Source organism: Anomaloglossus baeobatrachus (assembly GCF_048569485.1).
Source record: "Anomaloglossus baeobatrachus isolate aAnoBae1 chromosome 2 unlocalized genomic scaffold, aAnoBae1.hap1 SUPER_2_unloc_1, whole genome shotgun sequence".
In the NCBI taxonomy this organism is placed as follows: Eukaryota; Metazoa; Chordata; class Amphibia; order Anura; family Aromobatidae; genus Anomaloglossus; species Anomaloglossus baeobatrachus.
Genome location: NW_027441779.1, coordinates 1,974,411 through 2,046,499, shown reverse-complemented (window position 1 = coordinate 2,046,499; position 72,089 = coordinate 1,974,411). Strand labels below are relative to the sequence as shown.

Below are 72,089 nucleotides of genomic sequence, written 5' to 3'. Positions count from 1 at the left end.
CCGGCACTGGGGTTAAACCAGACCCCATGCCTGGGGGCCCCGAAGGCCCCGACCCCACACACTTGGCTCCCGGCTTCGCTGCCCCCCTCATGGCCTCGAAGCGGTCGTCGTTGCGCATTTTTTCCGCAAAGGGATCCGAATTCCTAAGGATCCCCTCACGGAAAGCGACGACCGTCTCTAGTTCTGCCCGGAGGTGCCTAACGGCGGCCCTGCTTTCCTCCCGGTTCCTCGGAGCCCCATGGTCTCGGATGAACCTGGCATCCACCAACCTCTCCTGCAGCACACATACCTGCCGCCCCGATTCTTCGTATTGCTGGAACATACGCCTCACATGGAGGGCGTATGTTCCAGTGTCCTCATTGGTTTTCAGCCTTCCCCAATACGTCATGTCACTGGTGACTCCTTGTCCAGGAGTCACCTGGTTCGGGATTGGGCTCTGCTCCCGGTTCCGGTCCTGGTCCAGACTCCGGTCCTGGTCCTGGCTCCGGTTCCGGCCTTGGTCCTGGCCCCTGTCCCGGCCTTGGTCCTGGCTCCGGTCCCAGCCTTGGTCCTGGCTTCCCCTCTGGCCAGCTCCCTGGGTCCTGGATCTTGGGGCTGGGGTCCCCTCTGACCCAGGTTCTCTGGCCACCGGCCTACGTATCCGGGAGGATCTCCTCACCGGCTCCTCCAGTCTCTGTTCCCCACCTCCCGCAGATGGCAACCGAGAGATGGGGGCCCGAGTCTCCATGGTGCCCCGAGCACAGTGCCTCTCCCCTAGGGAAGGGAGAGGCAGCAGGGGTGACTGAGCTCTGGAGGAGCAGAGCAAGCCTCAACCGTCCTTCCTCCTCAGACTCCAGCAGCAACTGGTCAGACTCCTCCCCTTCCTCCCAAGGCTGCTGGAGCCAAGCTTGCCCACCAATAGATCCTCGTTAAAGAATTTAAAGTGTACTCATTCCAATTACAGAGCCTCGAAAGAGTCCTGTATTGTTATTTTTCGTCACTACCTCACCGGGTCGGGAGTGGGTAATTTGCGCGCCTGCTGCCTTCCTTGGATGTGGTAGCCGTTTCTCAGGCTCCCTCTCCGGAATCGAACCCTGATTCTTTGTTACCTGTGGTCACCATGGTAGGCACAGAAAGTACCATCGAAAGTTGATAGGGCAGACACCTGAATGGATCGTCGCCATCAGCGATCGGCCCGAGGTTATCTAGAATCGCAACACTTACGGGGAGAACGTGGCAGGGGGGAGGCCGCGGAGGACAGTCCCGACGCCATGCCCAGGACTTCGGATTGGTTTTGGTCTGATAAATGGACGCATCCCTCGCGGTCAGCGCTCGTTTGCACGTATTAGCTCTAGAATTAGCACAGTTGTCCGAGTCAGCGGTTTGGAGCGATCAAAGAAACCATAACTGAGTTAATGAGCCATTCGCAGTTTCACTGTACCGTCCGTGTGTACTTACACGTGCATGGCTTAATCTTTGAGACAAGCATATGCTACTGGCAGGATCAACCAGGTAGCCCTTCGTCGACCGCACGATGCTCCGGCGAGGGTGGTTGGACGCGTCGAGGTCGGGGGAGATAAGGGAGACCGAGACTTCGAGGTGCCTGGAGAACGGCGGGACACAGGCGGGTGAAGAGGCGCAAGGTCGGGGGGAGCGGCAGGAGGCACGGGAATCGCCTCTCAGCAGGGTAGGGCACCACAGAAGAGAGCCATACGGAAATGCGCGCAGACAACCAGAAGCCCCCCGGGCGGAACGCGAAGGCGGGGAGACTGGCCTCTGGAGCAGCCACAGGCAGCACCCCGCAGCTCCCAGGCAACCCACGGGGAGGCGCTGGGGATTGCGGGGCCACTGGGGATTGGGGGGCTCGAGGCGACGGGGGCCTTACGGCTACTCCATATGGCTTAGTCCCACCTCCACACGCGCAGGGGGTCGACGGTCCACAGGCAGGCCCGGAGTGGAAGGGCGTCCGGAAGCCCCCTGGGCGGAACGCGAAGGCGAGGAGACTGGCAGCCATGGGCAACACCACGCCAAGAGCCCACCGCTCCCGGGCAACCCACCACGCTGTGGATTGGGGGGCCAAGGCGATGGGGCCCTACAGCTACTCCGTCTGGCTTAGTCCTACCTCTGCGCGCGCAGGGGGTCATCAGCCCGACCGGCGAACAGACGCAGACAGGAGAGGGGCTGGCTTTCAGGGTCCACCGCGGCTCCAGCACAACCAGGTGACTCTAAGGTCTCCCGGATAAATCGGCCTGGCCGTGCTGGCGTCGCCCTACCAGCTTAGTCCTCGACCCGCTCACACCCATACCTCAACAGACGTGTTTTCTGCTTTTCTTTTTGCCTCCCGTGGCTTTTACAGTGGTGGGCCCAGCTGCCGACGGGAACGGGGGGCACGGGGGACCCCCTTCTCCTCCGCCCTGTGTTTTTCACCCTCTCTCGATTTTCTTTCTCCGGCCACCCTTGGTTGCCTTGCCATTCTCGCTTTCTCCCTTTTCTAAGCCGCCTTGGGGTGGACAGTCCGGGAGGGCAGATGGCGCAGACACGGGCCTGGTGGTGGGAGGACGCCCCCACAACCTTCTCACAAAGACCCGCGTGTGGCCCCATCCACACCTCCCCCGTCTTCCCCCCCGTAGGGGTGTGAGGGGCTCGGGACAGACCAGGGGGGTAAGAGGAAAGTGATAGCCCGGTAGCAGAGTGGAAACGCCAACCACCACCACCGCTTTCCAGTGAGCTCGCAAACAGGCCGCCCTCGGAGAACATCATTGTGCTTCCCGCACGGGGAGCGATTCGGACAACAGGCCCCACTCACACAACACCCACCGGAAGCTGGACAGGAGTCACGGGGTAGGTCCCTGCCGTTCGCCCGTGCGGGTCTTCGGACCGCTTTCGACGCTCGGGTCGTTTCAAACTCGCCACCGCCAGGCCGCCCTCCTCCGCGGGAGAGGGCGGCCAGCGCATTCGCGCCACCGTAAGGAAGGTGAAATCCCAGGGGTGGAGGAGGAAGGGGCCACTCGCCTGTGACCGACACGGGCTCCAGAGCCCAGGCCGAGCGAGCACCACCTTCCCGCCCGGGAGCGCTTCGCCAAATCAATTGGAAGAGGACGACCCAGGGGTAGAAGAGAGGGGTTTCTCTCAGACCAGCAAGAGAACACGCAACAGCGAACAGCAGGAGGCCGCCCCTCGGCGGGGAAGGGAGGGCACCACGGAAGGGAGCCCGTACGGAAAAGGCACGCAGACGTCCAAAGCCCACGGGCGGAACGCGTATTCAAGGAGACTGGCCTCGGGGGGATGCCATGGGCAGCACCCCGTCAAGAGCCAACCGCTCCCGGGGCGACCTACAAGGGGCCGCTTGGGGAACAGGACAGGGCCGAGGCGATGGGGGCCTGGTGCGGCTCCTCTATCATGCTTAGTCCCACCTCCGCGCACACGAGGGGTCATCGGTCCACATGCAGGCCCGGAGCGGAAGGGCGTCCGGAAGCCACCCTGGCAAGATGCGGAAGCGAGGAGACTGGCCACCGGGGTTGCCACGGGCCGCACCCTGCCGAGAGCCCACCACTCCCAGGCAACCCACGGAGGGGCCACTGGGGGTTGGCGGGGTCCGAGGCATGGGTGAGCCTGCTGTGGCTCCTCCGTCGAGCTTAGTCACACCTCCGCCGCAGGGGTCCTCAACCCGACCGGCGGAATGGCGCGGGGTCGACAGGAGAGGGGGCTGGCTTTCGGGGTCCACCGCGGCTCCGGCGCGACCGGGGCAACTCGGAGGTCTCCCCGGATGCTTGGCCTGGCCGTGTCGTCGTCGCCCTACCGGCGTAGTCTTCTACCCGCTCTCGCGCCCTTGCCTCAACAGACTTTTTTCGCCTCCCGTGGCTTTTGCAGCAGTTGGCCCGGAAGAATGGGCCACTCGCCATTGACCGGCGCGGGCTCCAGAGCCCGGGCCGAGCGAGCAGCGCCACCTCCCCACCCAGGGAGCTGCGGGAGAGGCAGGAGCGCGAACCTGCAACCGGAAGGGGTCCCCGAGCAGCACTTCGAAAAATACTCAAAGGACCGGTTTGCCAAGGAGAGCATTCAAAGTCTGGAGAGACACCCTTCTCCCACATATATATCCCGGAGGTGTGGAATGAAGTGTCCCAAAGTCGTTGGGAACCCCCCCGCGTAAGCCGGGTCGGCCCCGAAAACTACCCGATGTCCTGGAACTGCCAGGCAGTTGCGGCAGGCAAATTCAAGCTCATCCCGATTCTACTAATTTTTTTGCTCCTTTGGCTCCCTCTCTGGCCACTTTGGGGTACTGCAACCGAGGATCTGCCAAAACGTATGGAACTGCCCGTTGTATTCGAGTTTAGAGGTGTCAGACATGGAAGTTTGAAAATACTGAAAAATATTCCCAAATAGTCCCAAGGACTCTCTGGCGTGATTCTCTGGAGCCCTTTTCGGCTTCCGAGGCTGTCTGACGCCCCTCCCGGATGATGGAAGTCTGAAGGGATTTTTTTTTTTTGACCAATTTCTCCCAACTGCCGGGGAAGATTGAGCGAGATCCTCTGGAGCCCCGCACGGGTCCCCGAGGGCCCCAACACCCCTTAAAAGTCATGGAAGTATGAAAATTCGGAATTTTTTTCTAAGTCCCAAGGACTCTCTGGTGACATTGTCTGGAGCCCCGCTCGGGACCCCGACACCCCCAAAAGCTCACGGAAGTATGAAGTGTCGGAATCATTTTTTCTTCCCTCCACAACTGCCGGGGAAGATTGGGAGAGATTGTCTGGAGCCCCGCTCGGGCCCCCGAGGACTCCGACACCCCCAAAAGCTCACGGAAGTATGAAGTGTCGGAATCATTTTTTCTTCCCTCCACAACTGCCGGGGAAGATTGGGAGAGATTGTCTGGAGCCCCGCTCGGGCCCCCGAGGACCCCGACACCCCCAAAAGCTCACGGAAGTATGAAGTGTTGGAATCATTTTTTCTTCCCTCCACAACTGCCGGGGAAGATTGGAAGAGATTGTCTGGAGCCCCGCTCGGGCCCCCGAGGACTTCGACACCCCTAAAAGCTCACGGAAGTATGAAGTATTGGAATCATTTTTTCTTCCCTCCACAACTGCCGGGGAAGATTGGGAGAGATTGTCTGGAGCCCCGCTCGGGCCCCCGAGGACCCCGACACCCCCAAAAGCTCACGGAAGTATGAAGTGTCGGAATTTTTTTATCCAGGCGCCGAGGGCAGTCGGGCGGGAATGTCCGGGGCCCCGCAAGTCGACTATTAAGCCCCCTCTCCGAGCTCCGCAGGCTGAACATTAAACACTAACCGCAGACTTCTCGGGCTTAGCAGGCTGAACATTAAGCACTAATTGCCGGCTCCGCAGGGCTGAACATTAAGCCATCCCTCCGGTGCTCCGTATGTGGGCCGAAAATTAAGCCACCTCAACTAACTTACACGGTATCTGGCCCGGGCATCGAGGGGTCCCTCCGGTGCCATGCAACAAACATGACGGCTTTCCGGGCCGAAAATTAAGCCGCCTCAATTAACTTACACGGTATCTGGCCCGGGCATCGAGGGGTCCCTCCGGGGCCATGTAACAAACATGACGGCTTTCCGGGCCGAAAATTAAGCCACCTCAACAAGCTTACCCGGTATCTGGGCCGGACATTAAGCGGTTTCTTTGTTGCTCCGCAACTAACATGTCAAGTATCTGGGCTGAACATTAAGCCGCCTCTTTGGGGCTTTGCAACAAACATACACGTCCGCTATAGTGAGTGATCTATTCCTATATATTATATAGAGTCATTACACACAGAGGGATCTATTCCTATATATTATATAGAGTCATTACACACAGAGGGATCTATTCCTTTATATTATATAGAGTCATTACACACAGAGGAATCTATTTCTATATATTATATAGTAATTACACACAGAAGTGTCTATTTCAAGTTTTTATTTCTGTTAATGTTGATGATTATGGCTTACAGCCAATAAAAACCCAAAAGTCATTATCTCAGAAAATTAGAATATTATATAAGACCAACTGAAAAAAATTATTTTAAACTCAGAAATGTTGGCGCCTACTGAAAAGTCTGTATAGTAAATGCCTGAATACTTGGTCGGGGCTCCTTTTTCATAAACTACTGCAGCAATGCGGCGTGGCATGGAGGCGATCAGCCTGTGGCACTGCTGAGGTGTTATGGAAGCTCAGGTTGCTGTGATAGCAGCCATCAGCTCGTCTGCATTGTTGGGTCTAGTGTCTCTCTCAGATTCTCAATGGGGTTTAGGTCAGGCGAGTTTGCTGGCCAATCAAGCACAGTGATACTGTGGTTATTAAACCAGGTGTTGGTACTTTTGGCAGTGTGGACAGGTACCGAGTCCTGCTGGAAAATGAAATTTCCCTCTCCAAAGAGCTTGACTGCAGGGAGAAGCATGAAGTGCTCTAAAATTTCCTGGCAGACGGCTGCGCTGACTTTGGTCTTGATAAAACACAGTGGACCTATACCAGCAGAGGACATGGCTCCCCAAACCATCACTGATTGTGGAAACTTCACACTAGAACTCAAGCAGCTTGGATTGTGGCCTCTCCACTCTTCCTCCAGACTCCTTGACCGCGATTACCAAATGAAATGCAAAATTTACTTTCATCTGAAAACAACACCTTGGACCACTGAGCAACAGTCCAGTTCTTTTTCTCCTTGGCCCAGGTAAGACTCTTCTGGCGTTGTCTATTGATAATGAGTGGCTTGACACAAGGAATGCGACAGTTGTAGCCCATGTCCTGGACACGTCTGTGTGTGGTGGCTCATGAAGCACTGTCTCCAGCAGCAGTTCACTCCTTGTGAATCTCCCCCAAAATTTTGAATGGCTTTTTCTTAACAATCCTATCAAGGCTGCGGTTATCCCAGTTGCTTGTGCACCTTTTTCTACCACACTTTTACCTTCCATTCAACTTAACATTAATATGCTTGGATACAGCACTCTGTGAACAGCCAGCTTCTTTAGTAATAACTTTTTGTGGCTTACCCTCCTTGTGGAGTGTGTCAATGGCTGCCTTCTGTCAAGTCAGCAATCTTTCCCATAATTATGTAGCCTACTGAACCAGACTAAAGAACCATTTTAAATACTTAGGAAGCTTTGGCAGGTGTTTTGTAGTAATTATTCTATTTTTCTGAGATAATGATTTTTGGGTTTTCATTGGCTGTAAGCCATAATCATCAACATTAACAGAAATAAACACTAGAAATAGATCCCTCTGTGTGTAATGACTCTATATAATAGATGTGTTTCCCTTTATGTATTGCATTACTGAAATAAATTAACTTTTTGATGATATTCTAATTTATTTAGATGCACTTGTATATAGAAGAATATATAGAATAAAATATAAATTGAAAATCATAACGCAAGCTAGCTTCTCCAGCTTCTATGTTATATTTTATTACTTTTTATTAAAGTCACCTCTCTAGAGTGAGTTAGCTAAGGAGTTATAGAGACCCTTCTCTATACTTTCATCATGCGACCCAGTGCTAAGTCACAATGACATAAGATTTTTACATTTAGTGTTCGGAGCCTAATAGAGGGATCAAGAAAAATATTTAAAAATATTATTATTACTACAAACCATATGATGGTTTGCCCACTCAGGTTCCTACAACTTGATAAAATCTGTGCTCTAGTTGCAAACCCCAAAGGATGTGAGGCCATGTCATCTTAAAAGGATCAGTCTACAGAGCTAAATGTGCCAAGATGACCCATAGGGTAAGATTTAAGGACCTTATATTAGTACTTAAACTGAACCACCAGGAGGGAAGTATAGGACATCTGCTCAGAATAAATGGACCATACTGACATTGTATAAAAAGAAAAAACTGAGTTTAATATGGCCATACATAGTAAAAAAGACATGAAAGGTGCACCCATAGAGTATATATACATTTTTATTTTAATTACAAAAATTCAGATAGGGGCACTGTCATAGGAGATGAGTTGATAAAATACAACAGTGGCTTGAAAATACAGAGGAGTCAGAGGTATCCCAAACTAGGACCTCAACAGCATATAGTAATATATAGGGCAGTCCGAAGATTACATAGGTAATAAATCGCACAGTGAATTAATTGTAGAAGAAGCCCTAAAAAGCATATATTACAGAAAGATTACATGCCCTGTGACATAAGGTGGGACAAACGCTTACCCATAATAAAGTTCCAGTGCAGATGCTGTATCAAGGGTCCTGTAGAGAGGAGGGGAAGCCCCGACGCGTTTCGCAAGAGTGCTTCCTCGGGGGGGGGCAGTGTGACCCTGCATAGTGTTCCCCATTATATATAGTGTCTGGAGAATATTCCATAATTGCCGCCGTTTAAGCGCCGCATGCGCTGTGACGGTGCCTGCGACCCGCGTGTCACTTCCGGGTCTCCCGGCAGAAGTGACGTCCACAAGGGGGACTTCACCTCACGTCGAAAGGAACTCCTCAGTGCGCGCGAGAACACAAGCAGCACAGGGCATGCGAAACACACGCGGCCATCTTGGGTGTTGGCAAACCCACAGGTGAGTAAAAATAGCGTCCATAACGTCGGATCCCGGATACAGAGGCAGAGAGTTTCTACAATATATCACTAGCATATAGAGAATGCATACAATATGTGAATTAAGCGATATGAAAATTTAGGAAGAATGCCGTTATAACAGTACAGACCCGCAGCAATCCGAACACAGGTTTTGAAGAGTGTGCAGCCATTTTGGGTTCTGGCACCCAAAAGGGCAAATACCCAAAACAACCCTAATATATATAATGTAATAAATGCACACACATATCAATCCTGTATCGGATTAAGGCGAGAGCAGACAGTAGGAGGGCACAGGAATCCCCACATATATAACCCCGGAAGGGGGGGGAAAGGAAAGGGGGTGGGAGGGGGACATTTTTGCATTATATCACTAGCATATATAAAAAGTACATTCAGTATGTAAATTAAACAATGTGGAAATTTAAGAAAAATGCCGTTATAACAGTATGCACCCTCAGTAACCCGAATACAGGTTTTGAAGAGTGTGCAGCCATTTTGGGTTCTGGCACCCAGAAGGGCAAATACCCAGAACAACCCAAATATATATAATATAATAATTGCACCCATAGCTCTAAGGCAAGCACATATCAATCCTGTATCGGATTAAAGCGAGGGCAGACAATAGAAGGGCACAAGAAACCCCACATATTTATTCCAGGAGGAAAAAGAGGAAGGGGGGGATTAATTAGGAGGAATCGTCTGGCTAGTTGAAATACGCGGCCTAAAGGGGTAGATCTTGTGTTCTCGCGTGCACTGAGGAGCTCCGTTCGACGTGAGGTGAAGTCCCCCTTGTGAACGTCACTTCCGCCGGGAGACCCGGAAGTGACGCGCGGGACGCAGGCACCGTCACAGCGCATGCGGTGCTTAAACGGCAGCAATTATGGAATATTCTCCAGACACTATATATAATGGGGAACACTATGCAGGGTCACACTGCCCCCCGAGGAAGCACTCTTGCGAAACGCGTCGGGGCTTCCCCCCTCTCTTCAGGACCCTTGATACAGCATCTGCACTGGCACTTTATTATGGGTAAACGTTTGTCCCACCTTATGTCACAGGGCATGTAATCTTTCTGTAATATATGCTTTTTAGGGCTTCTTTTACAATTAATTCCCTGTGTGATTTTTAACCTATGTAATCTTCGGACTGCCCTATATATTACTATATGCTGTTGAGGTCCTAGTTTGGGATAACTCTGACTCCTCTGTATTTCCAAGCCACTGTTGTATTTTATCAACTCACCTCCTATGACAGTGCCCCTATCTGTATTTTTGTAATTAATATAAAAATGTATATATACTCTATGTGTGCACCTTTCATGTCTTTTTTACTATGTATGGCCATATTAAACTCAGTTTTTTTCTTTTATGCAATATTATATTGAGTGGCCGTTCACATGCTATTAGAATTCCATCCGTTACCTTTTCCTCTTGTTCATACTGACATTGTATTCAAAGCAGCTGTGGAGAGTTCGATTTATAGAGTTACAGATCGCCAGATCCCGAAACTAAAGGGCAAAAAGTTCTATTTCCTGATTCAGGCTATTCGGGGCTAAGGTGTCCAGCTGAAATATCGACTTAGCTTCTACTCTGGACATTTGTTTTTTATTATCTCCTTCTCTCCAATTTTTGTCCACCATATGGATGACAATAAAGCGTGTTCCTCTGTAAATTTTCTTATGAAAGTCCACATATTATTATTATTAATTATATTATTATTATAAGGCTATGTGTGCACTAGAAAATGGACATTTCTTAAGAAAAATCCGCACCCTCTGAAAGAATTCCGCACCTGCGGCAAAAAAAACGCAGCAAAACGCACCCAAAAACCGCATGCGATTTTGCCGCGGTTTCTCTGCAGGTTGGTCCCTGCGTTTTTTTTATGCTGTCAAGGCAATAAAGCATGTTGAAAAAAAATGAATAAAAACAATTGTTGTAATTTCCTTCTTCAATCATTCTCCATCTTCTATAACAAGAGTTTGGATATTCTCCATTGTCTGTGTGGCTATGGCAAGCAATTTACTTGTGATACAGCTACACAGGCCACATTTTCAGCTGATGTTGGTAACTGTTATCAGTCTGTTACGTCGTCGGAGACAACAGGTATATTTTTTTATAGAAAAAAAACGGTTTTGCCTGTGTTGGATTTTAACATTTATAAATATATTTTTTTAGTAATAACCAGAGAATGGAGTCTTTGAATTTGCTAAAGAGCAGAGAAACCCAAACAAGCAGTGATTGAATGTTTCAAACATTTATGAAATAAGTGCTGTAGGGTATAACAATAAATACATTATATATAGAACCAGGAGAAAGGATGTGCTGAAGGGGAAAGAAACCCCACGTGTCCCGGGAGAGTAAAGAAGGAGTTAAAAAACTCATCAAGGGTGATCATACAAGACCTATAGGCAAAGTGCCTAAAGTACAAGGAGAAACCTACATCAATTTAGTACAGAAGCACTCACATAGGATGCAATATATGCTTCCATGTGTGGCATGAGATGAGGCAGAAATTACTCACCGAGGTCTGATCGCCGTAAGTACCGGGATAAACACGTGGGGACCGGCGACGGTGGGACCCCGGTCCCCACGTGTTTATCCCGGTCAGACCTCGGTGAGTAATTTCTGCCTCATCTCATGCCACACATGGAAGCATATATTGCATCCTATGTGAGTGCTTCTGTACTAAATTGATGTAGGTTTCTCCTTGTACTTTGGGCACTTTGCCTATAGGTCTTGTATGATCAGCCTTGATGAGTTTTTTAACTCCTTCTTTACTCTTCCGGGACACGTGGGGTTTCTTTCCCCTTCAGCACATCCTTTCTCCTGGTCCTATATATAATGTATTTATTGTTATACCCTACAGCACTTATTTAATAAATGTTTGAAACATTCAATCACTGCTTGTTTCGGTTTCTCTGCTCTTTAGCAAATTCAAAGACTCCATTCTCTGGTTATTATGATCATTGAGTTGTTGCTATGCGATTCTTTTGTGGTCCTTGTACGTTTCAAAATATATTTTTTTAGGCCCCCCAAAAAGATGTGGGTGCATCCCCTTCTTGTGTCTCAGGAAGACAAGGGTCAAGGGTCATTTTTTGTGTCCTGTATAGAGATTTAAGAAAGTAAGTTAAACATGTAATGCATTTAAAACACTTTTTTTATCTATCTATCTCTCTATCTGTATCTATCCTTCTATCTATCTCTCTATGTATCTATCTATCTCTGTATATATCTATCCTTCTATCTCTCTATATTTATCTATATCTATCTGTATCTATCTCTCTATCAGTATCTATCTATCCTTTTCTCTATTTATCTCTCTCTCTCTGTATCTATCTGTATCTATCTCTCTATCTCTCTATCTGTATCTACAGTCATATGAAAAAGTTTGGGCACCCCTATTAATGTTAACCTTTTTTCTTTAAAACAATTTGGGTTTTTGCAACAGCTATTTCAGTTTCATATATCTAATAACTGATGGACTGAGTAATATTTCTGGATTCAAATGAGGTTTATTGTACTAACAGAAAATGTGCAATCCGCATTTGACCGGTGCATAAGTATGGGCACCACAACATACAAGTGACATTAATATTTTGTAGATCCTCCTTTTGTAAAAATAACAGCCTCTAGTCGCTTCCTGTAGCTGTTAACGAGTTCCTGGATCCTGGATGAAGGTATATTTGACCATTCCTGTTTACAAAACAATTCCAGTTCAGTTAAGTTTGATGGTCGCCGAGCATGGACAGCACGCTTCAAATCATCCCACAGATGTTCAATGATATTCAGGTCTGGGGACTGGGATGGCCATTCCAGAACATTGTAATTGTTCCTCTACATGAATGCCTGAGTAGATTTGGAGCGGAGCTTTGGATCATTGTCTTGCTGAAATATCCATCCCCTGCATAACTTCAACTTCGTCACTGATTCTTGCACATTATTGTCAAGAATCTGCTGATACTGAGCTGAATCCATGCGACCCTCAACTTTAACAAGATTCCTGATACCGGCATTGGCCACACAGCCCCAAAGCATGATGGAACCTCCACCAAATTTTACTGTAGGTAGCAAGTGCTTTTCTTGGAATGCCGTGTTTTTTTGCCTCCATGCATAACGCCTTTTTGCATGACCAAACAACTCAATCTTTGTTTCATCAGTCCACAGGACCTTCTTCCAAAATGTAACTGGCTTGTCCAAATGTGCTTTTGCATACCTCAGGCGACTCTGTTTGTGGCGTGCTTGCAGCAACGGCTTCTTTCGCATCACTCTCCCATACAGCTTCTCCTTGTGCAACGTGCGCTGTATTGTTGACCGATGCACATTGACACCATCTGCAGCAAGATGATGCTGCAGGTCTTTGGAGGTGGTCTGTGGATTGTCCTTGAGTGTTCTCACCATTCTTCTTCTCTGCCTTTCTGATATTTTTCTTGGCCTGCCACTTCTGGGCTTAACAAGAACTGTACCTGTGTTCTTCCATTTCCTTACTATGTTCCTCACAGTGGAAATTGACAGTTTAAATCTCTGAGACAACTTTTTGTATCCTTCCCCTGAACAACTATGTTGAATAATCTTTGTTTTCAGATCATTTGAGAGTTGTTTTGAGGAGCCCATGATGCCACTCTACAAAGGAGATTCAAATAGGAGAACAACTTGCAAGTGGCCACCTTAAATACCTTTTCTCATGATTGGATACACCTGCCTATGAAGTTCAAAGCTCAATGAGGTTACAAAACCAATTTAGTGCTTTAGTAAGTCAGTAAAAAGTAGGTAGGAGTGTTCAAATCAAGAAATTGATAAGGGTGCCCATACTTTTGCACCTGTCAAATTTTGTTTAAATGCAGATTGCACATTTTCTGTTAGTACAATAAACCTCATTTAAATCCAGAAATATTACTGAGTCCATCAGTTATTAAGATATATGAAACTGAAATAGCTGTTGCAAAAACCTAAATTGTTATAAAGAAAAAAGGTTAACATTAATAGGGGTGCCCAAACATTTTCATTTGACTGTATCTCTCTATCTGTATCTACCTATCCTTCTATCTATCTATCTATCTATCTGTATCTAGCTCTCTGTATCTATCTATCTATCCATCTCTCTATCTATTATTCTATCTATCATCTATATTTATCTATCTCTCTATCTCTGTCTATTTCTCTAGTTATCCTTTATCTTTCTCTCCACCTATTTATTTTTCCATTATCTATTAAACTATCCTTTTTAATGGATTAATTTTTTTGCATTTTTTTTGAAGATACCCCGAAAAATGTATGTCTTTTTGCCGATTAACAATTCCAGCGTTTGATAGACTTTGATCCCTGTTCCAGCCCGATTTATCTTATGTAAATACAAGAATGAGAAAATCAGTGTCTGCTGAGGAATGGCTGCTCATCACCTTGCGGTAAGTAATTTAAAAAATCCTTTCACATATAACATTGTTTTATAATTATTTTTTTTATCTTTTTTTTTAAATTATGTCAACAGTTAATTTTGAAATACATACAATGCTTTATATTTGTGTGTGTTTCTAATTCTTTTTACTTATATTTTGCAAGTTTCTGGCCACAGGAGAGAGCTACACATCCCTGAATCTTCAATTTCGGGTTGGTATATCAACCATTTCCGAAATTGTGAGGTGCACATGTAACATGATCTGGCAGAAGTTGCAGCCCATTGTGATGCCTTCCCCAACCGAGGAGACTTGGCTGCAGACTGCGGCAGGCTTTCAAACTGTGGCCAACTTCCCCAACTGTATAGGTGCCGTTGATGGCAAACATGTAATGGTTCAGAAGCCACCACGATCAGGATCACTCTTCTTTAAATGTAAGGCCGGAGTCACACTTGCGATTGAATCGCACGAGTGGAATGCGAGAAAATCAAGCATTGCACTCGGACCGATGTTAAGCAATGATGCAGCTCCGATCTGCTATTTTTTCCTCAGCCCACATTGGACTGAGGAAAAAATAGCAGCATGCTGCGATTTTTAGAGTTTCTCGTGCGAGACTCTCCAATGCATCTCTGTGGGTGCGAGAAAAAAACAAATGCCACACGGATCACACAATACACATCCGTGTGCTGTGCGTGAAAAACGCATTATCCTTTAAAAAAAGTCAGGATGTGACATCACAAGCCACAGGAAATTTATTTTCCACATGTGTGTGGAGCCATTTCACAAGCACAAGTCCACACCTCCATGGAGTGCTGGATCACCATGGCATGCAACATTAATGTAGAGATGCTAATCATGCTAGTCAATGAAAGGCCAGAATTGTGGGACAAAAGGGATCCAGCCTACTCTGACAGGGCAGTCAGAGATGCATCCTGCCTATGGATCTGCAAAAAAATGTTCCCAAACTACAATGAAAGTCCACCTGATGTTCAGCTCAGAATGAGTATTTATTATTACTACTAAATTTTAAAAAATTGTTTAAAAGAACTTCCGTTCTTTTAAACAATTTTTTATCTATACTGGCTAACACGGTACAAAGATATATTTTACCTGTACTAAATTTTATTAAGTTTAAAATCATTATTTTTTAAAACAATAATATTGTGTTGTTAGGCTTTTGCATGTTTTAATGCCATGTTTTTATTTTAAAAAATAAGGTTAAATGCTTGACGTTAATATCATCAAAGTTTTGCTTTCTTATACACAATTTTAAAATATAATTGATATATTTTTTAACATATGTTGTAAATATGTTAGTTTAGTTATGTTATTGATGTATATTTAATTAATCATGTTCTAAAATGAGGACATTACAGCATAGAGGTAGTCCTCGGGTTACGACGGTCTCGAGTTACGTCGTTTCATGGTTTCGATGCTTTATACGACGCTTCATTTTGACTTACATGGTTTTGCATCGTAAGTCGAACTACGTGCAACTACGTGCAGCAGCGGAAGAATAGAGTCCAGTGCTGTACACTGTACCCGGTTACAGAGGAAAACGAGTCTTCTGCACCCCATAACACCCTTCATTATGGCTCCCAAAACGTAAGCCAGACTCATCTGATACCAGTGCATCAAAAAAAAGGAAGGCCATCACCATAGAGGTGAAAGTGGATATCATAAGGCGATCTATCATAAGGCAGCTTCCTCCCAATAAGCCTGTTCTCTCTTTGGAATTGTTATCTTTGTTTATTACAGTACACTGTTTATTACTGTTACAGCACTTACAGTACAGTATTTCATTATTAAATGTACTGTACTGCACAATATTTTACTGTACCTGTGTTTATTGATAATTATATAGGGTACTGTGTTAGAATAGGTGTAGGGATAGGCTAAGTGTTTGCAGTACTGTACTGTTATTATGGTACAGTACTGTATGAACGTATGGTCTTACTTACGTCGAAATTCGATTTACAACGCCGCGTAAGAACGGATCAACGTTGTAAGTCAAGGACTACCTGCATGCAATAGTTTATGCAAACAAACCAGTGTGTGTTTTGTATGAAACAACAGGAAGCAAGCAGGGAACATAGTTGATTTTTTGCAATTCTTTAGAGCAAGGTCTCTGATAAACAAGGCATGCAGGTGCAATTCAGCTTCAGAGCCTAATCATAAACATCTAAGGCAGATGTTAAAAAACCTTAAATAAAAATACATTAAGTTTTTAAAATATTGATTTTTGTCCATAAATTATCATTTAATTTTAAAAATATGGTTTTACAATTTTAAATTTACTTCAAATAATTTTAAATTATCATTAGAAATGTACAAATCTTGGACATATTGCTGTAATGTTGATATATGAAATTTATATTTTTTGGGTACACATGTATATATTTTATTTTTTTTTTCATTATCAAATTTTTAATTTTTAGAAATTTTCCATATTTTGCAGTATCAGACATAACCAAACGCTGGCGGAGTTGCAGAGACCAGTATCGCCGAGAAAAACAAAATCGTGGTCATAGTGGTGCAGCAGCCTCAAATAAAAGGCCCTACATACATTTTGAAAAACTACATTTTTTAGCACCCAACATTGACATGTGTCAGTAAGTATTAAATATTGAATTAATGATGTAATAATGTTATTGCATGTTATTTAACAAGATTTTTTATTAAAAATTATAATTCAACATTTCAGGACAGAATCTAATATTACAGACCGTGAAAATGCCTCAGAATCTGATACTGTAATAGACCTAATTGGTGATGGTGATGAAGGAACTTCATTTGACACTGAACGTGCAAACATCTCTGCATCTGCTGCAATCGACTCTGCCTCTATGCGCAATACTGAAAATTCAACATCACTACAACCATTTGATGTGGATGAAGATGGCCGCTATCCTAGTCCAATACTTCCTTTGGATATTTCCCCACAACATCTCCAGTCTTCACAAGAGGCAAACGCAGACGTGAAAACCCCACAGCAAATACACGTTGTGCGGTTGATACAGGAGTATTGCAATACCTGTCCCGAACTGTGTATGATGGTGAGGAGGCTTTTGCACGCAGCCTAGCTCAATACTTACGTGCTATACCACATGAAGTTAGACTGTGTGCAAGGAATGGAATTCAAATAATACTGGATTTATGCACAGCACCAAATGACCCTAATATGTTTTTTAATTTTTTGGAAAGGTGGCAATTGTCAAATGAGAACAAACTTCGCATGCCCAACTCAAATGTAGAAACAACAACATCATTCACCATACCTGAGCCACCCCAAATATCCAACATACCACAACAAAATCAAGGCCATGCAACATCCATTGACACAAACATTCAACCTTCTGGTCCATACATACAACCTCCATTTGAACATGGATTACATGGGAACAGACAAAGCGCCCTTCAACAGGATCCCTCCCATCATTCCAGATTCAGACATGGTAACTTCCAATATGGCCACACACAATCATTAGGAAATGAAAACGTTTATGCCATGAATCCATATACAGCACCACAATACAATGTTACGTCTCAAAACCTACCCACATACAATCCATCCAATCCAATGGCCACAACACTCTCAAAGCAACCAACAATACATGCCCAATCAATCAATCCATCTACAACCCACCCTGAACGTTCATCAACACCACAACAAACATTCATTAATCTTTAGCTTTTATGTTGTTGACTGAGGATCATTACATTATTCAGAAATGTAAATTTTTGTATTTTTATTTTTTAATTTTAAGTTATTAAACAAAATATTAACAGGTTTATGCTAAAAAAATAAGCTTGATTGTTAATAACTATTTGAATTTTTACGTAATTACATCTTGTAACTTTATATGTCAAACGTGTGACATTAAACATATTTTTAAGAAATAAATACGATTTTTCTTGTAAACGTTTTTGTCTATTGACTATGGTGTGTACAGGATTCTATTTTCTTATCTAAGATAGTTCCTGTTACACACAAATTCATAATTGGCAAACACAGAATAATTATTATATTAAACATATTTTTGACCACATAACTTTAAGTTTTAAAAATAAACAACATGTTCATAAATAAAGTTAATTTACAGCATTATGTTGCCATGGTAAGGAACATTCTTCTGTAAGAAAATAATTGCTTAATTGACTTCTAACAAAAAGGCCAGATGTGAGTTGATCTGCAATTGGAATGAAAGGAGTGTGCAAAAGGTCAGGTAACGGTAATGCATCTTGCACCTGTGCATCACTACATTCACGTGTTCTAGTAACATTATGTAGAATCACTATAGCTTTGATTACTTTAATCACATTTTGCTCACTGAGCTGAATGTTAGTGAATAGGATGCGCCATTTTGCACACATAATTCCAAAAGCGCATTCCACCACTCTCCTTGCCCGTGAATGGTGGTAGTTGTAAATGCGACGACATAGTTCAATGTACGTCTAGGGAAGGGACGCATTACATTAGTTTGTAATTTAAAAGCCTCATCAGCCACACAAAAGAAAAACCAGCTGTGCCATGTTACCAGGCAGTGGCTGAGGATGTGGGATATTTAAAGTTGAATTTAACATGCGGGTACACATCATAGATTGGCATAAAATCTGTAAGTCACCTGCTCCTCCATATGCCCCAATATCTACAATGATGAAACGGTACGTAGCATCAGCAACAGCCAGCAAAACAACTGAAAAATATTGTTTATAATTATAATATTGTGATACAGAATAGGGTGGCTTCCGAACCCTAATATGCTTACCATCCATAGCTCCTATGCAATTAGGCAATTGACATTTACTTTTGAATCCTTGTGCAATCCTGTGCCATTGTTCTGTGCTTGGTTCTGGCATCATAATTGCATGGATTTTGTCCCATATAACGGCACATGTTATTGAGACTATGCCACTGATTGTGGATTTTCCTAGGCGATATTCAAGGTGTAGGGCAGCAAAGGACAGTCCTGTCGAAAGAAACCTAAATGAAGGTAAACATAAACATCAGTGTTTTATAAAGTTTAGTATGACCATGATGAAGTTTTAGAAATAATATTACATGTGTATTACATACTTTATTACACTCATTTTAATGTGACGTAAGTTATTTGGATTAACAGTACAAAAAGTATCTAAAAATTGTAAAAAACATAATATGGATTAAGAACCATGATGTAAAGTACATTTAAACAATTATTTATATCCATTATTAATTACGTACCTTAATGTCAGCAAAAGACGCTCCTCCGCACAAATACTTTTCTGGAACAGAGTATTTTGTTTACTAATTAATTGGCGAATTAAATTTAGTATATAATCAAATGTTTCCAAACCCATTCTACAATACGCATAAAATTTATCTGGATTTGCACGGAATTTGCTATCCAACCACATGAAATAGCCTCTAGTAGGGTGCCGTTTGACAATTGGATAAATCCAAACTGTGCGACACCTACGCATAGTTGCTTCTGGGTAGGTTTCCCCAAATCTGAGTGATAATACCCAGTGCAGCAGGACTCGCTCAGTGGTGTTTAATGTCAAATGTGATGACATGCTCAGGATATTTTGCAAATTATTGTTAGTGTAGGTGGGAAAGGAAGCATGCAGTTCAGCAAACACTACCCAAATAGCCTAAATTCCATCCTGGAGGCAGGCCCTTTTAAATATACATCTAACATGTGTTCACTATTGATTTGTTAAAAAAATCGCAGTTAAAAAAACGCATCGCATATGGATCACACGGATTGCACACGGACTACAATTTAGTGAAAAATTACAGAATCGCATTGCAGTTGCATTGCACACGGCTCAACACTCGGACACAGCTCATCCTACTTTCTAGCATGAGAATCGGTCCGATTTTCCAATCGCAAGTGTGACTCCGGCCTAAGAAGTATTTTTCTGTGGTTGTCATGGCGGTGGCTGATGCACATTACAAATTTGGTGCCATTGACGTTGGTGCTTATGGCAGTACGGGGGATTCTCGGGTAGTGCGAACATCACACTGTGGACTGCAAATTCTTAACGATTGCGGAACGCTCTCAGCCCCACAATCTTTGCTGGGTTCCAAAGATCCAGTCCCCTTTGTGATGGTATTGGATGAGGCTTTTCCTTTACTGCCAAACCTGCTGCGCCCATACCCACGGAAGGGACTGTATAACCGGCGGAGGATTTTTAGTTATCGTCTGAGTTGTGCACGCAGATATGTGGAGTGCACCTTCAGAATCATGACCAGTCAGTGGAGGATCCTCCACACCACCATCCAGTTAGGAACCGAAACAGTTGACACTGTGATAAAGGCCTGCTGTGTTCTCCACAACTATGCTCGAGAGTACAGCTCTCAGCTAGTTGAGGAAACACAGCAGGCAGATTTTCATCCAGTGATCAACATGGTTTCGGGACGACCATCTAACTTGGGTGTGTTGGTGCGAGAAACTTCACTGACTATTTCATGAGTCTAGAAGGTGCCGTGTACTGGCAGTACTCCTGTGTTGGTAATGTTCAGCCGGATCAGCAGAGACCGACAGAACCAAATTGAAAAAGAAGAAGAAATATGCTGAAAATGTAAAGTGATTTTGTTTTTTGGCAATGTATGGTTTTATAAATTTATATATATGTATTTTGTTGTGTCCTTAATGAAATCTATGAAAAAAATTGCTTGGCTTGTATTTTTTCAACCAAAATGTTTTTATTATAGGTTTTTCATGTTTCAAAAAACAAACACAAACAGGGTTATCTGGCCCTTTAACACCCCACCCACCCTAACACATACCATAAAGGCCGCTTTACACTCTGCGATATCGGTACCGATATCGATAGCATGCGTTCCCGCCCCCATCTGTTGTGCGACACGGGCAAATCGCTGCCCGTGCCGCACAACATCGCCCAGACCCGTCACACGTACTTACCTGCCCGGCGACGTCACTGTGACCGGCGACCCGCCTCCTTTCTAAGGGGGCGGTTCGTTCAGCGTCACAGCTGCGTCACTGAACCGCCGCCCAATAGAAGCGGAGGGGTGGAGATGAGCGGGACGTAACATCCCACCCACCTCCTTCCTTCGCATTGCGGCCGGGAGGCAGGTAAGGAGAGCTTCCTCGTTCCTGCGGTGTCACACGGAGCGATGTGTGCTGCTGCAGGAACGAGGAACAACTTTGTTACTGCTGCAGTAACGATATTTGAGAATGGACCCCCATGTCACCGATGAGCGATTTTGCACGTTTTTGCGACGATGCAAAATCGCTCATAGGTGTCACACGCAATGTCATCCCTAATGCGGCCGGATGTGCGTCACCAATTCCGTGACCCCAACGACTTCGCATTAGCGATGTCGTAGCGTGTAAAGCCCCCTTAAGACAATCATATTACAAAATATAAGGTCGCCACTCTGCTTAGTAATTATAAAGTCCAATGTTGCATATATACAGTGAGTCCTATTTGCTTGGCTTGTATTTTTACTTTTTTCACCACCAAAAAACACATATTTTGATCAATCATATTTTTTTATTGCAAAATAAAACATGCACATAATTTGCTACCTGCATTATTCCCTGTGGTATTTCATGATTACATTACAGTCAATGGTGTAAAATACTGCAGGGACCCGCGGAAAAGAAGGTGACATGCTCATTCTTTTTGCTGCAGGGGTAAAAAAAAAAACGCATTGTACCCACACCTTTTTTTTTTTTACTATAGGTTTTGCTGAGGAAGGACTGCAGAAAGGTTATGAACATTTTCTGCAGCAATTCATGCAGCAAAATTGCAGCAAAACCCGCAGCGTGCGCACAGGGCCTTATGGCGAAATAATGTGTGATCTAGGAACCATGTTTTTATTATTATTAAGGTGCTGCCCTATTCTTTTGGAGAGGGCCCATTTTGTGTGTGCCACGTATTATTTTTTGCACTGGCATTGGATAATGTAGATGACACCTACTGAGGAACAGGTTTGCAGATTGCTGAATAGGGAATGATTTTGATCCAGACAGATCGATGAACTCGACCTGACTGAACCTTTTTGCTCCAAGTTTTCTACAGCATTGACACATACTGCAGGATTTGAACCCTCTAAAATAATTCCTAGATTGTTACGGGGGGGCTGTCTGATAATAAAACCTATAGGAATGTCTGACAGTCAGGGTCCACCATGCAAAGACTCTGCTGCAAACTATGGCAGAGGATAAGGGGTATATAAGTGTGCCACTGTAAAAAATAATAGCACAAGTGCCGAGTGCAATACCTCTGTTAAACTCACAGAGGAATATAATTTGGAAAATAAAGCAATTCCTCCCTTACTTGGAGGGTGTGTGGAATGGTCTCTGTTAAAGATCACAGAGACAAAAGCAGTGAGTATGAAATGGCACCTACCTAGGTCCGTTCCTCTAGTGGTGCCAGGAGACGGACAGCAGCGTAAGCCGCACAAAGCTCCTACCTGCGTTCGCTCCACTAGTGTGCGAGGACACGAACCACTAAATATGGCACCTGCCTAGGTCCGCTCTTCTAGTGGTGCAAAAGAGACGGACAGCAGCATAAGCCGCACAAAGCTCCTACCTCTGTTCGCTCCCCTAGTGTGCAAGGATACGAACAACTGCCAGACGCAGTATAAGGAACGTTACCCTAGCGGCAACGTCCACCTACAAGTAGAATCACAAGGCCCAGTGGACCATGTGCCTCAGGCACCTGCCTATGTCCGCTCCACTAAGAGGTAAGGATACGGACTGCAGCCGAAGCTGTAAGGTATAAGAACGCTACCCTGCCGGTAGTGCTCACCTAACATAGACAGAGAGATGCCTAGAGGGACGTGCACAGGGCGTCTACCCTCATGCATGAACCAAGAGGACTGAGCGCCGGGCGGCGTGCGTCAGGGTCTTATATAGACTCTGTGCCTCATCCAAGATGGAGGACACCAGAGCCAATCCGCTGCCAGAATGACAGCAATGACGTCTCGCTGGCCTATCACCGAGCAAAGCATCACAAGCACATGACCAGCGACCAATTGGCATAGGTGTCAGAGACATGTGACCACGTGTCAGCGATGATGTCACCCGCACATGTGCAATGGCTCCAAGATAGGACTTAGTCTCCAGCGCTTGCACATGTGCAGTAGCAAGAAATCCGAACATAGTCTCCAGAGCCACAGCAACCGTAACAGTACCACCCCCTCAAGGGCCCCCCTCCCGGCGACGCAGGTAATCGGCAACTAAGTCGGGAGCATGGACAGCCTCCTCAGGCTCCCAAGAGCGATGTTCCGAGCCATAGCCCTCCCAATCTATCAAGAAGAACCTGCGCCCTCTAACCATCTTAGAACCAACTATGGCTCGTACCTCATAGCTAGAGCGAGAGGAATCAGAGGCAGGAGAGTGCACTTCACGAGCATAACTTCAATTGGTAGACTACAGGATTTACCTGTCGAAGAACCTCATAAGGACCCAGGAAGCGAGGAGCAAATTTGACAGAGCTCACTCTAAGTTTCACGTGTTTTGCAGAGAGCCACACAAAATCCCCTGGAGAAAAGACAGGAGCCGGGCGACGAAACCGATCGGACACCGTCTTCATACGGTCCTTAGCTGCTTGGATCGACTCTTGAGTCCAATCCCAAACCTCTCTGGCATTAGTTGCCCAGTCGGCCACAAGAAAAGAAGGTGCAGCAGCGGGAAACGGTACCGGTACACTAGGGTGTTGCCCATTATTGAGTACGAATGGTGTCTGCCCAGTGGCCTCAGCCAGCGAATTGTTAAGGGCAAATTCTGCCCAGGGTAGGAGGGAGGACCAGTTATCGTGGTTCTCAGCAACAAAGTGTCGAAGGTATATAATCATGGATTGATTGGTACGCTCAACCAAACCATTGGTCTCCGGATGGTATGCCGAAGAGAGATTCAACTCAATTTGCAGAAGGCTACAAAGATCTCGCCAGAAACGGGAAGCAAATTGCGGGCCTCTATCACAAATGATACGATCTGGCATCCCGTGAAGCCTAAAGACATGCTTGAGGAATAGTTTGGCTAGTACCCTGGAAGACGGGATTCTCGATAACGGTACGAGATGAACCATCCGGGAGAAATGGTCCGTAATGACCCACACAAATCTATGTCCCTGTGAACACGGAAGATCACCCACAAAGTCCATCCCTACCACCTCCCATGGTCTATCTGGCACTGGTAAAGGATGCAAGAGCCCAGCCGGTCTCTGCCGTAATGGACGGTTGCGAGCACACGAGTAGCAGGAACCGACATATCTCTTGACGTGGCTGGCTAAGTGTGGCCACCAATACCACCTCTCCAGTAACTCTCGTGTCCGCCTAATATCAAAATGCCCACCCACATTTGAGGTGTGGGCCCACGACAGTATATCATTCTGTCGATCAGGCGGCACAAAGGTCTTGCCCGGTGGGATTTGGTCTAACGTCACAGGGGAGAGCGTATGAAAAACCCTGGAGGGAAGGATAAGACGAGGTTCGTCAATCTCTTCCTGGGTAGAAACCAATGAGCGAGACAGAGCGTCTGCCTTGTTATTCTTACTCCCAGACAGATAGTTGATGGAGAAGTGAAAGCGGGAGAAAAACAAGGACCAGCGGGCTTGGCGAGGATTCAGACGCTGAGCGGTTTGTAAGTACGTCAGATTCTTATGGTCTGTGTAGACCTGGAAAGGATGTTTCGCTCCTTCCAGCAAGTGACGCCACTCATCCAAGGCTAATCTCAGGGCGAGCAGTTCCCTATCCCCAATGGTATAGTTTCTCTCTGCCGGTGAAAAGGTTTTAGCAAAGAAGAAACACGGTGTTACGGGGGGACCGGCAGATTAGGACCAGGGGTATATATCCCAATCGCCAGTCGGGGCCCACCGTGCTCCAGATGGTAATGGAGCTGCTGGCACCCTGTGGGTTAGGCGGAGACTATAGAGCTGGATGGCTCTGAGATAACTCAAGCAACCGGTCACGTGTGTAGGGACACGTCAGACCGGACGACAACCCAGTTAGCGTTTCGGTGGAGCGGACGCTACTCCGACCACATGTGTAGGAACACGTCAGGCCGGATGGTAACCAGTTAGCGTTGACCGAGAAGACCACTGCGACAGCGCCCTGTCGACCACATGTGTAAGACACGTCAGGCCGAGCGGTCCTCCGATTAGCGTTTCTGGCCACCACTCGACTGGCCACGTGTGTAATGGACACGTCAGACCAGGTAGTCACACCAGTAGCATTTGACTGGGAACCCGAGGAGGATAATAGGGTTCACACATCCAATCCAGGAACACCCTGTTAACTTCACAGGGGTTCTGGGGTGCGCTGTCTGTGCGCGTAGAGGGCACAACCGGACAGGTGGCGCAGCAGGTACACTGTCCGTGTGCGTAGAGGGCACTCTCGGACAGGTGACGCAACAGGTATTCTGTCCGTGTGCGTAGGAGGCACAACTGAACAGGTGACGCAGCAGCCGCAGCCCAGTTAACGCCACTGGACTGCTCTAGCACAACAGGAACGGTAGCAAGGAAGCACGGCGCCTGACCCTCATGTGCTGAGCCACGAATCTTGGCGTGACAGGCACCGTTCGCCTAGCCCTACCTACCGCTTCCAACAAGGCTTATGCCACCAAGAACTCTAAATGAAGACTGCGCACCTCCATGTTGTCTCCAGCCCCTTTTATAACCTGGGTCAGCCCCAAACTCAGGGTGGAACCACCAAGGTCCAATAGCAGAGTGCCATGTCATCAGTGACATCACATGTGACCTATCCGGAACCGCCACGTCATTGATGTTGATGATGATGGCAGCCACACCCCAAACACTTCACCAGTCATCGTCTGACGACCAATGGTGAGGTGCCAGATCATAGGGGCGGGCCTCTACGAGCCAGTCCGGAGTTGCCACGTCATCAGGACACCTGACACCCTCTGCCCTATCAGGGCCTGCCACCTCACGGACATGCTCAGTGAGGTCCTTACCGGACCTAGCCTCTGATGCACTAAGTGCCTGAGCATGCTCAATAGCCTGAGCAACAGGCTCAGAAAGCAGACTATCAGTTTGAGCATGCTCAGTAGGCACATCCCAGAACTTAGACACAGAACGAAGTCCAAGTACCTGTGCAAAGAGGCTGTTAGGGTTAATTGTGGGAGCATGCTCAGTAGCCTGAACTGAGGACTTAGTCTCAGACATAACACAATCAGGCTGAGCATGCTCACTAGGCAAAACACCAGGCTTAGACTCTGGCTGGGGTAAATCGGCGCACGCATGCGCACTAGCCGCCTCTCCACACTTAGACGTGGTGGAAGGAGCAGCCAACTGGATGACCCGAGGCACGGCCAAGAACGGCAGCCGGCGCCTGGGTGCAACAGGAACCGCAGCAGGCTGCTTGCGGCTATGGCGGCGCCGGTTCGTAACACACGGCCTTTTTCTACCTGCACCGTTCTTTTGATACAAGACCACACCAGCACCCACTAAAGAGGCATCAACCTCCAAGAGGAAGAGCTTATTCTCATCGGGTCTTTGAAGAACGGGAGCAGTTGAAAAGTGTCTTTTTACTGCCTCAAAAGCCTGAGATGTCTCAGTAGACCAGACTTTTGGATTAGCACCTTTCTTAGTCAAGGCCACCAAAGGGGCCACCAAAGTAGAGAAATGGGGTATGAACTGCCTGTAATAATTTATGAATCCTAAGAAGCGTTCCACCGCCTTCAAGGAATGAGGTTCGGACCATTCCAGGACAGCAGAGAGCTTCGCAGGATAAATAGCCAGACCCTCTTGTGAGATAATGTAGCCCAAAAAAGGCAAGGATGACTGCTCGAATACACATTTTTCGAGTTTAGCAAACAAAGAGTGCTCCCTTAAATGGGAAAGGACATGAACGACATCCTGACGATGAGTCTCCAGATCAGGAGAAAAAATCAGGATGTCGTCCAGATACACCACGACGGAGGATAACGGTAAATCCCTGAACACATCGTTTACGAAGTCCTGAAATACTGCGGGTGCATTACATAAACCAAAAGGCATGACGAGGTATTCATAGTGACCGTCTCGGGTGTTAAAAGCGGTCTTCCATTCGTCACCCTCTCGAATTCGTACCAAGTTATACGCACCCCGCAGTTCCAACTTCGTAAAAACCTGAGCTCCTCTCAGTCTGTCAAAGAGCTCCGAAATTAAAGGTAACAGGTATTTGTTCTTTATTGTGATTGCGTTGAGACCCCTGTAATCTATGCAGGGACGCAAATCACCCTCTTTCTTCCGAACAAAGAAAAACCCAGCTCCCGCGGGAGAGACAGACTTACAAATGAACCCCTTCTCTAAACTCTCTCTTATATAGGTCGACATGGCCTCCGACTCAGGTATCGACAGGGGGTAAACCCTGCCCTTAGGTGGAACCGAACCTGGGATAAGGTCTATGGCACAGTCATACGGCCTATGGGGTGGAAGAACCTCAGCACCCTGTTTGGAGAACACGTCAGCGAAATCCAAATAGGGTGTAGGTATGGGAGAGAGATCAGTTGATGCAACCGCAACGACCTTAGGTGGTAAGGGAAGACATCGGGACTGACATTTCGAACCCCAACTAATAATGCTGTCGGACTCCCAGTCAATGTGAGGAGCATGAGTCCGAAGCCATGGGAGACCCAGAAGGACGTCGTCTATACCCTCAGGCAAAACAAGAAAAGAAATCTCCTCTATGTGACCCTGAGGCAGGGAAAGGCGCAAGGTAACTGTCCTCAATGTAATGGAGTCAGACAACATAGTCCCATTAACAACACGGACAGGAATTGGCGCCTCTAACATGATAGAGGAAATATTGTGTCCCTTTACAAATCCTGAGGACACAAAAGTCCCGTCAGCTCCGGAATCCACAAAAGCCATAATAGGCCATGTATTCTCAGAGAATGAGAGCTGACCTGGGATACTACACTTAGAGGGTGCAGAAGACGTCTCTAGTAACCCCCCTCTAATGGTTACTAGGCCTGTGAGTTTCCCTGACGACTAGAACACTTGTTGGCATAGTGCCCAGCCTGACGACATACGTAACATATAGGAGGACCAGACTTGCGTAGTCTGGAGGACTTATGACCTAACTCCATAGGAGTGGGAGATGTTTCAGATGCTGAGGAAGATGGTAGTGGACCCTCAACAACTGGAATATCCCGATGCTTAGGGCGTGAGGAAGAGACCTCGAGTCTACATTCCCTATGGCATGCGTCGATCCTCGTTGCTACTGTGATCAAGTCCTCCAGAGAAGCAGGGACCTCACGAGTAGCAAGGGCATCCTTGAAATAGCCTGCCAACCCTCTCCAGAAGATAGGAATCAACACCTTCTCTGGCCAATCTAGTTCTGCCACCAGAGTTCTAAAAGCAATGGCATAAGAACTAGTGGATAACGAACCCTGAGATAGATCTAAGAGTCTCAGGGCCGCATCATGGGTAACCTCATCAGAGCGCTCCCATAAGGGAGTCGCCCATTCTAAGGCTTTGCCCTGAAGTAAGGAGATGATAAAGCCTACTCTGGACCTCTCCGTAGAGAAGCGAGAAGAGTTGACCTCTAGGTGTATCTGACACTGACTAATGAAACCACGACATGATCTGGCATTGCCAGAATATTTGTTTGGCAGAGCAAGTTGAGGATCATGTGCCGATGTCACCATGGTCTGAGGTTTATCCTCTATACTCTTGAGCCGCGACTCAAGTACTTGTATGTAACGGTGTAACTGCTGATATTCTGCCATAACTGCCAGACCCTTGGCTCAGTCCTAATGTTACGGGGGGCTGTCTGATAATAAAACCTAAAGGAATGTCAGACAGTCAGGGTCCACCGTGCAAAGACTCTGCTGCAGACTATGGCAGAGGATAAGGGGTATATAAGTGTGCCACTGTAAAAAATAATAGCACAAGTGGCGAGTGCAATACCTCTGTTAAACTCACAGAGGAATATAATTTGGAAAATAAAGCAATTCCTCCCTTACTTGGAGGGTGTGTGGAATGGTCTCTGTTAAAGATCACAGAGACAAAAGCAGTGAGTGTGATATGGCACCTGCCTAGGTCCGCTCTTCTAGTGGTGCAAAAGAGACGGACAGCAGCATAAGCCGCACAAAGCTCCTGCCTCTGTTCGCTCCCCTAGTGTGCGAGGATGCGAACAACTGCCAGACGCAGTATAAGGAACATTACCCTAGCGGCAACGTCCACCTACGAGTAGAATCACAAGGCCCAGCCGGACCATGTGTCTCAGGCACCTGCCTATGTCCGCTCCACTAAGAGGTAAGGATACGGACTGCAGCCGAAGCTGTAAGGTATAAGAACGCTACCCTGCCGGTAGCGCTCACCTAACATAGACAGAGAGATGCCTAGAGGGACGTGCACAGGGCATCTACCCTCATGCATGAACCAAGAGGACTGAGCGCTGGGCGGCGTGCGTCAGGGTCTTATATAGACTCTGTGCCTCATCCAAGATGGAGGACACCAGAGCCAATCCGCTGCCAGAATGACAGCAATGACGTCTCCCTGGCCTATCACCGAGCAAAGCGTCACAAGCACATGACCAGCGACCAATCGGCATATAAGGTGTCAGAGACATGTGACCACGTGTCACAAGCACATGACCAGTGGCCAATCAGCTTAGAAGGTGTCAGAGACATGTGACCTCGTGTCAGCGATGATGTCACCCGCACATGTGCAATGGCTCCAAGATAGGACTTAGTCTCCAGCGCTTGCACATGTGCAGTATCAAGAAATCCGGACATAGTCTCCAGAGCCACAGCAACCGTAACATAGATTGTACTTAAATGGTCCCTTGATTAGTTGTCCTTTTTTTGTGGTGGCTAGTAAGTTCCTTAAGTTGTGGGCTCTACGATACATGAAACATGGAAATTGAGGAAGAAATTCCCTTACTACCTTGACCAGCCATAGTACTTGCCAGTATTTCCAAATATTTTTTTAAAAAACTAAAGAATTGCTGTGAAATTGTAAAATGATAGGTAATTCTGATATTTGTTGTGCAATTGCGGGTGTAATGGAAGGGATTGACTCTACTTCGCTCAATGCCTGTTCTCGTAAACTCTGCATTGTAACCCTTATTTATAAATTGTTCCTTCATAACTTTTGCTTCCTGTATGTAGTGATGTGTACTGGAGCAATTACGGCGTAGGTGCATGAACTGACTTTTGGGGATGTTTAGTAGTCATGTTGGTAAATGGCAGCTAGATAGATGTATAAAACTGTTAGTCTACAGCCTTTTTAAAACTGTTTGTTAATAGTTTGTTCTTATCAGTATAAACCATTACATCTAGAAAATTTACACTGCTTGTGCTACAAGTGGGGTCAAATTCAAATCTAAATTCATTTTGGTTGATTTCCTCCAGGAAGGTGAATAAGCTACCTTGGGATATATCCCAGATGAAGATAATGTCGTCTATAAAACAACGCCATAGTTTTAGGCCATGTCGTAATTCACCATTTGAGACTATAACTCTATTTTCCCAGTTGCCCACATAAACATTTGCTTAGCTTGGTACAAATTTTGTCCCCATGGCCGTCAAAAAAACAATCCCCATCATATAAAAAATGATTGTGAGAAAGAATGAATCTTCTACTGTTTAGATTAATAATATCTCATTTGGATCGCACACTTCCAGATCCATGAGGGCTGCATGGAGTGAATCACAGCCTTTACCATGTTTAATCACTGTGTCTAATGATTTCATATCTAATGTTCCTATAATGTAGTCTGCCTTCCAATGGGCTGAATTATGTGACCCGTATTCTTAAGATATGCCAGGAGTCGGGTTACACACTTCTGTAGGTGTTGGTCCACATATTGAGATATGTTGGAAGTAAGGCAATTAAAACCAGAAATTAGTGGTCTTCCTGGTGGTCATTTAGGATCTTTATGTATTTTTGTCCTTTGAGCTAAACTACACCGCTAATTACCATACAATTAGAAAATAACTTCTCCAAACGAGTATAACAAGCTCCATTTTTTATTTAATATATAAAATGTCAAACAAAGAACAATGGTGAATGGTACTGCATAATTCATCTAAAATCTTAAAACAAGGAATGCAAGTTCACGGGGGCCTAGGTAAAATATACCTTTCAAATTTGGGATCACTAACACTAGTGTTTCACAGTTTCAATTACAAAAAGCCACTGACTATATAATAAAAATTGAAAGCTATTCAGTATTATAAAAGTATTGTGGTCGATTGTTGCCACTTAGTGGTCAGAAGTAGTATCACCACATCACAGTCAATTGTTACCAAATTAAGACCAAAATAGCATTCCACAAAAAAATGGACAAAATAAACTTAAGTGAGTGTAAGGGTATTAATCAGGTCCCCGCTGCCCCAACACGTGTTTTGTACTCACTTCAGCAGCATGTGGCGACAGTACGTCTGACCTCTAGATGGCAACAATTGACCACAATACTTTTATAATCCTGAATATCTTCCAATTTTTATTATAGCATTGAGTGGCTTTTTGTAATTGAAAACTGTGAAACACTAGTGTTAGTGATCCCAGGTTTTAAATATATAGTATTATTCATTATTGTTCTTTGTTTGACATTTTAGAGATGAAATAAAAAATTGAGCTTGTTATACTCGTTTTTCAAAATTTATTTTCTAATTGTATGGTAAAGTCCTGTATTCAGTACTTTTTAGATAGATTTTTATACCCTTAAGAGGCGTATTCCCACATGCAGTAATAGTGCGGTAGAACTTAGTATATATTTTTTTTCTCCTTTCTCTTTGACAGATCCAGACACTGATAATAATAAAATAAATAAAATAAAATAATAAAAAGCAATTTTTTTATTTTTATTTATTTTTATACCAATCTTCAGTGACCCGCAGACAGGGTCTGTGATTGTACCAGTCAGACACGCTGTCACTCAGGCTGGGGGTGTGTCTGACTGCAACCAATCAGAGACGCAGGGACAGACGGTAGGCGGGGAAAGCAGTGACTATGTATGAGCAATAAGGAGAGGCTCCTGAAGAAGTTACATCTGCGCTGGCTACTCAGTGAGTATAACGTGCTTGCTCCAATTTCCCTATCCATTCTACCACCACTTTTAAGCGCCGGATTCTGGTCCTTATAGACTTATATGGTGACCGACGTCTGACTAAATATCTGGCATCAATTCTGGGTCAGAACAAGTTGGTTTTTTTTAACCCGGTTAGACCCGCCAATCCCGTTTATCTGTGAGTCCTCCCATCACTTGTTAGGATGTCAATTCTTTTCTTGATTTTTAGGGTTTTTTTCACCCAGAGAAAGTAATCAGAAAGTGTATAAAATGCAGCATAATATTTGTGCTGCATTTTTGGTCAATAAAACTAATTTTATTAACATCTACTGTGGACAAATCACACTTGTAATCCGGCTAAAAACAAAGCAAAAAAAAAGTAGCAAAACAGCATAAAAAAGTAACTATTTTGCTTTGTTTTGTATGCAGCATTTTTACTGCTATGAGTGACTATTTTGAATACAGAAAAAAATGCAGCTGAAACACCAAGTGTGAACATAGCCTTTGTTTTTTGCAGCAGATAAATCTAATGAACAAAGACATATACCACTAGGCCAAACATGGACCACTAATGCACACACTGGCCACAGCTGTCCAGAGCATGAGAGTTTCATATATATATATCTATGAAACTGTCACGCAAAGGTTGGGAAACCTGTTGCCGGGCACAATGCCGGTTGCATTGTGGTTCAATCCCGGATCGATTTGCACGGGTATCTGAAAGAGCCTTTACTCACTCTCTGCGGGTCCAGCTCCAAGTCGCCACCCCTGCTCCGATGCCTGTTATTGTTTACTTAGCTAACATCACATCAACACTGCTGAAGCCGATCACTGAGCTCAGCATCTCAGCAGGTGGAGACTCAGCACTGGACCTGAGGAGGGTGAGAAAAGCACCATTTGCTTTTTATAATGAACTGTACATATCAGGAAAAGATTTCTTAAGTAGGACAACCCTTTTAACAAATGTCTTACATTTCTAATCCTGGATAGTTGCAATACAGATTTGAGCAATACGAGTGTACCACCCTGAGAGGGGCCCCGCCACTTCCTCAGCTTGCTCAGGCCGAGCCGCTCGTGGTCTGGGCTCGGGTTCTCGGTGGCACGAGCGCCTCCGGACCGGGGGCCACGTCGCTCTTGTTAAGCGAAGGCGGTGGGGGTGGTGGTTGTGTAATGGGTTTTGACGCCACCCATGAGTCGTGGTGATGGGGGATGCACCACCGCTGCGGGTGAAGTGATGGCGGGCTCGTCCAGGATCGGTGTTGCGGCCGCAGCTGAGATGTTAGGCCCTCCGTGGGTAGGGGCGGTGTGTCCCGGGGCCCCGGTGGGGGACTGGAAGGGGTGATGTTGTTGTCGGGGTGCAGGGCGCCGTGCCGCGGTGTAGCGTCGTGCCCGGATGGCACTGGTGTACTCACGATTGATTCACACTCAGAGTCACTGGTAAACCAAAGTTCAGAAGTGGTCGGTCCCCGCGGCCGGCTGCTGATGTCCCCTGTGGGGTTGATGGTGGCCCCTTCTCCCGTGCACCTCTGGATGTTTGTGTTTTGGCCCCCCTGCCTAAGCAGTGGTAGCCTGCTCCCCGGCGTTGAGCTGCCGGAGGAGCCATCGGTTGCCCGCAGGCGCAGGCCCGTCGGGTGTTTGGCCCTTGGCGGTGGCGCTCACCCGGTCTCGGTGGGCTTTTGCCTTCTTTCGGGACTTTGGGTGTGGATGAACCCATGAGGTCCGGCCAGCAATCAGTCAACTTGCCTATACTCAGTGGCTTCTAAGCTAGGACGGGGTCTGAGTATCCTGTTGGTTCTCCGGTACACGGTTGACTCCCCGGTTCGGGACCGGCGGGCTCCAACCCAGGCCCAGCCCGTACGGTTCTGCCGGTTGCTGTACCGGTACTCCTGCAGACGGCCACCACCGTCTGCCTGCCTGACGTTCTCTAAGGGGCCCAGGCTCCTACCTGGGTCCCTGACAGCTACTCCTCTACCACTCACTGTCAACTCCAAAACTCCACTCCTTGAACTTCCTGCCAGGTGGGCGTGTCTTTCCACCTGACTCCGCCCACCTGGTGTGCTCTACTCGCCCTGAGGGAGGCATCAGGTCTCCCTTTCGGGTGACATGTGTGTGACCTCACAGGGGATGGGGGTGTGTGTGTATGTGGTAGATGTTATTACCTGTGACCCCTGGGGTCCAGGGCGTCACACGAGCATTAATTAACTATGACTATGGTAAATCTTGTAGCACCTTAAAGACTCAAAAGTGGATGAGACACAGGGCCACTTTCCCGGTCTTGAGATTAAAGCGATATCTTATAAGAGTTTTAGAGTAAAGGAAAAGATAACTAAAAGGACTACAACTACAGTACTGCGATATGAGAATCAACCACAAATCATACCACAAAAGGTAAAATAAACCATAATTGTCAGCAAAAAACACTGAAAACACTCACAGGTCATGGGCTGGGGGCGCTGCCCATTCCCCATATCTCATAGGTGACAGACAGTTCTGTGGTGTCTGGCTATAGAAGGTCACAGCGTTTGGCTGCACAAAATGCTCCCTGACCTATTATTCCAGCTTGGTGTATTTGGTATCCTATGTATCTCCTCTTCTTGATTTTCATCCCTTTCCCTTTAAGAACCTGCAGAGTTCCTCAGTCTTTCAGCTGTTTTCCATTAGCACTTCCCTTGGTGTCTTTATATACCCTTATTTCCCCTTACTCTGTGCTGGTGATAGGTCTAATACCCTTAACACGTCTTCAGTGCAAGCAGTCAGCTTGCATTCATCTGGAGAAACTTTCTTGTGGTTGCAGTTCCACTCCCTGAGTCATCTGGAGATAGGTTATTTGTTTACTTTCCCCGTTTGCTATCCCTGTCTCTTCTTTAGAGCTTAATGTGGTTGACTAAGCGCTCATCCCATCCACTCCCTACCTAGAGTCTAATTCAGGGTCAGGTATCCGGCTCGGCGCATAGGTGCGGAATTTACCAAAGGTAGTGTACTTGTCATGATATAGACTTGCATTGCGTCTTCTGTACTGTGACTTCTGTTGTGCCCTACTGTTGAGCTGGGATCTGTCTATGTGTCGCGTGAAACTTCCTACTTCGGTAGCATTCTGCATTGCTGTGACTTGTTGTTCCCTGCATTGGGTCATTCGCTGGTAATGGGAGGGGCTTGCCCACATGCTCCATATTCCGGGTAATTGCTCTACCTTATCAGGGAGCGTTCTTAGTTGGAGCAGTGCCAGTCGTATTTCCTGGTTTGTTGCAGTAAGTGCTTGGCAACTGGTTTGTCCTGTGACTTGATCTTGGCTACTGGACCCTGGACTGTCTTCTGACTTTGCTCTGCCTGCCCCTCCTGACCTTCTTGTTCCTGTTCTGCTTTTGACCCCCGACCTCATCCTGACTACGTCCTTGCCTGTCCCTTGTCTCCCATATGTACTCTCCTAGTTACCTGACCCCTGGCCTGAATCCCGACCTCGTCTCTTTATACTCCCTGTGTTCTGTCGTGTCCTCTCAGTATTGACCTCAGCCTGTCTGACTTCCCCTTTGCTCTCACCGCATGCTCGTGCTCACAGCACCACCTAGTTGCTAGCCCTATATTACACTCCATTGTGACTAGTATCTCACTCCACCGTGTGAGTGGTGTAACAGTAGTAAGCCAAAAAAGGGGAAGGTGATTGTCTCCTAATTTTTTTAGAGATGATTGTTTCTACAGTAATTAGTTCTCCATTTGTATTTGGGACATAAATACAAAGGACGTGAAAAAGTTGCAGGACCAATTCAAACATGGCAGTGACAGTGGCCTTCAGGAGACTACCGTAACAAACTTCTGGTTCACCGTGATTTCCTGAGCCTTCTCCATACACGAGTATCCCACATCTGCTGTTTATTTTCATCATGTGTCAACAACGGGTTATAGCGCTGTGAATTTTTTTTTCCATTTAGCTTCCTGCAGACAATAATCTGATGTAATGTGAACAGGTTTTTCCAAAGTTTTACTTTATCTTTAGAAAAACCCAACTTTTAAATTAATGTAAAGTTGAAATGAATTTCCGCACCTGATCACATCCATTGTTTGTTCTCTGTGTGTGAACGTGAAATTATGTTTGTGTTTGTCGACTAATTTAAATAATTGGGAAATGATACTCGGTTAAGATAAATGCCGTTACTTCATTTTCTTCCATTTAATATTTCCAGACTAATTAACTTTTATCAGAATCACAAAATTACTTCTGCAAATGCTTCAAAGAGCAGAGAATTGTCTGGGTTCCTTTATTTCTTCTGGAGAATTCTAGCTCCCATACTATGTGCAGAAACCATAAATAGGATTGTCTAAAGATGGTCTTAACCTTACCGCATGCCCCCATTAAGAATGAAACTCCTGAGCTTCCCAATAGTGCAAGCGAAAATGTTAGTATACTTTTTCAGATAAATATGCTTATCAGCCATTTCTCCTCCCCTTTGGCTCCTGATCTCATCGTTCACTTAGAAAAAAAAAATCTAAAAATCCATCTTGGTCAAGACTGACTAATAGGCAGCTGTAATCTGATCATTCAGTGAGCTACCAAAGTCTGAAGACAGGGTAGGAGGGGGGAGCAGAAAGAAGCACAGAACAAAGTACTGCAGCTTTCTAGTACAGTGGGGAAAAAAGTATTTACTCAGTCACCAATTGTGCAAGTTCTCCCACTTGGATGAGAGAGGCCTGCAAATGACATCATAGGTAGACCACAACTATGAGAGACAAAATTAAAAAAAAAACAAATCCAGAAAATCAACTTGTCTGATTTGGCAAGATTCTTTTGCAAATTATGGTGGAAAATAAGTATTTAGTCATCTAAAAACATGCAAGACTTCTGGCTCTCACAGACCTGTAACTTCTTTAAGTGGTTCCTATGTCCTCCACTCATTACTTGTAGTAATGGCACCTGTTTGAACTTATCAGTATAAAAGTCATCTGTCCACAACCTCAAACAGTCACACTCCAAACTCCACTATGGTGAAGACGAAAGAGCTGTCGAAGGACACCAAAAACAAAATTGTAGCCCTGCACCAGGCATTTCTTAGTTAGGAATCACTAAATGTGGCCATGTGCACATTTCCATGTTCCTCAATGTTCTCTTGTGGTTTCTCCCATGATTCCAGGTTTTTTGTCTGGTTGTGCTTCTTCTTCTTTCATGGATGATAGGGAAATGACTGTTTTACTGGAGAATACGCTGACTTCACCAGTCATGATCCTCAATTTTCATCACAAAGTATAGGTTCTCCCCGGAGCTGAGCGTCTCAGAGTCTGGACAGTTCATTAGTTGTTTATGGATATTTCCACTTAATTTCCTTTTCACTAGCAAAACAATTTTCTTCTCCTGTGAGTGATGCCCGTGTGACACCGAGAGACCATTCAAAACCAACGTCTTTCTCCAGCTTTTCACTGTCATTCTTGCTGAATGTATTTCAGCCTTGTCCGAGCTCTGTAATGGATGCTTGGATGTATACTTGACCATGATTGATGGTGGTCTCAATGCTGTGCTATATGAGAGTATCCAACAAGACGAGCTACTTTGTTTACACGAGTACTCAGGGTATGAAAAAGATGACAATGTTCCAGGAGGACAACAAACCAAAGCATATGTCGAGATTGGTAAATAATTGGTTCAATGACAATGAAGTAGAGGTGCTGGATTGGCCCCCACTGTCCCCAGACCTCAACCCAATCAAACACTTGTAGTTAGAGTTGAAGAAAAAGCTGTATATATATATACCCAAGTGAGTTGACCAGTATGCACCAATATTAGGAAAGTGTAGAAGACCCTGGGATCAGTTTTTGCTCGAGTTTGAATCTAATCTAGTCTGAGATGGGCAAACTGCGGTGACATCAGATGCTGAACCCAGTGACGAATGCAAGAAATTGGAGTGCCAAGGATATCACGGCGATTGGTGAGTAGAGACTTAAATACTCTAGGCATACTCTGCCAATGTACCCCCCAGGAAGAAACATCACGCAAAACGCACATCGGGGACCCTCATACCTCAGGTTGTCTTTTGCTAGTCATCCTGATTCCCATTCCAGGCTCTTCCTGATATTTCTTTATCCAGGGCTTTCTGTCTGAGTCCTCTTGGTGTTCCTTCTCATGTCCTGCAGCTAATCTTTTGCATATCAACACCTTCGACATATATATACATATATATATATATATATATATATATATATATATATATATATATATGTGTTTCCCTGTGTAAAGACCACACTCACTCTTATTTTTGATGAGCATCTTTTATTCTTCAATTCTTGACATTACTATTTCTTGACAAATTGTGCTGTTCTAGCATGTATTAATGCAGACATACAGCTCTGGCAAGAATTAAGAAACCACTGCACAGTTTTAAAAAAATCTGCTTCTCTACATGTCTGACAGCCATTCCATTCCAGTGTCAGTTGAATTCCAACCAGAGTACACCTCATTCTACTTAATATGCTTCTGAATAGGTGATCACCTGAACCAAATCTTATTTAACCAGGGAAAGTATAGAAACCACTGCTGTGGGCTTCACAATCCTCTTGCAATATGACAAGCTGGATGGCAAAACAAGTGCTAGTAATATCCCAAAAGTAATAGGAATGAAGAAATAACTTGTAACCATACCAAACGAGTTGAAAAGAAAAGTCTCGAGTGAAGAAAAGAAGGGCTCAATTCTGGCTTTACTAGCAGAGGGATACAGTGAGCGTCATGTTGCCTCCATCCTTGAAATTTCTAAGACAGCAGTCCGTTACAAAGTCAAGCAGCAGACATTGGGGACAACAAAGCTACAGACCGGCAGGGGGCGAAAGCGACTCTCCACTAACCGGGATGACCGTCATCTTATTCTAATGTCACTTGGCAACCGCAGGATGACATCAAGTGACCTACAAAAGGAATGGCAGCTGGGGTGAAGTGCACGGCAAGAACAGTTCCTAACAGGCTCCTAGAGGCAGGGCTCAGGTCATGTAAAGTTAGAAAAAAGCCTTTCATCAATGAGAAGAAAACGAGAGCCAGGCTGAAGTTTGCCAAAGACCATAAGGATTGGACCATAGAGGACTGGAATAAGGTAATCTTCTCTGATGAGTCTAATTTTCACTTTTGCCCAACACTTGGTCGTCTAATGATTAGACGGAGACCTGGAGAAGTGTACAAGCCACAGTGTCTTGCACCCACTGTCAAATTTGGTAGAGGATCTGTGATGATCTGGGGATGCTTCAGCAAGGCTGGAATTGGATAGAATAAACTTTGTGAAGGACGTATGAATCAAGCTGCATACAAGGCAAAACAGTTGCTTCCTTCTGCTCAGGCAATGTTCCCCATCTCTGAGGACTGTTTTTTCCAGCAGGACAATCCACCATGCCACACAGCCAGGTGAATCAATGTGTGGATGAAAGACCACCACATCAAAACCTTGTCATAGCCAGCTGAATCTCCAGACCTGAACCTCATTGAAAACCTCTGGAATGTAATGAAGAGAAAGATGGATAGTCACAAGCTATCAAACAAAGAAGAACTACTTAAAGGTTTGCAGGAGTGGCATAAGGTCACCCAAAATCAGTGTGAAAGACTGATGAAAAGCATGCCAAGATGCATGAAAGCTGTGATTAGAAATCACGGTTATTCCACAAAATATTGATTTCTGAACTCTTCCTGAGTTAAAACATTAGTATTGTTGTTTATGAACTTGTTTTCTTTGCATTATTTGAGGTGTGAAAGCAATGCATTTTTTTTGTTACTTTGACCATCTCTCATTTGCAGAAAATGAATACAAAATGTATGGCTTGGAAATTCGGAAACGTTGTCAGTAATTTATAAAATAAAAGAACAATTTACATTTCATTCAAAAATATACCTATAAAGAGAAAAATCAGAAAAACTGACAATTTTGCAGTGGTCTTTTAATTTTTGCCAGAGCTGTATAACAAATGTTTTTTTATTTTCCTGTATTGATAATCTTTTACAAACCTTTGAATCATATCACCATCTTGAGGACACTGAAGGACATCAATGTTCCATTTCACTATATCGTTCATTTTGAATCAAGGGATTGTTTAGTCTATGCAATTTTTTAGTTTTCATGTTTTTTTTCCAGGTTTTCCTGGCAATCCTCTGTCTTTTTGGTGTTTCACATTATGTTTTGCAGCTATTTCCCTGCACGGTAATAACTTATCTATTTTTCTAGCATGTGTTCATGCAGATATAATAAATGTTTTATTTCTTTTCTTATTATTTGAATAATAGTTCTTCTAAGCATTTTGTCATCTGGTGGACACCGTACAATATCAATGCCCTACCTTTAATGTATTAATATTTTAGATACAGTGACTGCATAGTGTATACAATTTTTGATACCAATATGAATTTATTTATTTTTTTTGCTTGTTGACAGCCATTGGGGTCTATTGTAAGTGAACTCCTCTTTTCTAATTAAATTTTAATATGTTGAAATAAAGAATTTTCTTTTACATAAAATTGCTTTTGGCTCCTATATGCGCATCTTCTATAGGTTTATATAACCTAGTAGGATTCAGGCAGTGTTGAAAGCCAAAGGTGGATTTACAAAATACCAACAATTTAATAAAAATAAAAAATTAGATTTTTAGGAGCAAAACAGTAACAATACAGTGACATGACAAGAATCTGCATAACTAATCATATGCTAAATAGTTGCAAGTCAAATTTATGCATGAGATAACCAAGATGATTTTCTATAACATAAAGGTAGTCTCACTCTCGAAGCTGTAGTGGATGGTGAGATATGGAGCCTAAAAGTCAAAAGTTGAGAAAATTGTTACCCGTTTGCTCGTCAGTGTCATAAGTTTTTAATCTAAATGATCTTTAAAAATAATATATATCATCATGGCGAAAAGTTTTGGCACCCCTGAAATTGTTACAAAAAAAAGCAATTCTCCCAGAAAATTATTTCAATTACACCCTTTGTCACCCACGTTTATTTCCTTTCTGTGTTTTGGAACAGCACAAAAAATAGAGGAAAAAAAGAAATTGGACAAAATTTCACACAACACCCCCAAAATGGGCAAGAAAAAATTGGCACCTTTCCAAAATTGTGGGAAAACAGCTTAGTTTAAATCATGTGATGCTTGTTCAAACTCACCTGAGGCAAGTAACAGGTATGGGCAATGTGAAAATCATGCTTGAAAACAATTAAAAAGGGGAGAGGTTGACTTAATCTTTAAATTGTGTGCGTATGTGCCACAAAGGATGGTGAACAAAAAGAGAAGAAAAGAACTGTCGGAGGACTTGAGAACCAAAATTGTTGAAAACTATCAACAATCTAATGGTTACAAGTCCATCTCCAAAGATTTCTGGATTTGTTTTCTCATTTGTCTCTCGTAGTTGTGGTCTACCTGTGATGTTAATTACAGGCCTCTCTCATCTTTTTAAGTGGGAGAACCTGCACAATTGGTGGCTGACTAAATACTTTTTTCCCCACACTGTGTATACACAAATATATATATATATATATATATATATATATATATATATATATATATATATATATATATATATATATATTCCATATTCTAGGAGTTGTGACACCAAGAACCAAGACAAAGCCTTTTCATATAATAGACCCTCATGGGGAATGAGAAGGGGTTTTCCATGTAGTGGACAACCACTTAAACCCCCCTGTCTCTAATGATAACGAGAAAACTCTGCTGACCCTGTCCAAGTCTGTACAGCAAAACTGACAAGTGTGATGCAAGTATTGTTAGCCTATTGTGACTACTCATCTGACCATTGTCAAAATGTGGATATTTCAAAGCTTCTTTTCATAAAGTGTTTGTTATGAAGGATTTTTTTTTTTTTTTATAATACAATTTTTTTAATACCTATAAGAAAAAACATAAAACCATGATGATTAAACACTCATCTGCTCTTTATGTGTCCTTACAGCTTTTCTATTGATGTGTGATAGCCAGCAAAGCTTAGAGGAGAAACCTCCACGAGTCAGTGACTTAGAGCCTGAGTGTAACGCCTGCAAGGAACCACAGACTTAATTCAGACTGGCTGTAACGGACAGGCTAGAGGAAAGCCGCTCACAAAGCAGGCAGGACCCTGAGAATGCTGAAACCCTTTAACCCCTATACAAGGATTTGAAATTACACAGGGCCTCGGAGATCGCTACCTGTGGCAGGCTGCAGTCCGATGAGAGTAGTAGTCAGGCAGGGTCAAACTAGGAAATGCAAAACAGGGACAGAATCAGGCAGACAAGGACGTAATCAGAAAACGAAGCAGAGTTCAAATTTGGATGGGGCAGCGAGGTACAAAAACAGTAGGCAGGAGGTTAGTCAGGAAACATGCAGAAGTCAAAATACTGTAATCACAAAACAACATGGGAACCAGAAATACAGAATTATCTCTGGCAGAGACCAGTAGACAAGAGGGGAAATTAAAAGGGTGTGGTGTCCCATTGGCTGCGGCTGAATGGTGGTAACTTCAGCTGGAAGACACACGCTACCTACATTCAGCCAGTGATACTGCTGGTCCCAGGGAAACCCAGCTTAGTGGAGGAGTGGAGCCTGCACCCACCAGATCCACTGGCACCAGCACTTTCCACAGCGGGAACACGGTGCCGCCTGGTGATCAAAGCAGAAGTTGCAGAGGCGGGCTTTGGTAGAGATGTGACACTGAGTCTCTGGAGAAGGAATATGTTCAGAGAATCTATGAAGCTATCGCTGGCCACTTCAGCAGCGCAAGATATTCTCCTTGATCCAAGTGGGTGGACTTCCTTATGAGTTTGTTGATGTCTATGGAGAAAGAAGTGAGATGAACGTAAGGAGAGAATATTAAGTGTGAGACACATAAAAAGTTTTGCTGCTTTTTCATAATGTATCTTCAGGGTTGGAATCATTGCTACACTGCTCAATTTGGCTATATATCTTCCACGTTGATGCTGCTGCTTCTGGACATGTGCTAAATAGAGTTGGGAGGCAGGAATCCCTCATATCTCTGTGTTGTGTATGGGACACATAGCAGCTAGTGTTTACCCATATTGCTCAAAAACAACTAAAATCTTGAGACAATTTAGGATTGGTGAATTCTTGGTGAAAATTCAGGATACAATTTAAAATTATCGAAATACAGTCATGGCCAAAAGTTTTGAGAATGCTACAAAATATTAATTTTTACAAAGTCTACTGCCTAAGTTTTTCTAATGGAAATTTGCATATACTCCAGAATGTCATAAAGAGTGTTCAGCTTAACAGCAATTACTTGCAAAGTCAATATTGGCTAAGAAAATGAACTTTAACCCCCAAAACACATTTCAACATCATTGCATTCCTGCCTTAAAAGGAGCAGCTAACATTGTTTTAGTGATTGTTCTATTAACACAGGTGTGGGTGTTGATGAGGACAGGGCTGGCGATCAATCAGTCATGATTAAGTAAGAATGACACCACTGGACATTTTAAAAGGAGGCTGGTGCTTGGTATCATTGTTTCTCTTCAGTTAACCATGGTTATCTCTAAAGGAACACGTGCAGCCATCATTGCTCTGCACAAAAATGGCCTAACAGGGAAGAGTATCGCAGCTACAAAGATTGCACCTCAGTCAACAATCTATCGCATCATCAAGAACTTCAAGGAGAGAGCTTCCATTGTTGCCAAAAAGGCTCCAGGGCGCCCAAGAAGGACCAGCAAACGCCAGGACCGTATCTTGAAACTGTTTCAGCTGCGGGATTGGACTACCAGCAGTGCCGAGCTAGCTCAGCAATGGCAGCAGGCTGGTGTGAGTGCTTCTGCACGCACTGTGAGGCGGAGACTGCTTGAGCAAGGTCTGGTTTCAAGAAGGGCAGCAAAGAAGCTACTTCTCTCCAGAAAAAACATCAGGGACCGACTGATCTTTTGCAAAAGGTACAAGGAGTGGACTGCTGAGGACTGGGGTAAAGTCATTTTCTCAGATGAACCCCCTTTTCGATTGTTTGGGACATCTGGAAAACAGCTTATTAGGAGAAGAAGAGGTGAGCGCTACCACCAGTCTTGTCTCATGTCAACTGTTAAGCATCCTGAAACGATTCATGTGTGGGGTTGCTTCTCAGCCAAGGGAATCGGCTCACTCACAGTCTTGCCTAAAAACACAGCCATGAATAAAGAATGGTACCAGAATGTCCTCCAAGAGCAACTTCTCCCAACTGTCCAAGAGCAGTTTGGCGCCCAACAATGCCTTTTCCAGCATGATGGAGCACCTTGCCATAAAGCAAAGGGGATCACTAAATGGCTTATGGAACAAAACATAGAGATTTTGGGTCCATGGCCTGGAAACTCACCAGATCTTAATCCCATTGAGAACTTGTGACCAATCATCAAGAGGCGGGTGGACAAACAAAAACCAACAAATTCTGGCAAAATGCAAGCATTGCTTATGCAAGAATGGACAGCTATCAGTCGGGATTTGATCCTGAAGTTGATTGAGAGCATGCCAGGGAGAATTGCAGAGGTCCTGAAGAAGAAGGGTCAACACTGCAAATATTGACTTGCTGCATTAACTCATTCTAACTGTCAATATAACCTTTTGGTACTCATAATATGATTGCAATTATATTTCTGTATGTGATGTAAACATCAGACAAACACAATTAAAAACTAGAGGGCAACAGATCATGTGAAAATATAATTTTGGTGTTATTCTCAAAACTTTTGGCCATGACTGTAGTGTTATCCTTCATGCACATGTGAGAGGTTGAGGGTGTATTATGACCTTTATCCACTGTGAACTGCTGCAAAATGCTTATTTACTGTACACTGTATGCATTGTTACTAACCAGCCACCAGAAGCCGCTGTTTTGCATCTGCATTTGACTGTTTGGTTACTATAGCAACATTTCAACGGACGTCTCCACTGGGCTTCGAGAGCTGAGGAGGTGCTGTGTGTGAGTTTCAGGGAAAGCGAGTGGTGTGCGTAATTGAAAGGAGCCACCACAGAAACATTTAAGTGAATTGGGAGAAGAATCGTGTTAGAGTTTAGCAAGGAGGACCGTGACGCGTGTGAGCAGCATCTTGTGTTGGAGATCACCATTCTTCAGCTGCTTGCTATACTGGTCACCGTGAGAGGATCTCCAAGTCTCTTATTATGGCAGCTGGACACCATAGTACCTGGGTGCGGTAGGCTGGGCCCAGAACCGCGTGCACTTTATGTTTTGGTACCAAAACACATATCTGTTCTAGTTAGTCCGACTATATACACACTGTAAGACTTACCGACTCTGCTGTGTCAGGTATCAGTTACATTTAAACTCTTAAAGGGACAGCACTACATGTTTGCCTTGACTGTTGCTCTATAAGATTTCCAGGACTGTGTTTCTGAGCTGTGTGGTTTGCCTTCCCACTTTTACCATCTGCCTTCTCTGTGAGGGTTCAGCAATTAAGGGTATTCATGCGGTTATGGGATTTGTTTATGTTTCGATGGATACGTTGTGAATTCTTGTTCCGTACCACTGGTAGGGCGTGTTCATACACACACACAATTATTCCAGCTTCCCAGAGGGATTACTAGGTATTAGGCGACTCTTCAGACAGTCCCTAGGTTAGGCAAAGGTTGGTGAGAAGGCAACATAAGTCGCCGTTACGGGTGGCTTAGCACAGGGGTGTCGGCCTTAGGCATTATATTTATATTGTTCTGTTTTATGGATGCTTTTCTGTTTTCGTAAAGTAAAGCTATCCTTTATCAATTCAACTGCCTGGAGTCACTTTCCTGGTGCGAGGTTTTGCTGTATACTGGGGATCCCACCCTGTACACAACTTAGGGTAAGTTCACACAGTGCGTTTTTCGGGTGCGTTTTTGGCCTCAAAACTGCATGACTATTCTTCCCCAGCAAAGTCTATGAGTTTTCATTTTTGCAGTCCGCACACAACTTTTTTTTTAAGCTGCGTTTTTTGAGCTTAAAAAAAAATATGGACATGTCAATTCTTTCTTTGTTTTTCTGCGTTTTCCCCCATGCAATGCATTGGAAAAATGCAGAAAAACGCAGAGATCAAAAACGCAGAAAAAAACGCACCAAATCACGGTAAAAACGTATGCATTTTTTGCCGTGTTTTTTTGCCGCGGGTGCATTTTTGTGCGTTTTTAGCGGCCAAAAACACAGCGTCAAAAAAGCGCAGCGTGTGCACATAGCCTTACATTTTAGCGTAGTCAGCAGGATACAGCAACTGCCATGGACCGGAACACCAGAGGCACCAGTAGTCCTGCCCCAGGTGCCAAGTCCACCGATGCCCCCGGTATTAGCTCAGCAGGGGACATCCGTGGCACTGTGGCAACGTCTGCCAAAATTTAATGGCACAATTATGACGTTGCAGGACTGGACTGAAAGGGTGCGGTGTGGTTTTCTAAAGTAAAACAATCCTTTATCAGTTCATCTACTTGGAGTCGCTTTCCTGATGCATGGTTTTGCTGTATACTGGGGAGCTCACCCTGTACACGACTTACACGCACTCAAGAGCTAGTTATAAAAAGTCCCTTAAAGAGGATTTTTAATCAAATTTTTCACATTGAACTGGACTAATCATGAGCAGCCAGCAACATAGAAGTGCGGAAGGACTTGTAATGATGTCATCAGGGTTATATGGCCAGAATGCAAAGGTCCTTGCTAGAAATGAGCGAGTACTGAAATATTGGTAATCGCTACACTCGTAACAAGTACTTTGTAATACTCGCGTATTTGTTACAAATAGCAAGTACAATGCAAGTCAATGGGAAATGCGAGTAATTTTCTGTTGGAACCAACAAAGAGGTCTGGGAGCTTGAGGAAAAGGCTGAAAGAAGACTGGAGAATCTCTCTCTCTCCGCAGAAAGGCTTTTATATACCCTATGACGCTGCACGGCCAGCCGATAACAGTAATACCACAATCAAGATGGCTGCAGCATTACTGTAATTGGTTAAGAAGCTCAGCATGTTTAGTGACTTCAAATCAGGAGCCAAACCTGCTGGGCGGGACATACAAATATCGCAAGGCGAGTGCATAAAAACTCTTGTATAACGAGTACCCCGAATACCGTACTATCTGTGTTAGTAGCGAATAGTAACGATTACAGTTGTTCATCACTAGTCCTCGCAGCTGGAATCTGCAGCCTAAATAAACACTGATGATATATTACACAGCACAGAAGTGTGGAAATATTAATGTTCCACACTTCTGTGCAGTGTATTATATCTTCAGTGCTTATTTAGACTGCAAACTCCGACTGATGACCTCATTACACTTTAGACAGGTCTTTTTACACTTCTATGTTGCTGACTTGCTATGATTGGTCCACCTCAGAGAGGAGTACATGCCCACAGTGAAAACTATTATAACACCCACATGAACTTAATAAAGCTTACCTTATTATGTGCCAAATATTTGATTGCCTCAATGAGGTGCAATTAAAAATAAACTATGATGAGAAATGGTTGTAACAAGATGAGGTCTATGGAGTTTTTCCATCAAACATTCCCACTGGTAATAACAGCATGTAATGTTAGTGAAGGGCTTCAGGTACCGCAGTCTTTCTCTCTTATATGAACCCTGATATTTGTCCTTCGGGCTCTGGCAGATTTATTTCACCTGTTTTGTTCGGCCTACATTTCCTTATCCCTCCGCTACCGATTTAATCCTCTCTAAATAAATAAGACTGAGGATCTGAAATGAGCTGTAACCTGTAATTAACGGCTCCCGTAAACTGTAATTGAGAAACATAACTCAACCGTCTTCCCTCTTTGTCATTTTTGCGATATTTTTATGTGGTCAGAGGCGAGGACAGAAAGCAAGTCTGAGGCGAGATGTATCTGATGCTATTTATATGCAAATGACAGAGTAATGCGCGTTGTTCCCTTCAATTAGCTGACAATTCATTATCACCTCTCCGTGTGCTCGGATCACTCTCAAGGTCACTTTTCTCTCCCTTCTTGTTCCACATAATCAGTACATTTTCCACATGACCGTTTGGTTAAACGCTGCGATCATTTTCTGGCTTTTCTCTTGTAAATATTCTTGACGGCTTCCTGTCCCCGATCCCAGGGATGTTCATTTCAGTATTGCTCCCTGTAATAAATAATTGGGATGTTTCAGTATGGCAGTGGAGGGCATTGATTCACTTTGTTGTATTTTTGTCTTTTTTTTTAAAGAAACCGAATAAATTGAAGTTTTCTAATAAGGCATCTGATAAACCAGAGAGTTTGATGCACTGGCGCAAAACTACAGCATGACGCTAAATTCACACGCAACGTATTCAATCTGAGTGCTGTCTCTGGAAAAAACTGAACTCACATGGACAGGACTGGGCCCAATGTTTCTTAGTTGGACTGTTCAAATGACCATTTTGTTTTCAAAGAGGCCAAAAAATTGTAGCATCCCCTAGTCTCTTTCTTGTGTCGGATGAGAATTGCTCATTCAAGTCTATGGGAGCACAAAAAATATCAGATTCCATGTGGATTAATTGTGTAGCATTCAATCATTGCGGATACATAAGAACCTGTATTTAGTCATATAAATGTTAAGAAAATGGTGATCTATGTAAAATGGATGCAATGAAGATAGCAAATCATCTGGGTTTTTACTGTATGAAAATCAGACACTCTTTTATACATTCGTGTGAACTTAGACTGATAGTGACTTTAGAGAGTAATATATATCCCAGTTAGGGATATTTGGCTTTTAGGTGAAATTTATGTAATATTTAAAAAATTCATGGTACAGTAATATTTTATCATGAAAGTCGGGCATTTAAGCAGAAGCATGCAGTGGTGATTTCCTCACTTTAAACTATTTATTGAATCATGCATATGAGGAGTCGAGCACTGCTGTCACACATGGAGTTGGAGATGTCGTTATGTAATGCGTGACACACGATCATACCAACGGGCGTCTGACCAAAAACACCACAAAAAGGGGGAAACACCGGGGTCACGATACAATGAAGGTCCCTGCTGCTAGGGAGAGAGGTGAGGGGGCATTTTCTGCACTCACCTCAAGCTGACTCCTAAGCTCCCTAGCATCCCTATACAAGTTCTTTCAACCTGTCGGTGAGCAGGATACCTGGGTCCCTCAACTGGCCCTAAACTCACACTGCCTAGTGAGTAGGCCGTTGAGTAGACTAGACTCGCCACTAAACTAATAAGCACAGAGAGAAAGGAAAAACAGATGGGGGAATAAACAGAAGGATACACAACCCCAAACTTCACCGTAGAAGACAGACTCTAAAGTAGCAGGTGGCTAGGCACAGGACAAAACCTCAGCAGTTCCTTCCACCAGGCTGGCCAAAGTATAAATGATTCTAACAGCAGCAAGGTCTGCTGGGAAGGATCCAGTATTTAACCTAAATGGGCGTGGACCCAGAGCAGCAACAGCTGACCTCCCCTGCCCTGCTCAGAGCTGCTAGCCACAAAACCTGAAATTAACTCATGAGATACCAAAGGAAAGGAAACTTTGTTTAAATGAGGAGTCAAGATGGAAATGGGAGGCTCTAGTCCTAAGGCTGTCACTAATCTCAAAACAGCCAGGAGACGACCGTGACAGTTGTGCTCCCCATACACACCAACAGGACTACCATGCCCCTTATACACTATTTAAGCTTTATCTATGACTGTTATTATCTACTTATTTATTGGTTTCTTGGATGGTTTGAATCTTTGTATCCCTTACGCTTTCTATACTATTTTATTATGTGTTTTGTGTGATTAATTAAACATAAAGTTTATAATATTTTCTTTGGGCTTTTTTGCATCTAATTTTGCTATTGGGTTTATTGTTTACTACAAAGTGCCCTTCATACACTTTGGCCATTTATATGTCTTTTTCTGTGTTTTTCACAGTAATTTCAGCCAACATGGATATTAAAGCCTAGTCTTGACTATCTTATGCTACGAATTTTAAAGGAGATCTGACATAGAATAGAGAATTGGATAGCGGACATATCTTTTTATTTTAAAAATACCATGAAGCAACTACTGCAGAAAAGAATGCGTGTATGGTGGAACAAAGCCTCATTAGAATCTGAAGGTTTAATCCCTGGAGGATTACGTGTCAAGATTTTTCCCTCATTCCCTGTTGAAGATGACTTTTTTTTGGACCCGATGAGAGTAGGTTTGTACTATGTGCTCTAGGTGATTGATTGAACTATTAATACGGTAGGTATGAAAAAGAAAGTCTCCGCTTTGATGTGACTCTCTTGGATATCTATAATTTTCTCTCCTCAGATCGGCTGTGACTGCAGTAAGAACCTTGTGGACATTTGTTGAGAAAGGAAATTTAAGGCCTGCATGTGTGACGCCTTGTCTGTTCCTTTCAGAAGTGGCTCCTTTGACACCTGCATCTCCATAGCTGTGATCCACCACTTTGCTTCAGAGGTATGGTGGAAGCATGACATTGTAGAGAAAGTCAGTGGCCAACCCTTTAATGAACGAGCAATATGACCAGGGATAAATGCCAAGCAAGAAACTTCTGTACAGTCTGTTTCTGACTGTTTTCCCCACATGTGCGGACTGGTCGCGGGTTTCTGACAACCTCGTAGACATAGCTGACTCCCTTGCAGAGATTGGCTGGGCCAGGGAGGCCAAAAGGCATATGGCTTTGGGCCGCTCCCCCAGAGCTGTGCTGGGCCACAAGATTGCCTGCTTATTCTTCAGCTAGGCTGGCACTCTGCCTTTCAGTTTAATTATGTGCCAGCCTGACCGCATAACCATACCTCCCAACATTTAAAGATGAGAAAGAGGGACAAAGTATGCGGCGCGCGTACCGCGGCAATTTTGGGCCACGCCCCCTAACCACACCCATTTTGCAATCTGTCACGCCCACATCCAATCCTTTTCAGCACTGCTGATCACATTGTTTAAGGCTGCATGCTCACGATCAGTATTTGCAGCATTTTGGATGTAGCGTGTTTTTGCTGTGTCTAAAACCCTGCGTTGTACAGTACAAGCACAGTGGAGGGTTTCTAGAAATCCCGTGCCCACTGTGCTTGTTTTTTCTGCAGCAAACACTGACCTGCGGAGCGGCTTTCCAGACTGCAGCATATCAATTGTTTGCTGCAGTTGCATGCGTCCTCCGTAGGGAGAACACAGCAGGAGACCGAAGTGCACTGAACCCTGATTGTGGGCACAAACAGCTGTGGTCTCCTGCGGAGGAGACGTGCAGCCCCACAGGTCAGGACCCACTGCCTCCAGGACACAGCGAGTCCTGATCATGGGCACAGGCAGCTGTGGTCTCCTGCGGAGGAGACGTGCAGCCCCACAGGTCAGAACCCACTGCCTCCAGGACACAGCGAGTCCTGATCATGGGCACAGGCAGCTGTGGTCTCCTGCGGAGGAGACGTGCAGCCCCGCAGGTCAGGACCCGCTGCCTCCAGGACACAGCGAGTCCTGATCATGGGCACAGGCAGCTGTGGTCTCCTGCGGAGGAGACGTGCAGCCCCGCAGGTCAGAACCCGCTGCCTCCAGGACACAGCGAGTCCTGATCATGGGCACAGGCAGCTGTGGTCTCCTGCGGAGGAGACGTGCAGCCCCGCAGGTCAGGACCCGCTGCCTCCAGGACACAGCGAGTCCTGATCATGGGCACAGGCAGCTGCGGTCTCCTGCGTTCTCCTGCGGAGGAGACGTGCAGCCCCGCAGGTCAGGACCCGCTGCCTCCAGGACACAGTGAGTCCTGATCGTGGGTACAGGCATACGCACATATACGGTACATATTTGAAGACAAATTCCCTAAAATACATATAAACAGACAAATCTATACACAGTCATCTACACTGACATACATGGATATATACATCATACATATACACACATTGGAGGTAATAATATGGGGAAGCCGGCAGCAGCCGCACTCACCTACCCCGCTTGTCTCTGTCCAGCTCCTCCTCGGCATGTGATCACTTGGCAACACTTTAACAGACCTAGCCACGCACAGTGCACACTGACACCGCTGTGTATGTATCACAAGGGAGGATGGGGGTTTTATATACTAATATATAAAACCCCCATCCTCCCCTGTGATACATACACTACATATATATATATATATATATATATATATATCACAGTATATACAGCACAGGAGGGGCTGGGGGCTACAGTATATACACATCACAGGAGGGGCTGGGGGCTACAGTATATACAGCACAGGAGGGGCTGGGGGCTACAGTATATACAGCACAGGAGGGGCTGGGGGCTACAGTATATACAGCACAGGAGGGGCTGGGGGCTACAGTATATACAGCACAGCAGGGGCTGGGGGCTACAGTATATACAGCACAGGAGGGGCTGGGGGCTACAGTATACACAGCAGAGGAGGGGCTGGGGGCATAGACAGTACTTGAGGGGCATACATATTAGGCCTGTTTCAGATGTCAGTGATTCTGGTATGTATGTGCTAGTTTTTATACGTACCAGAATCACTGACCTATGCAGACCCATCATAATCAATGGGTCTGCACACACATCAGTGACTGACCGTGTCTCCGTGTGGCGTACATGCGTATCCGTGATTGCCGCACAGAAACATGTCCAGTTGTTTTTCTGGCATCACTGATGTCCCACAGACCACACTACGGTGTGATCCATGAAACACGTACCAGAAAAACATGGACATTTAAAATAAAAAGCTTTTTCAACTCACCTTCTCCAGCGATGCTGAATTCAGCAGCTGCTCTCTGCTTCTTCCTGACCGGCACATTATGGCATGCGTATTCATTTATGCAGCCAGAGACAGCCCGGAAGTAGCTGCAGAGGTGAGAGAGCGGTGGCTGGATGCTGAATCGCGGAACTCTTCAGCACCACGGAGAGCAGGAGCGGGGACAGGTGAGTATATGTCCATGTGAAATCACGGAGTACGGATCACGTATCATGGATTGCACATGGACAACCACTGTGTGCCGTGAATCACGGAGTATGAAGGGACATATGCGTGTTTAACACGTCAGTGAAGAATGTCTGTGTTTTTCACTGAGGGGCATACACGTTACTAAGGGGTATACACATTACTGGGGGAAATGCACTTTACTGGGGGGCATACAAATTACTGGTAGCATAGATATTACTAAGGGGCATATAGCTCTGGTGTTGGGGCTTATACAGCTCTGGGGGCACATACAGCTCCGATGTGGGGGATGGGGGCATACAAATCTGGTGTGGGGGCTGGGGGGCACACAGATCTGGTGAGGGGGGGTGGCTGGAGGCATATAGCTCTGGTGAGGAGAGGGCTGCTGGGGCATACAGATCTGGTGAGGGGGGGTTGGGGGATACATATCTGGTGGGAGAGGGGCTGGAGGCATACAGAGCTGGGGGGTGCTGGGGGGCATATAGATCTGGTGGGGGGGCATACAAATTTGGTGAGGGGGCCATACAGATGTGGTGAGGGGGGTGACTGGAGGCATATAGCTCTGGTGAGGAGGGGGTTGGGGCATACAGCTCTGGGTAGGTGGGGGGGGGGGTCACATACAGCGTTCCTTGGTGCTGCAGCTCCTCTTCCTCCAGTCTCTTCATCTGTGGACAGAGCTCAGCATGTTGCTCGGTAGCTCCGCCCACAGATGCACTTCAGTAGACAAGCAGCCCAGCTGAGAGCAGTGAGTGCACACTGAGCTGCAGGTACCGATTTAAAGCGCCGGCAGCCAGGAAAATGCTGCTGCCGCCCACCCATAACAGCGGCACCAAAGAGCCAGAGCAGTGAAGCAGCGCTTGGCTCTGCTCATGTGCATTAGGAGGGGGAGAAAGTCAGACAGGGAGAGAGCGGGTGGGCGGAGCCACGGGACAAAAGCCTCACGATCGTGACACCCGCTGAAATCCGGTACAGTCCCGCTGTATCCGGGACGGTTGGGAGGTATGTATACAGCATGTTAGAATGTGTATATAAGATCCCACTGGTGGTGGTCGCAGCTTATAGGCCCCAAATCTGGTGACAGGTTCCCTTTAAAGTGAACCTGTCAGATGCAATATGCACTCAGAGCCAGGAGCAATTCTGGGTGTATATTGCTATTCCCTTCCTAACTGTCCCTGTATATGCTAGCATAGATAAAGAGATCATTAGAAAAAGTATTCCTAAAGATCTTATATCTCATGCTAATGAGCGCGGGGACTAGTCACAAGGGCGTTACTTCACTTGGCTAGTCGGCTCACATAGCATGTTAGCATGTTATTACGCCCCTGTGTGAGCTCTAACACGCTATGTGAGCCGACTAGCCAAGTGAAGTAACGCCCTTGTGACTAGTCCCCGCGCTCATTAGCATAAGATATAAGATCTTTAAAAATACTTTTTCTATAGATGCCTTTATCTATGCTAGTGTATACAGGGACAGTTAGGCAGGGAATAGCAATATGTACCCAGGACTGCTCCTGGCTCTGAGTGCATATTGCACCTGACAGGTTCACTTTAAAGGGAACCTGTCAGCAGAAATTTCGCAATAAAAATAAAATATTCCCCTTCTGCAGCTCCTGGGCTGCATTCTGGAAAGGTTCCTGTTTCTATTGTGCCCCCTTTGAGACCTACAAAAATACTTTATGAAGTCTTACGTTTTTGTATGCAAAAGTGTTTTTATGGTCACGGCGGTGGTCTGTTTGGCGTCCGTTATTCCCCCTCCTGCCGCTGTACGCCGTCCCCCATTGCTCATTTACATACACAAAGACGCCCTCCTCATGTAACTGTCCTCCCGAAGTCTCGTGCATGCCCAGTGCCACTCTCGCGGGAGTGAGCACTGTGCAAAGTGTGAACGCTTTTGAGGTGATTGCGCAGGCGCGAGATTATGGGCAGCGCCGTGATTGTCATCAGCAGCGTCATCCAAGTATCCGCCCATAATCTCGTGCCCGCGGTAATAGGTAACATGGTTCATATGGCCAGCGCTTGCGCATAGCGGTGCTGTCAGAGGGAGAAGCGCGGGCACGAGATTATGGGCGGGTACTTGGATGACACTGCTGATGACAATCACAGCGCCGCCCATAATCTCGCGCCTGCGCAATCACCTCAAAAGCGTTCACACTTTGCACAGTGTTCAGTCCCGCGAGAGTGGCACTGGGCATGCGCAAAAGTTCGGGAGGACAGTTACATGAGGAAGGCGTTCTTGTGTATGTAAATGAGCAATGGGGGACTGCGTAAAGCGGCAGGAGGGGGAATAACGGACGCCAGACAGCCCGCCCCCATGACCATAAAAGCGCATTTGCATACAAAAAGGTAAGACTTTATAAAGTATTTTTTTAGGTTTCAAAGGGGGCACAATAACAACAGGAACCTTTCTAGAATGCAGCCCAGGAGCTGCAGAGGGCGAATCTTTTACTTTTATTGTGAAATTTCTGCTGACAGTTTCCCTTTAACTGGTAGGGGAGCCAGGATAAAGCAGAGCTGAAGCTGTTGGGCAGCTAGGACCCAGCAGCTCCACAGGCAGATGACCACTGATCGGTAAGCTAATAGAAGTCTCCAGATGTCACTCTGCTGCATAGGTTATTACTGGCCAGTGCTATCTGCAGGAGAGATAAGTGCTGATTGCACGGTCTTCTCCTCAGCTTCCTGATTCCCCGTGTGTCTGCAGCAGTGAGAAGCCACACACGGGGAGTCAGAGAGAACAGCTGCAGAGAAGCGCAGGCTCCGGAGCTGGGGATGTCGGCTCTGCTGCAGGGGGGTTGGGGGGGTCGGCTCTGCTGCAGGGGGGGGGGGTCGGCTCTGCTGCAGGGGGTGATTCATACCTCAGCGGCAGTCACAGGAGTTTCAAGGTGCGCGCTCGACACTGTAATGAATACAAGGGAGAAACAGCGAGGCGGGGCTACAGTGGGTGGGCGGAGCCACGGGACACACGGCCTGATGGGCGGGACTCGGGATCAAAGGCTCAAAAGCGTGAGAGTCCCGCTGTATCCGGGACGGTTGGGAGGTATGGCATAACTGATAGTAGACACAGTCCTGTGCGCTGCCAGATCTGCTAATGTGACGTAATGCAGCGCGCCCTGCACTGCCACCCTGCTGCCAGAGAGAAGCTTAATTGGAGAACAAGCCAGGACAAGATGAGTGATTTATTTGCTTCTCCATATAAAAATAACCCTAGTATGTGTCATCAAGCAAACAGCGAAAGGGAATCGAAACCCTGTTTCTAAGAAAGAGGGAGATGGTGACTCCTGATCAAACCTACCGCTAGTCCCTGGGGTCCCTCACCACCCTAGATAGGTTCCACACCTATGCGCCAAGCCAGATACCTGACCCTAGGTATCCCTAGTGCTGGGTCCTAAATAGGGAACGGCTGGGATGAGCTCTTCATCAACTCCGCTAAACAGCTATAGACGACACAAGGAGGAGACACAGGGGAAATAGTGCATGAACTACTTATTCACTTATTCTCAGATGACTCATGTAGAAGTACGCAAAGTTTCAGAAACAATACCACTGAGGAATGCAAGCCACCTACTTGAATCCAGAGCTTGACAGAACTGAATAATATCACCAGTGCAAGTCGAGGGAAAATGAGAATATTTTAATCCAAGAGAAAATACAGATGATTAGCTCTAAAGGGTCTTAAAGGGAAAAGGATGAAAACCCAGCTGAGGAGCTACCTAGTACACTGAAAACTAACAGCAGGAGAAATAGAAAGTCAGGGAGCATTTTGCACAGCCAAATGCTGTGATCTTCTATTGCCAGACACTACAGTACTGTCTATGTGCTGTGCTGTGCGGTGCGCATATATGATTGTGTATATCTACGTATGTTTGTATATATCTATATGTCTCATTACGTATTTTTGTGCATGTCTAAAAATATGAATATATGTACCGTGATGGCCGAAAGTGTTGGCAATGTTGAAATTGTTTCAGAAAACGAAGTACCGTATTTTTCGCTTTATAAGACGCACTTTTGTTCCCCCAAATTTTGGGGGAAAGTAGGGGGTGCGTCTTATAAGCCGAATATACGGGGGGGGGGTATATATATGTACACTGCAGGGTCCAGGGGAGGTGGGGGCGCTGTGCTGGGGGCAGGTGAACGCTGCGGCGGCAGCGTTTGATCTCCTGCTTCCGCTCATATAATATGCACAGCCACTGTCCATCTCCAGTGGTGCTGAAATCACACCGCAGTGACGGGCTGGGGGAGCGGTGCATATTATTTGTCCCTGCGCCCCCCTGTGATGGCACATGCCCCCCCCTGTTAGATTTGGCCCCCAGGCTGCTGCTCATTCTAAAATAAAAAAGCTTTACTTACCCCCTCCAGCGTTTCTCCCCGTGTCCCTGCTTCCACTGTGATCAGGCACACAGAGATCTCAGTCTCCTGTGCTGATCACATGACCGCACTGAGAACCAGGAAGTAAGGAAGAAAAGCACGGAGGGAGACAGGAGGGAGATCAGCGCTGCAGGAGGTAAGCAAAGAGTGTTTTATTTTACTATGGGCAGCAGCCTGGGGGCGATATCTATCACAGGGGGACTTGTGCGATCTATAGGGGCCATGTGCAGCACTATGGGGGCGATATCTAACACTGGGGGACTTGTGCGATCTATATAGGGGCCATGGGCAGCACTATGGGGGAGATATCTAACACTGGGGGACTTGTGCGATCTATATAGGGGCCAAGGGAAGCACCATGGGGGCCATATCTAACACAGGGGGACTTGTGCGATCTATAGGGGCCATGGGCAGCACTATGGGGGCGATATCTAACACAGGGGGATTTGTGCGATCTATATAGGGGCCAAGGGCAGCACCATGGGGGCGATATCTAACACAGGGGGACTTGTGCGATCTATAGGGACCATGGACAGCACTATGGGGGCGATATCTAACACAGGGTGACTTGTGCGATCTATATAGGAGCCAAGGGCAGCAGCATGGGGGCGATATCTAACACAGGGGGACTTGTGCGATCTATAGGGGCCATTGGCAGCAGCATGGGGGCGATATCTAACACAGGGGGACTTGTGCGATCTATAGGGGCCATGGGCAGCAGAATGGGGGCGATATCTAACACGGGAACGTGTGCAATCCATAGGGGACCATAGGTAGCACAGGCGAATGTATGCAATCCATAGGGGGCCATAGGCAGCACAGGGCAATGTATGCAATCCATAGGAGGCCATAGGCAGCACAGGGGAACGTGTGCCATCACAAGGGGGCTATATTCAATATAAGGGGGCCATATCCAGATTAAGGGGGCTAATTTTAGGATGGGGGGCTATGAGGGACATATACCCTATATGATTTGTTAGAGGGACACTGGCATTATAAGATGGACCCCATGTAACATTAAAAAAAAAAAATCTCTTTTCCTTCACCAAATTTGGGGGTGCGTCTTATAATCAGGTGCGTCTTATAAAGCGAAAAATACGGTATTTGTTCTAGAAAATTATTGCAATTACACATGTTCTTATACACGTTTGTTATACATTTATTTCCTTTGAGTGTATTAGAACACAAAAAAATAGTGGGGGAAAAAAGGTAAATTAGACATATTTTCACCCAAAAAGCCAAAAATGACCAGACAAATTTGTTGGCACTGTTCCAAAATTGTAGATAAACAACTTTGTATCAAGCATGTAATAGGTGTGGGCAATATGAAAATCATACCTGAAACCAGATAAAAAGGGGAGAAATTGATTCAATCTTTGCATTGTGTGTCTCTTTGTGCCACATTAAGCCTGGAGAACAGAAAGAGGAGAACTGTCTGAAGACTTGAGAACCAAAATTGTTGAAAAATAGCAACAATATCAAGGTTACAAGTCCGTCTACAGAGATCTTGATGTTCATTTGTCCACAGCGCGCAAACATAAACAAGAAGTGGATGGAAACGAAGCTCGCTTTGATTGCTGCTGTTTTAAGTAGTTAAATGCCCTTGTCATTCACTGACAGTGGTATTTAGTGTGATGGCGGAGGCCTGCACTCAACAGCTCCCATCAGCTGTGACACAGTTGCGGGTTGCTGATGGGTTGCCATGTTAGTCATTCTGTGTTGCCAGTCTGAGGTTGTTCTCCTTGGATAACATTACAATCAAAGTGCCGGGACGTTAATACAGCATGCTCTCTTTGTAGTGAGTGGTGACGGTATGACAAAAAGCGAGTTGCGGCAGTGGGAATAAAACTTCATTTTCTCTGTCGCCAATATTTTTCAAGTAGGCTGGCTAACCAGTCTTAAAACGCTAATTACTTGCAGACTGATTCTATATCTGCAGATATTTTTAAAGACTCTTACCTCTGCTGCTTTAATTCAGCTGTGAACCGGAGAGGTTCCTGTCAAAATACAGTGGGTCGCAGATCAGGAACGAGACCAGACAATGTCAAGGAACTAGGTTTTTATGATCAAATTAAATTGAAATAAGTAAAACAAAATAACTTCCAGAGATTATCACAAATAAAATGTAACATACACTCGGCCAGGAAGGCCTGGGACCAATGTGCTGCCTCAGCGACACTCTCCAATATATACAGAGATATCTGGATAAATTTATCTAACAGGCACTCTCCATAGTGCAAAGGCGCAATTTCTACTCTGTGTGCGGTGAAGATCACTGGGTGTATAGGTGGACCTGTCAATGGACCAGCACAATGACTTATAAACTTAACTACAATGCTAACCTTCCCTTCCTCTGTACCCCACACACAGCAACAGGTTACCTGAGTGCCAAACTTTAACAGTAACTGCAGTTTTACGTGTGAAAAAGTTCAGTTCCTATCTAAATGGCTGCATCCTATCTAAACTAGTTTGTGCCAAAAACCAACGGACATGTGCACACTTCCCACGGAGAATGTCCATGCAGGACCTGAGCTCAGAACTTACGGTTCCACTCGTCTGTTACAGGAATACCATGCTGAAAGTGGGGTATTGGTAGATGTCAATGGAGTATCTGTATCTTTGTGGCCAAGAACCATACGGAAAGAGTCACCACAGGAGTGGATTCAGAAAAGGGGTTTTGTGCCAGAAACACCTAAGAATATCTTCTGGAATTCAGTTCTCAATATGGCAGCAAATGCCTGCTCTTTCCCGATGTAACACTAACACCTCTCACATGCTCAGCAGACAGTCTCTCAATAAATGGGCTGAGAGCAGCTCACCACACACTGTCCTGTACCGGACCACACAGAGTATTTTGCCCAGCCTGCCCAGAGACCCCTCTAGTGGATGGGAGGAGACACTGCAGGCGTCAGCTACACACTATCCCACAGCGGCCAGAGATGATAAGGCTAAAAATGGGATGCCACATCTTGAGGGCCACTGCTTTGTGGTTGCCCCCAGGCAAAAATTTGCTAGCCCCTGTTGCCAGCCAGAATTTAATTCAAGAGACCTGAGGCCAACTCAGACATTGTAGTTCATACATGGTCCATGAAAATCAGTTGTGTGAAACCAGTCTCATGCTGTTAGAGGGGGAAGGAGCAGCAGCTGATTTCTCAAATCTCACAGCACAACTTTCCAGCTCCATACATTCACTTATATAGAACTGATGGAGGAGGTAGGAAAGACCCAAATTACCCAAGTTATACACAGCATATCTGCCTGCATTTATATATACACTGCTCAGCATAAACGAGTACACCTCTATGAAAAGTAAGATTTTAATCAATATCACACTGACCACATGAAACATTTCTAATATTTTGACAAGACTGAGTTTCATAGAACATTTTTATAACCCATAACAGAAATTAAATTTAATTATATACCTTTCTTTACAAAATATTCAGTTTTACACAAATCAATTGATGGAAAAATGAATAAAGCCCACATCAAAAACTACCTCATCTAGTTTTTTTATGATCTCCATGATTTTTAAGGACAGCACCAAGTCTTCTAGGCATGAACAAGTCAACAACATATCGCAGCTTCTATCTTTTTCCATTCTTCAAGAATGACCTCTTTTAGAGCCTTGATGCTGGCTGGCTGGCTGGAGAGTGAAGACAACTTGTCTCTTCAAAATTTCCCATAGGTGTTTGGTTGGAGTCAGATCAGGTAACATTCTTGGCCACTGATCAAATTCATCCTGTTCTTCTTGATAAATACAACTGTGGCCTAAGACGAGTGTGTTTTGAAGCATTGTGATGTTGGAAAAGTGCAAGTTTCCCAAAGGTACGGAGTGATGGCAGAGCCTTCTCTTTCGATATAGTGCAATACATCTATGTATTCATGTTATCATCAATGAAATGTATCTCCCCGATACCAGCAGCGCTCATTGAGCCCCACGTAAGGACACTGCTATCATCAGGCATTTTTCTTTGTACGCCTCACCTTTGCAACACCATAAAGTTTTCAAGCCATCAGCTGCTAAAACCTTTATCTTGAGGTCTCATCATTTCTTTAGTATAGAGTCCCAGCAGTCTCCATATTTTTTCAGTATTGGCTCTGGCAAATTGTAGGCTTTTTTTGTGCATGGTTGTTTAGAAAAGGCTTAATTCATGGAAGACATCCATGCATGCCATTCCTCTGCAGTGTATGCTGTATTGTGTCATGGGAAACACTCCCCCCTGTTTAGCTTTCTACTTCTTTAGCTAACTGCAGTGGACTTGCATGTCTCTTTTCTTCAGCCCTTCTCATTAGAAGATGAACCTGTTTAGGTGCTAACTTAAGTGCTCGGCCTGCACAGATTTCTGAGATGGTTACAGTTCTGTCTTTGTTACATTTTGTTCAACTCTTAGGCAGGCTTTGCACACTACGACATCGCAGGTGCGAGGTCGGTGGGGTCAAATTGAAAGTGACGCACATCCGGCATCGCATGCGACATCGTAGTGTGGAAAGCCTAGATGATACGATTTACGAGCGGAAAATCGTCGTAATCGTATCATCGGTGCAGCGTCGGCGTAATCCATAATTACGCTGACGCGACGGTCTGATGTTGTTCCTCGCTCCTGCGGCAGCACACATTGCTGTGTGTGAAGTCGCAGGAGCGAGGAACATCTCCTACCGGCGTCACCGCGCCTTCCGTAGAATATGCGGAAGGAAGGAGGTGGGCAGGATGTTTACATCCTGCTCATCTCCGCCCCTCCGCCGCTATTGGCCGCCTGCCGTGTGACGTCGCTATGACGCCGCACGACCCGCCCTCCTTAGGAAGGAGGCGGGTCGCCGGCCAGAGCGACGGTCGCAGGGCAAGTGAGTGCATGTGAAGCTGGCGTAGCGATCATGTTTGCTACGCCAGCTATCACACAATATCGTACCTGCGACGGGGGCGGGGACTATCGCGTGCGACATCGCAGCATCGGCTTGCGATGTCGCAACGTGCAAAGCCCGCCTTACTCTAGTAGTCTGAATTTTAAGTAAAGCTTTGCTGATCATCTCGTAGCCTTCACAGTTCTTGTGTAAAGAAATTATTTTACTTATCAGATCTTGTGACATTTCTCTTCTATGTGGTGCCATTGGTGACAGCATTAAATGGGAAGGGTTTTTTTGTTATGCAATTCACTTTTTACAGTCAACTGTCCATTGGTTACCTGTTTAACCCCTTCAGCCCCCAGCCTGTTTTCACCTTAAAGACCCGGCCATTTTTTGCAATTTTGACCAGTGTCACTTTGACAGGTTATAACTCTGGAACACTTCAACGGATCCTGGCGATTCTGAGATTGTTTTTTCGTGACATATTGTACTTCATGTCAGTGGTAAATTTAGGCCGATATGTTTTGCGTTTATTTGTGAAAATTTCGGAAATTTGGCGAAAATTTTGAAAATTTTGCAATTTTCAAAATTTGAAATTTTATGCCCATAAATCTGAGAGATATGTCACACAAAAAAGTTACTAAATAACATTTCCCACATGTCTTCTTTACACCAGCGCAATTTTTGAAAAAAAAAAATTTCCGTTAGGAAGTTAGAAGGGTTCAAAGTTCATCACCAATTTCTCATTTTTCCAACAAAATTTACAAAAAAAAATTTTTTAGGTACCACATCACATTTGGAGTGATTTGAGAAACCTAGGCGACAGAAAATACCCAAAAGTGACCCAATTCTAAAATCTGCACCCCTCACTCTGCTCAAAACCACATCCAAGAAGTTTATTAACCCTTTAGGAGCTTCACAGCAACCAAAGCAATGTAGACGAAAAAATGAAAATTTTACTTTTTTAACACAAAAATGTTACTTTAGCCATAAAAATTAGTATTTTCACAAGGGTATCAGGAAAATTGCATCATAAAATGTATCGTGCATTTTCTCCTGAGTACGCAGATATCCCATATGTGGTGGTAATCAAATGTTTGGGCACACAGCAGGACTCGGAAGGCAAGGAGCGCCATTTGAATTTTTGAGTGCAAAATTAGCTGCACTCATTAGCGGACGCCATGTCGGGTTTGAAGACTCCCCGAGGTGCCTAAACAATGGAGCTCCCCCATAAGTGACCCCATTTTGGAAACTAGAGCCCTCAAATATTTTTTCTAGATGTTTGATGTGCACTTTGAACCCCTGGGGGCTTCACAGAAGTTTATAACGTTGAGCCGTGAAAAGAAAAAAAAATTTTTTACCACAAAACTGTTGCTTCAACCAGGTAGCTTTTTTTATCACAAGGGTATCAGGAAAAAATGCACCATAAAATGTATTGTGCATTTTCTCCTGAGTACGCAGATACCCCATATGTGGTGGTAATCAAATGTTTGGGCACACAGCAGGACTCGGAAGGCAAGGAGCGCCATTTGAATTTTTGAGTGCAAAATTAGCTGCACTCATTAGCGGACGCCATGTCCGGTTTGAAGACTCCCCGAGGTGCCTAAACAATGGAGCTCCCCCATAAGTGACCCCATTTTGGAAACTAGAGCCCTCAATTATTTTTTCTAGATGTTTGATGTGCACTTTGAACCCCTGGGGGCTTACCAGAAGTTTATAACGTTGAGCCGTGAAAAGAAAAAAAAATTTTTTTACCACAAAACTGTTGCTTCAACCAGGTAGCTTTTTTTATCACAAGGGTATCAGGAAAAAATGCACCATAAAATGTATTGTGCATTTTCTCCTGAGTACGCAGATACCCCATATGTGGTGGAAATCAAATGTTTGGGCGCACGGCAGGACTCGGAAGGCAAGGAGCGCCATTTCACAGCAAAATTGGTTGGAATTATTAGCGGACGCCATGTTGCGTTTGGAGACCCCCCTGAAGTGCCTAAACAATGGAGCTCCCCACAATTGACCCCATTTTGGAAACTAGACCCCTCATGGAATTTATCTAGCTGTTTAGTGAGCACTTTGAACCCCTGGAGGCTTCACAAACGTTTGTAATGTTCAGCCGTGAAAATATTTTATTCTTTTTTTTACCACAAAATTGTTTTTTCAAACAGGTAGCTTTTTTTTCCACAAGGGTATCAGGAAAAAATGCACCATAAAATGTATTGTGCAATTTCTCCTGAGTACGACGATACCTCATATGTGGTGGAAATCAATTGTTTGGGCGTACGGCGGGGCTCAGAAGAGAAGGAGTGCCATTTCACAGTAAAATTGATTGGAATTATTAGTAGACGCCATGTTTCATTTGGAGACCCCCTGAGGTGCCTAAACAATGGAGCTCCCCCACATGTGATCCCATTTTGGAAACTAGACCCCCCCCATACAAAAAAAATTAGCTTGGCGAAATAAAAAATACAGACATCAGTAAAAAAAAAAAAAAAAAAAAATGAGCGCCTGCCACTAAGACCAGTGCCAAACGTGAGAGCAATGCACGAGTCTCGCATCGCATCATCCACTGCAGTCTGGAAGCGAGCAACTGCGCTGGATAATGCGATGCGAGAGGGCGGGGCGGCAGATGAGAAAGGGCACAGCGGATGGAAGATGGGAAAGGGTGCAGCGGGTGGAGGAGCGGCAGAGGATGGGAAAGGGCGCAGCGGATTGATGATGGGAAATGGCGCAGCGGATGGATGGGAAATGGCGCAGCGGATGGAGGAGCGGCAGAGGATGGGGGGGGAGGTGAGATGGGGATACCTACCTTACAGGATGGCTCTAGGCAGCAGGATCACAGCAGACAGAAGAGGCAGCAGATGAAGGAGGCAACAGATCGAGGAGGGTGAGAGGGGGCAGTAGATGGAAAATGGGAGAGAGCAGGCAGCAGATCGGGGAGGGGGGCAGAGTCTGATGGGAGAGAGAGATGGCACATGGAGGAGGAGGGGCCCCGGGGGGAGGGTGGCTTGCAGCACATGTAGGGGGAGGGTGGCTTGCAGCACATGTAGGGGGAGGGTGGCTTGCAGCACATGTGGGGGGAGGGTGGCTTGCAGCACATGTGGGGGGAGGGTGGCTTGCAGCACATGTAGGGGGAGGGTGGCTTGCAGCACATGTAGGGGGAGGGTGGCTTGCAGCACATGTGGGGGGAGGGTGGCTTGCAGCACATGTGGGGGGAGGGTGGCTTGTAGCACATGTGCTGCAAGCCAGCCACCCTCCCCCCACATGTGCTGCAAGCCAGCCACCCTCACCCCACATGTGCTGCAAGCCAGCCACCCTCCCCCCACATGTGCTGCAAGCCAGCCACCCTCCCCCCACATGTGCTGCAAGCCACCCTCCCCCCACGTGGGGGGAGGGTGGCTTGCAGCACATGGAGGGATAGGAGGTGTGGCGATGGAGAAGGGGCAGCCGATGAAGGAGGCGGCGGCCGCCGATCGGGAACAGTGGGGGCCGATTCGGGGGCAGCAGCGGCTGAAAAGGTGGGTGCGACGGTGGCGGGGACAGTGGCGAGCATGGCGGCGGGGACAGTGGCGGATCGGGAGCGGCGGCGGGGACAGCGGTGGATCGGGAGCATGGCGCCGGGGACAGCGGTGGATCGGGAGCGGCGGCGGGGACAGCGGTGGAGCGGGAGCATGGCGCCGGGGACAGCGGTGGATTGGGAGCAGCGGCGGGGACAGCGGTGGATCGGGAGCATGGCGCCGGGGACAGCGGTGGATCGGGAGCATGGCGCCGGGACAGCGGTGGATCGGGAGCATGGCGCCGGGGACAGCGGTGGATCGGGAGCATGCCGCCGGGGACAGCGGTGGATCGGGAGCAGCGGCGGGGCGATCGGAGACAGCGGCGGGGACAGCGGTGCATTGGGAGCAGCGGCGGGGACAGCGGTGGAGCGGGAGCAGCGGCGGGGCGATCGGAGACAGCGGCAGGGACAGCGGTGCATCGGGAGCAGCGGCGGGGACAGCGGTGGAGCGCGTGCAGCGGCGGGGCGAGACAGCGGCGGGGACAGCGGTGCATCGGGAGCAGCGGCGGGGACAGCGGTGGAGCGGGAGCATGGCGCCGGGGACAGTGGTGGAGCGGGAGCATGGCGCCGGGGACAGCGGTGGAGCGGGAGCAGCGGCGGGGCGATCGGAGACAGCGGCGGGGACAGCGGTGGATCGGGAGCAGCGGCGGGGCGATCGGGGACAGGGGCGGGCGGCGGGGACAGCAACTTACCGCTCTCCTCGGCTTCCAGGGACGGTCACAGGCCACAGATCCACATTGATTGGAGAGAGCGGTCACAAGACCGGTCTCTCCAATCAGAGCTGGGGGCGGGTGAAGCATCGATTACCCAGCTCCAGCCAATGGCCAGTGCTACAGCAGCACTGATCAGGGCTGGATTTCAATGTTCCAGCCATTTTCAATGGCTGGAACATTACAGTGGCTGTAATTGGCTGAGCGGCGTTCGTCAGCCAATCACAGCCTCTGTAGGTTCGGGGAGGAGGCACCACCCCTCCTGAGGTCAGGCAGAGGTCCCCTCCTTCCCAAATCTACCGTTTAATTAAACAAATTTCACTCCCCGGGGCTCCGGGACCGCGATTTCGCCATGACGTACTGAGTACGTCATGGGTCGTTTAGCACCATGTCACCATGACGTACTCAGTACGTCAAAGGTCGTTAAGGGGTTAATGATTAATTAGACTTACCTGTTGTTGAAACCTTGCTAATTAGAATTTTACAGACTAAAATTTAGCTTTGCTTTTAAGACTTTCATTGGGGTGTCCTCATTTTTAGCAACATGGTCTTGAATTAATTTGTTAGTTAAATTAATTTTTGGGATTTGCAAAATAACAAATCTTGTTTGGAATCAATGGCCAACATTTGTGAGAGCTTTTGTAGTATAGTACCCCATAGAAAATGTTGCTTCTGATTACAAGAAACTACAATTTTTTTGACAAATCTATAAACTTATTTCTGCTGAGCATTATTTATTAATAGAAACGCAGTATGTCTAACACATATTGACAGCTGCGTGATTATGATTTCTCTTTGTTTTTTTTAGGGTTTATTTTATCTTTACTTGCAGGAAAGAAGACTGGCAGCGAAACAAGAATTTATCAGTCTCTTGAAAGCAGGAGGAAAAGTTCTTATTTTACATGTGGGAGATGTAACAAGAGTACAAGAACAACAAGTCAAAGACCCTGAAGGAAGGGAAGACTTCTAATGAGGCGATCCTGCAGAATGCCAAGTGTGATCAGACTCGTCAGGAGTCGTGCACTGCGCTTCTCATACATACTATAAGGACTATCATACCTCTTAAGCTAGAGCCACACTTGCGAGTGACTCGCATCGCATCACCCGGCACAGCCGCACACTCTCCGGACAGGAGCATCTCAGCTGCATTTATTTCTATGCAGCTGCACGATCTTGTCAGGAAAGTGTGCGGCCGTGCCGGGTGATGTGATGTGAGACTCGCACGGGTCACTCGTGTGACTCTGGCTTTAACTTTACCTATGATTGTTATCATCTACTTATTTATTGGTTTCTTGGATGGGTTGGTTCTCTGTGTCCCTTACTCTATTAAGATTATTTTAATGCATGTTTTTTCTTATATTTTATTTGGGCTTTTTTGCTGTTTGTCATTGTTTACTAGGAAGTGCCCTTCATGCACTTTGGGTATTTATTGTTTTTTTTCTGTTTTTTTTTCACAGTAATTTTGCCCAACATGGATCTTAAACCAAGATTTAAGATCTTATGCTGATTCTCTTTTAAAAGGAGATTTGACGCAGAGTAGAGAATTGGAAAGCCGGCATATTTTTTATTTGAAAAATACCATGAAGCATCTGCAGAAGAAAAGAATGCATGTATGGTGGAACAATGCCTCATTAGAAGGCAATCTCACTAAAGGTTTAACCCTTAGACTATTATGTGTCAACATTCTTCCCTCAATCCCTGTGTGGGATACCTTTTTTCCAGAGTCGATGAGAAGAGGTTTGTAATGTGTGCTCTAGGTGATTGATTGAGCTATTAATAGGTATGAACAAGAAAAGCCTTGAGTCTCTAGAGACAGAGGTTTTGTCTACCCAAGACAAATTGACTAAAGCCTTGTCACTCATTTACATGGAACTGTTTAAAACCAATGTGAATAAACAGATTCAGCTTTGGGAAAAAGAAGTCCAAGACTCTAAGGCCAAAATATTCCAACAACGTCTACATGACTTCCAGAAAAACCACTGTGTATAGATGGCAACTGACCCATCCCATGTACCGCTCTTGCTTGGTTTCTTATTTATCCCCTACAAAAGAAAAACAGAAAATACATAGATTACAGATAATGTATATTATTAACTTACTTTCATGTTATGGGATAAAACACTTCTATAAAACTCAGTCGTCACAATTTTGGAATATTTGTGTTCAGTGTGCACGTTTGGATCGTTGGATTTTTTTTTTTTTTTACCTGCAGGAAAGAAGACTGGCAGCGATACAAGAATTAATCAGTCTCCTAATAGCAGGAGGAAAAGCTCTTATTTACGTGTGGGCGATGGAACAGGAGTACGAGAAGAACAAGTCAAAGTACCTGAAGGAAGGTAACACTTCTGACGAGGCGATCCTGCAGAATGCCAAGTGTGATCAGACTCACCAGGAGTCAGGCACCGCGCTCCCTATACACAAACAGGACTGCATTCGATTCTCGGGACCTTCTAGTTCCTTGGCACCTGAAAGCAAACAATCAATCTAGAAATAATGAACCCACTAGTGCCAAGGAGGAAAACCATCTGGTGCTGGGCTCTGTGTATCACCGGTATTATCATGCCTTCCGAGAAGGGGAGCTGGAAGCGTTGTGTAGAAGAGTCACAGATATCACTTGTCTGGCAGAGTTACCACGAACAGGAAAACTGGTGTGAAGTTATGACACAATAGGAAAAATATACTCAAACTATTATCGAAAAATCAGTTTCAGGTGCTGTACTAGCATTGGACTTGTGACTGTATTTTCTGTGTGTGTGTGTGTGTATATATATATATATATATATATATATATATATATATATATATATATATATATATATATATATATATATATATATACACACAGTTAGGTCCAGAAATATTTGGACAGTGACACAATTTTCGCGAGTTGGGCTCTGCATGCCACCACATTGGATTTGAAATGAAACCTCTACAACAGAATTCAAGTGCAGATTGTAACGTTTAATTTGAAGGTTTGAACAAAAATATCTGATAGAAATTGTAGGAATTGTACACATTTCTTTACAAACACTCCACATTTTAGGAGGTCAAAAGTAATTGGACAAATAAACCAAACCCAAACAAAATATTTTTATTTTCAATATTTTGTTGCGAATCCTTTGGAGGCAATCACGGCCTTAAGTCTGGAACCCATGGACATCACCAAACGCTGGGTTTCCTCCTTCTTAATGCTTTGCCAGGCCTTTACAGCCGCAGCCTTCAAGTCTTGCTTGTTTGTGGGTCTTTCCGTCTTAAGTCTGGATTTGAGCAAGTGAAATGCATGCTCAATTGGATTAAGATCTGGTGATTGACTTGGCCATTGCAGAAGGGTCCACTTTTTTGCACTCATGAACTCCTGGGTAGCTTTGGCTGTATGCTTGGGGTCATTGTCCATCTGTACTATGAAGCGCCGTCCGATCAACTTTGCGGCATTTGGCTGAATCTGGGCTGAAAGTATATCCCGGTACACTTCAGAATTCATCCGGCTACTTTTGTCTGCTGTTATGTCATCAATAAACACAAGTGACCCAGTGCCATTGAAAGCCATGCATGCCCATGCCATCACGTTGCCTCCACCATGTTTTACAGAGGATGTGGTGTGCCTTGGATCATGTGCCGTTCCCTTTCTTCTCCAAACTTTTTTCTTCCCATCATTCTGGTACAGGTTGATCTTTGTCTCATCTGTCCATAGAATACTTTTCCAGAACTGAGCTGGCTTCATGAGGTGTTTTTCAGCAAATTTAACTCTGGCCTGTCTATTTTTGGAATTGATGAATGGTTTGCATCTAGATGTGAACCCTTTGTATTTATTTTCATGGAGTCTTCTCTTTACTGTTGACTTAGAGACAGATACACCTACTTCACTGAGAGTGTTCTGGACTTCAGTTGATGTTGTGAACGGGTTCTTCTTCACCAAAGAAAGTATGCGGCGATCATCCACCACTGTTGTCATCCGTGGACGCCCAGGCCTTTTTGCGTTCCCAAGCTCACCAGTCAATTCCTTTTTTCTCAGAATGTACCCGACTGTTGATTTTGCTACTCCAAGCATGTCTGCTATCTCTCTGATGGATTTTTTCTTTTTTTTCAGCCTCAGGATGTTCTGCTTCACCTCAATTGAGAGTTCCTTAGACCGCATGTTGTCTGGTCACAGCAACAGCTTCCAAATGCAAAACCACACACCTGTAATCAACCCCAGACCTTTTAACTACTTCATTGATTACAGGTTAACGAGGGAGACGCCTTCAGAGTTAATTGCAGCCACAAGAGTCCCTTGTCCAATTACTTTTTGTCCCTTGAAAAAGAGGAGGCTATGCATTACAGAGCTATGATTCCTAAACCCTTTCTCCGATTTGGATGTGAAAACTCTCATATTGCAGCTGGGAGTGTGCACTTTCAGCCCATATTATATATATAATTGTATTTCTGAACATGTTTTTGTAAACAGCTAAAATAACAAAACTTGTGTCACTGTCCAAATATTTCTGGACCTAACTGTATATATATATATATATATATATACAGTATATATATTTTTTTTCTTTTCACCTCTGTGATATAATAAAGAAGATATATGTTATCACAACAAGACAATAAGAGAAATACATACTGTATATTATGTGACATTACTTCATAAAGTGCATTCCCCCAGTGTACACTAGATGGCATGATGTGACTAGAAATAAAGTCTGGGTAACAGAATATTGTGATTGATGAGGCACGCGGAGATATTTTTTCTATTTGCTACGTATTAAATGGACTTTGTTCATTGCACTGTTTTGTTCATTTAAAGTGAGTGTGTATAATGGTTGTTTATAAACTATCCATATATCTGTCTTTCAAATAACCAACGTGCTACTTAAAGGAAACCAACCAGCAGGATTTTGCTATATAAAGTGAAGGCAGTGCCATACCGGCAGTAAGATGCTGATTGCAGGCATACCTGTTATAGAAAGATCGGATGCTTGGTTGCAGAAATATCTTTAATCAAGATTGCAGAAATGCACTGCACTTTGATTGATGTGTGTAATGGTGCCGGCTTTTGTAGCACTGGTCCTTGGTGTATATTCCTCCTCCTGCATCTTGTATTGCATGCCTTCTTTTCTTTATTTAAATATTGTGCCGCGCCACCATTGCTGCTGTTGGCTGCACGTGTGCATTGCCATAATAACTTTGTCTTTACTAAAATGGCGCCAGAAATCTCGGTACGCGCATACAAAGACTCCGGCACATGAAGGCATAATTACTGTGGCAAGTGCAGTCAACAGCAGCAATGACGGCGTGGCACGGTATTTAAATAAAGAAAAGGGGGCATGTATTACAAGACGCCAGAGGAGGATTATACACTGAGAACCTTACCCACAAAGGCCCACCCGAAGCACATGTGAATCAAAGTGCAGTGCAGTTATGCAACTTTGATTAAAGATAATTAAGTAACTAAGACAGTCGCCGGGGCCCAGAAGCAGACACCGAGAAAAGGGGAATGGAGACACAGGCACAGCAGCTTGGCAATAAGATCCAAGATAGCGGGGAAGAGAGTGTCCCACAATACTCGAAACAGCAGAACCGTGAGAAGTGAGGTCATGTCTATCATCATAGCAGTGTGAAGAATAAACTGTACAGGTTTGGTTTGCCAAGATAACTCTGGTGTCACTTGCTTTACTAGTTTGTCTACAACGGGGAAGACCAGCGGGGCGATGGACACCGGCCTGAAGAAACCAGTACGTGTTGCATCTCCACCCCCCAAAGTCATAGAAACACACAGGGGTTCTTTGGAGAAGGAGTGTGGAGCCGTGCAGCCCAGCGTCCATGTCTTCATTGATCAGGATGTACATATATGTAGCAGAGATGGCACTAGAGCGAGACCTGGCTATTTTACATACAAGAGCTTCCACTGCATCAAATGGGATTGGAGCAATCTTAACTCTCAGCA

At 45.4% G+C, this 72,089-nt stretch overlaps 1 pseudogene; it reads left to right on the top strand.

The window, feature by feature from the left end:
• The first annotated feature begins 42,235 nt into the window (after positions 1–42,235).
• Positions 42,236–68,830, top strand: LOC142258688 (tRNA (carboxymethyluridine(34)-5-O)-methyltransferase alkbh8-like; annotated as a pseudogene).
• The last annotated feature ends 3,259 nt before the right edge of the window (positions 68,831–72,089 follow it).